We start from the raw sequence: 72,089 nt of genomic DNA, 5'->3' as shown, positions 1-72,089 counted from the left end.
CCAAAGACTTGTACCCTTGGGCCTCGAGTGAACTTCTTGATGAGTGTTCATGCTTGCTCTCCACTAGGGCCGTACGGGAACACAAAGGGGAGTTGTGTTCTTACGACCATCGGGCCTTCGCGAGGAGGCACGATGACGACATCGCTGTGCTCCCTTGCACTCTAGGGGAGCCAGTGTGTGGAGACGGACGAGCGAACGACAGGGTCCCTTTCTTTTACTTTTACCAGGTGGTGTTCAAGACCATCGGGGTGCGCTTACCCTTCTCCCGGTTCGAGAAGGAACTGCTGACGGAGATCAGCGTGGCTCCAGCCCAGTTATATCCCAACAGCTGGGCCTTTGTCAAAGCCTTCGATGTCCTCTTTGGGTTTCTGGGTTGTGCACCCTCGGTTGACCTCTTTCTTCACTTTTTTGAGGTGAAGAGACAGAGACACAACCTCTGGGTAACTCTCAGCAATGTTCCCGGAAGAGTTCTCTTCACACCCTTCCAAAGCTCGTTCACGGGGTGGAAAGGCCGGTTCTTCAAGATCTGCTGTACTGATCTTGTTCCCGACGCCCTCGATGGGTTTCCGCTGTACTGGGTGAGAGAGGAAAAGGCCCTCAAGGCCAAACCCCTCAAGAATCTGGCTCCAAGTGATCAAATAGCTTGCCGGATTCTTGCTGAGGTGGGAGGTTTTGACTCCGCTACGGTGATCAGCTTGGAGTTCAATGCTAGGACTCTTGAGAAGTACATAAGTAAGAAGCACTGCCTTAGGAAACTTCGGCCTTCGTTACTTTCTAACTGTGCCTGTCTTTCTTCATGGTGTCTCTAACACATCTTTTCCCCTTGTGCAGGTTCGAAAATAAGCCAAGAAAAGAGGACACGACTTACTCGAGCGCTGCGGGCTGGGAAAGGGGCTTCGCCTTCCTCCAGTGATGACTCTGATGAGCGCTGAGAAGTGGCCTGTTTGTGTTTTTGCATTTTGTACTGAACATTGCTTGTAACAACAATTTTCAATATCATAATTCTTTACAACGCCACTTTACTTTTCATATGCCTCATATACCGGCAACTTCCTTTCGTCTCGTTCTGCCAACGATGCATGCTTTACTTGGGCGACGCCAAGACCCAGGCGACGCCTTCTTCCCTGGCGACGCCATGGCCTGGGCGGCGCATCACATTACTTCTAACAAGGAAAATAATGGCTGAAAACCAAAGCACTTCTTTTTCTCAACTGGTTTTTCCATTTATTAGGGTGACCTCATTAAAAAACCCTCGAAAGGGAAAAAGAGCGTCCCTTCAACTAAACTGTTACATGTTGCTTACATAGATCAACTAAATAAAATTTTAAGTTGGCTGCATTCCAACTGCGCGGGATAGGGCCTCCATCTAAAGTCTCCAGGTTGTACGAACCGTTGCCCTTGGCCTCAGTAACTCTGAAGGGCCCGGTCCACTTGGGAGACAGCTTATTCTCCAGCTCGTAAGGGTGGCTTTCCTCATCACCAGGTCGCCCACCTGAAACTGTCGTGGCTTTACTTTAGAGCTATATGCCGCTCCACTCTTCTCTTCATCGCTTCAGATTTTATTCTAGCTTCTTCCCTGGCCTCTTCTAGCAGATCCAGTTTACCCGCCTCTCCTCATTAGATTCCTCCACCACAAAGTTTTGAAAACGCGGTGAGCTTTCGTGTATTTCTACTGGAATCATCGCGTCCGACCCGTACACCAAACTGAAAGGCGTCTCCATAGTAGAGGATTGGGGCGTGGTGTGGTATGCCCATACAATCCTTGGCACCTCTTCCGCCCACGCCCCTTTGGCCTTCTCTAACCTTCTTTTTAACCCCCTCAGCAGAACTCTGTTTGCTGACTCTACTTGTCCATTGGTCTGGGGGTGTTCAACCGACGCGAACACTTGCTTGATTCCCACTTCAGCGCACAGATTTCTCAACTGCTGACTGGCGAACTGGGTCCCGTTGTCAGATATCAGGCGCTTGGGTACGCCAAAGCGACACACGATGTTTCTCCACACAAAATGCTGTACCTTATGCGCAGTGATTTGTGCCACGGGCTCTGCCTCTATCCACTTGGTGAAGTATTCTATGGCGACGATCAGATACTTCATCTGCCTGATTGCTAGTGGGAAAGGGCCCAGGATGTCAATCCCCACGTGTGGAAAGGCCACGGGCTGTATATGGACCGCAACTCTTCAGGCGGCGCCTTGTGCCAGTCGGCGTGCTTTTGGCATTGCCTACACCGCTGGGTGTGCCGTGCGCAATCCTCTTTCACTGTTGGCCAGAAGAAACCTGCGCGTATTACCTTGGAGGCTAAGGATCTTCCTCCTACATGGCTTCCGCAGATGCCTTCATGTAGCTCCGCCATTATCCTGGTGCACTCATCGCCACTGACGCATGTTAGGATAGGGTGAGTGAAGCCGTGCCTGAACAACACCCCATCCACCAAGGTATATCTTACGGCGTTCCTTTTGATTTTCTTACCCTCTTCAGGGTCCACTGGAAGGGCCCCATCCGCCAGGTATCGTTTATAGGGCGTCATCCAGGTGTCTCCCGTGGACAGGACACAAACCTGCATCTGCTCTTCCCAGACACACCCGCGTATATACTGATGCGGGGCGCCCTCTGCGTATCTTGGGTTAATGAGGAATGACTTCTCGGCCTTCCCCTTGATGCATAAATCTGGAGGACATCCACCCTGTTGTCTTCCACGAATCGACGCGGAGCTTTGAGGGTCTCCTGGATCACTGTCCTCTGTCTACCCCCCTTGCCTGAGCTGGCCAGCTTTGCGAGCAGGTCAGCTCTGGCATTCTGCTCCCTCGGGACGTGTATCAACTCAAGAGCGTTGAACGCCCCTCTCAACAACTGGACGTATTTGAGATACGCCGCCATCTGTGGGTCCTTCGCCTGGAACCCACCCGACACCTGCCCGTGACCAACTGGGAGTCACTCTTCACCAGGAGGTTCTGTGCGCCCATCTCCTTGGCCAAGAGCATTCCTGCAATCAAGGCTTCGTATTCTGCTTGGTTGTTACTTGCCTTGAAGGCAAACGCAAGGCCTGCTCGATCAGTATGCCGTCTGGTCCTTCCAGCACTATTCCCGCACCACTCCCTTGCTGGTTTGAGGAACCATCAACCGAGAGCAGCCACTGTGAACCGCTTCCACTTCTTGCTCACCTCCGGGCGAAAGCTCTGCTACAAAATCCGCTACACCTGCCCTTAATGGATCCTCTAGGCTCGTACTGTATGTCGAATTCCGACAGTTCCACAGCCCAGCGTACCATTCTTCCTGCCACATCGGCTTCTGCAGCACCTTCTGTATGGGGAGGTTGGTCATTACCACCACCGTGAAACTGTGAAAGTAATGACGGAGCCTCCTAGCCGAGAACACTACCGCCAGCGCCGCCTTCTCCAGCGCCTGGTACCTTGTCTCGGCTCCCTGTAAGGCTTTGCTTACAAAGTAGATGGGCTTCTGACTCTGGCCCTGCTCTTGTACCAACACAGAACTGATGGCCCTATCTGTTACAGTAAAATACAAACGGAGGGGCACGCCCGTTACCGGTTTGCAGAGAACCGGAGGCGTCGCCAGGTACTCCTTCAGTTTAACGAAAGCCGCTTCGCATTCCTCAGTCCATGCAAAGCGACTGTTTCTCTTGAGGCACTGGAAGTACGGGTGCCCCTTTTCTCCTCCGCGGAAACAAACCTCGAGAGCGCCGCCATCCGCCCTGTCAACTGTTGAACCTCCTTTACCGATGTCGGACTCCGCATGGCAATAATGGCCGCACATTTGTCGGGGTTCGCCTCTATCCCCTCTCGGTGAGCAGAAAACCAAGAATTACCGGCTTCTACCCCAAAAACACACTTCTCGGGGTTCAACTTGAGGCGGTATTGGATATTGTGTGAACAATTCCTCCAAGTCTGCCATGTGCTGCATCCTGTTCTGCGACGCCACCACCATGTCGTCCACGTAGGCGTATACATTCCTCCCGAGCATTGGCGCCAGACCTTGTCCATAACCTCTGGTACGTGGCGCCCGCATTTTTGAGTCGAAAGGCATCACCTTATAGCAATAACTGCATGTTTCAGTCATGAACGCAGTTTTGCTCTCGTCCCTGGGGTGCATCTGATTTGGTTATAACCTGAGAAGGCGTCTAGGAAGCTTAACACTTTGCTGCCAGACGCGCTGTCCACTAGGGCGTCGATGTGGGCAGCGGATAGGAATCCTTTGGGCACGCCTTATTCAGGTCCGTGAAGTCAACGCACATCCTCCATTTCCCGTTTGCCTTCTTCACCAAAACGACGTTGGCGAGCCACTCAGGGTACTGAATCTCCCTAATGTGGCCAACACTCAGCAGCTTCTGCGTTTCGTCTTTCACCACCTGCTGTCGCTCCTCATTGAATTTCCTCCTTCTCTGACGCACGGGGCGAACCGTGGCGTCCATGCTGAGGTGGTGGCACAGAAAATCGGGGTCGATGCCCGGCATGTCCGAGGCGGACCACGCGAAGGCATCCAGGTGGCGCGAAATCACTTCCGCCACCCCTTCCCGTTCTTCTGGATTAGCGAGCTTCCTAACTTGAAAACTTTGCCGCCAATCTCCCTCTCTAGGATGTTGGTCGCGGGTTGCTCCCTATTATCATCATCGGCGGGCGCCGCTTCTTCTACGGGCGCCGCCTCCTCCACGTGTGCTTCCTCCATTGGCGCATCTGCTTCAGGCATCGCCCTTTCTGCTATGGCCTCTTCGGGGGTCTGCCCAGCGGGCGTCGCCTCGATCATCGTTGCGTCCGCGCTCGGTGGACGTTCGTACACCATGAAAACGCCTCTCTTCGTCTTCAGGCTGTTTTCGTAGCATTTTCTTGCCTCCTCTTGGTCTGATCTGATGATTATCACCTGACCACTGAGGTCCGGTAGCTTCATCTTCATGTGCCGGGTGGAGGATATTGCACTCAGACGGTTTAACGCCGGTCTGCCCAGCAAAATATTATAGGCAGAATTGGCGTTAACGACGAGGTACCGAATGCTCTCTGTTCGGGAGGCCTCTCCGTCCGTGAACGTAGTCCTCAATTCCAGGTACCCCCGGACCTCTATCTGGTTATCCCCGAACCCATACAAACATCCCGTATAGGGACTCAGTAGATCAGGGGACAGCCGTAACTTATTAAAAGTCGACAGAAACATGACGTCTGCCGAGCTTCCTTGATCAACAAGCACTCGGTGGACCTTTCTTCCAGCCGTGACGACCGAGATGACAACGGGATCGTTGTCATGGGGCACCACATCTCGGAGATCCCTTCTTGTGAACACAATATCTGACTCCCAGGGCTCCCCCGAGAGCCTCTCTTCGATTGAATTTACCCCCCTCGCGTATTTCTTCCGCTGGGAGGCGGTGGGTCCTCCGCCGGAAAAACCTCCAGCAATGGTGTGGACCTCGCCAAGCACAGGCATCTCGTGTGCTGGCTCATCCGTCGGCGACGGCAGGGTGGCGGTCGTGGTGGACTCTGCGACATAATCTTTCAAAAACCCAGTCCTCACTAGCTCATCTAGCTGGTAGCCCAACGACAGGCAATTATCAATTTGGTGCCTGAAAGCCTCGTGAAATTCGCACCAAGAGTCTTTACGGGGCCCTAGCACCTTGTCGGTCTTCGCCGGTCGCCTCAGCCTTTCGGCTATGTTGGGCACGGCGATCAAATCCTTCAACTCGACTACGAAGTTGTACCTCGCCGGTCTTGCTCTTTCTCTGGTGGGGCGTTCGCCTCCTGCAGGGCCCCGAGGCTGGGGCCTTCTGGCCTCGTAGGGGCGTCTCGCCTCTGGCTTCTTTCTCCCCGTCGTGGTCTCATTGACTCTGACGGGTTGAGCTCGCGCCGGTCCCCTTGGGCGTGAGGGCACGGTACTGGTGCGCTTCACACATACCTCCCCTTCCGAAGCGATATGCTCCACCGCCCTACGCCGTAATTCGGCGAAAGTCCTAGGGCGATTTCGGATAATAGATTCTCCAAAGGGGCCTGGGCACACGCCTTTCACAAATGCGTACACGATCATAGGCTCCTCTGTTGTACCAACCTTCACGACCTGGGCCCCGAAGCGATTGAGATACTCCTTCAGGGTCTCCCCCTGATACTGCTTCACGTCAAACAGGTCGTAGGAGACCGGCGGCGGGGCCTTGTTGGCCAAATACTGTTCTCTGAATAACCGCGACAACTGGCGGAAAGATGTGATATGGCCCTCGGGGAGGCTGATGAACCAGTCCATAGCCATCCCGGTCAGGGTGCTCATGAAGAGCTTGCACTTGGCGGCATCAGAACCGCCTATCAGGACCATCTGCGTGTGGAATGCCGCAAGGTGCGTCTCCGGGTCCTCCATCCCAGTGAAGATTACCTTGGGTCCCGCGAACGTGTTCGGGATTGCTGCGTCTAGGATCTCCTGCGAGAAAGGAGTGGAAAAATCCCTTGGTGGGGAGTGGTTCTCCATCTCGTCATGCCCAGGCCGCCTCCTATCGTTTCTTAGGCCCTGACGCAACTCCTCATTCGCACGGTGGAGCTCTTCGTTGCGCTCATGCGAGGCGTCAAGATCTGCCTGCATGCGCTCCTGCTCCATCTTCGAATCCGCCATGTCCTGCTGCAACCCCCTCATTATTTCCAGGACCTGCTGCATGGATAGGTCTGCGGGGGCTGCGCGCGCTGATCTTCGTCTGGTGGGGGCCATTATCACTCCAACCTCCTTCAGCACTACCGTAACCTGGTATATTTTCACGAACTTGTGATGGGACTGATGTTTTATATCGGCCCCACGGTGGGCGCCAAATGTTCCGTCCGGTTGACCGGGACGTCTTCGTGCGTGACCTCAACCGTCAGCTAAGGATTCCTTCCCCCTGAATGCCTGCAAATTTCCTGCAAAAAAGAGGACAAAGAGGCGCCCTAGCGGCCGTTTGCACTCCGACGCTCAAGTCAGCCAGCAAGAAACACCAAGAAAACTGTCCCCCACGTATCTGAGCACCGCGTGTGGCACTCTGAGGGGTGGTAAAAGAACTGTGTATATGTGTGTGTGTTGTCCCCTTCAGGCAAAAATATTCTCCAGTCACTTGTACGTAATCCTAAAGCACGGGCAAGCAACCAGAGAGTTTCTCGTCAATTTGCCCAAGGTTCCAACCCTTTTTCCGACATTCTCAGCGCTATTTAAACTGCCCCCAGCATTTAAAGCGCCTTAAAGCGCTTTTAAACTCAAACGTAACGCGCTCATTAAAGCGCTTAATTATGAAACGTAGCGCATTTAAGACGTTGAAACGCTTGGGAGCCAAAATAGTACCTGAATGCCAAAAAGGGAAACTGTATTGAATATCTTTAATTACCTGGCACCTGACTAGAGGGTGTTTCTATTCCGGCATTGCTGTCATACACGTGGAGGGCCTCACGACGCCATGACCCCATCTGTGGGCGTTTCTGCCCATCTGGGGACGTTTCTACGTGTGGGTCCTCCTGCTTGGGAGTGCTACTGCGCTAGGGGTGGCTTTTTGGGTGCCAACTCATGCCCCCAAGTATCTAGCCACTTACTCTGAGAGCATATTTGCCTTCCTCTCACACCCTGCACCCGGTTATCCTGGGCGTGACCTTTCTCTTGGGTCGTATCTGTCCCGAAGGCGTCTCTGGGGCGGCAGGGGTACTTCGCGAGTCAGGCTGCCCTATTACTATGGCCTTGGAGCCACCTTTTCCTTCTCTTTATCACTTTCCCGAGATATCGGGACCTGAGGCTTTCCCACGACGTCGCTCCCTCCATGGTCTTTCCTACCCATGGGTATCGGGGAACCACACCGTGATTGCCTTGCTTTTACACTGTTTAATCTGGCGACGCCCTCACCTGGGCGACGCCTTCACCTAGGCGACGCCTTCCTCTAGGCGACGCCTTTGCTTAGGTGACGCCTTGCCTTAGCGACGTCTTGTCCTGCCTTGACGACGCTTCCTCTTGGCGTCTCTACATCTGGGCGACACCTCGAGCTGACTTTGACTTTCCAGTTGTTGACTTTGACCTTGCCTTAGTCAACGCCCTGATACGGGACGGTACAAGTACAATTACAAGAATATTGAAAGGGATAGAAAACACCTAAGATTACAGAAAACAGGAAGCCCTATGATCAAATCTTGTACCAGTGCAAAGCTTAACAACAATCTTACAAACCTTTTGAAAACTTCTTTTAGAAACAAATCTCAATCTCTATTCAAACTTTGTAGAACTTGTTGTCTTTTGATTTTAAAGAAAGGCTATATTTATAGCACTTGAAATCTAGTCGTTCAAGGCAGCATTTAATGAGCCAAAGCAGTTTTGATCACACCCAAAACAGAATAACTGGTTTTAAAAAAATTGTTATGAAAACACACAATCAACTTGTTGAAACCACGATTTAACCGGTTCAATTTGTTAGGGAGTTACATAACCAAGTCAAAAACAGTTTCAAAACCTCTTGTTGAACATGGGAGCTTTGATGTATCAAATCCACATGAAACCTGAAGTTGTGCTGCTTTCTGGGTTTGGGTTTAGATTAGACTGCTTTAAGAAATTAAGTGTTTTTCCAAGCAAAGGGAAAACAACTGGTTGATTTGTCGAAATAATCAGTTTTTTGTCACTTAACTGGTTGGAAGTTTTGAAATTGCTTTTTGAATCAGTTGTGTAACTGCTTGACTCATTCAACTGGTTAAATCGTGGTTTCAACCGGTTAAATGTGTGTTTTCATAACAGATTTTGAAAACTTGTTTTAACTGATTCAGTGAATCAAAATTGCCTACAACGACTGCTTTTCAAAGGCTATAAATAAAGCTTTCGTTCAAATCAAAATACATAACAAATACAACAAGTATTGATTCAGATTTAAGAAAGAGATTTGGTTTTTGAAAGTGTTTTCAAAAGAGCAAGAGTGCTTTTCAAGCTTTGCAGTGGTGACAAGTGCTGATCATAAGATCTCTGGTTCTGTAATTCCAAGTGTTTTCTATCCTTGCTTAGTGTCTTATAATTGTACTTCTTTTACATACTGTTTGTGTTTGAAATCCTGTAAAGACAGAGGTTGTTCTGTCTTGAGGTGTTAAGTGTTGCAAAGGGGGTGAGTAGGCTTTGTGGGATTCAAAGTCACCTCTTTGTGGTGTGTGTGTGTTGTAATCTGTTTTGATTACTAGTGGAAACTCAGAGGATTGTCTGAGAACTGGATGTAGCTCAGGGATTGGGTGAATCAGTATAAACCTTTTCTGTAAATCTCTCTTTCTCTCAAACTCTCTAACTCTTTGATAATTCTGCTGCTATAACACAGTTTTAACCGGTTAAAATTCTGATATATGTTTCTGTTAGATTGTTTGATTGCCTTCCTTAAGTGTTTATCTGAGTTGTTTGTTAAAGATTCATTCTAAGTCAAGTATTTGCGAAAATATTTTACAAAACAATTCACGCCCCTCATGTTTAAGCCATCAATTCTTACACCTCTAAGTCAGCTAAGTGACAAACAATCGATTATTTCGATAATTCAACCAGTTGTTTTTCCCTTTGCTTAGAAAAACACTTTGCTTTTCTAATACAGATTGGGCAAGCTTTGTGCAAGTAACAAAAACTTATCTTTACATGAATTCTAAAACATTCTAATCTAAACCCAAACCAAAGGCAACAAAGCTTCAAACTTCTTCTTGGATTTGAAATATCAAAGCTCTCATGCTCAACAAGGACATCTACTGATCAGATAAACAACAATAACAGTAGCCTCAACCCAAAAATTCTTTGGAACTGTAGCACTCAACATCATACACCTTACTCGTTCCAGAATGGTCCTATTGAATCTCTCTGCTAGACCATTTTCTTGAGGTGTTCCTGCAACTGTCAAGTCTTTTGCTATACCATACTCTCTACAAAATCTATTAAGCAATTATGAGCATATCTCCAAGCTATTATCAGTTCTGAAACATTTAGTCATACTAGTATGATTTTCAACTAGACATTTTCGGTTCTTGAAATTTTCAAACATTTCATCCTTGGTTTTCTAAGGGTAGACCCACAACTTCCTTGATGGAAGAGGGCCAAGCACATCCTCACATAAAAAGACAAGAGCCGAGACATGAGCATCCAAAGCCAAACCAAGAGCGTTTAGGCCAAAGGAGGAGCGTCTAGGCCAAAGGGAGGACCGTCTAGGCAAAAGGGAGGAACGTCTAGGCCAAAGGGAGGACCGTCTAGGCCAAGCGAATCCATGAAGATTTGTATATGCTACATGAAGGCCCATTAAGGGTAGCTTGGTATTAGTTGTGGTGTAAATAGCATAAACTTGATTCCATGAGACTTGACCTAGATTTTCTAAAGATTTGGTCACATTCTAGAAGGATTCTCCACATGGCCAGCCATGTGCCATGTGATGTAATTTGCATTTCATTTTGTTTAGCATTAGGGTTGCATTATGGTCCTCCTTAGCCTATAAAAGGAGGAGCCAACACCTTGTATTGTCAAGACTATTTTGAGTAATGAAATGCTGCCCAAGTGCCATTCAAATTACTCCCTTGCCAAATTCTCTCTAGAATTAGTTTTTTAGTCTTCAAACTTCACCCCCAAATGGAGATGGCCGAACCACTCCAACCTTCACTACCTCTCATGCACCTTCAAGGTCACCACACCTCTTAGGAGGACCTTGTTCCACTCTCATCCATTAAGCTTTCGCACCATCATCAACAAAAATCCAAGAAGAGCTCATAGGAATGCCATCAATCTTGGTGTTTAGACACACCGGGGACGAAACAACACTGTTTTCCAACAGGCCTCTCCTCGGGCATGGGCACCAAGTACACTGATTGCCTATATGTTTAGACACACCGAGGACGAAACGACATTGCTTTTCAGCAGGCCTCTCCTCGGGCATGGGCATCCAAGCGCAAGAGATAAAGACTGGTTGCCTTGATGTTTAGACACACCAAGGACGAAACGACGCTGATTTCGACAGGCCTCTCCTCGGGCGTGGGCACCATTCGCAACTATCGTCCCGATGTTTAGACACATTGAGGACGAAACGGCCTTGCTTTCCAGCAGGCCTCTCCTTGAGTGTGGACACCATTATGAATAAGTAGGTTTCGGCCAAGATAAGTCCTCCTTCGCCTTCGAGCGATGTCGAGGCCAGTAACGCTTTCGGGGGTAGGCGCCTCAAGGCCACGAAGGGCAAGTAAAAGAAGTTCCCCCGAGTTAGGGAAAAGAAGGAGTCAAGGACAAGAGAAGGGTATGCGCGTTTTGTTTTAGTAAGAAAGATGAGGAGAAAAAAGCGCGTGCTACCTATAAGTTCGAGAAAGAGAAGTAAGTTCAGCGAGGAAAAACCAAAGGTAAATAGCAAAAGTATCATTGAAGAAGTAAAAAAGCACAAACAGAAGTAAAACATTTAAAGTTAAGAGTGAAGGCTGACCGCTAGAATGTACAAATAAGTAACAGAATTACAAAGTTGCAGAAAAGGTAAAGGCTAGATATCTTCAGAGAAATCCCTTGGCACAACTTTCCCCTCGACGACGTGGTTGGCAGGGGCATAGTTAGAGATGTTCATCTCAGGGTGTTCGCAGACAACCTGAGACAAAGTCTCCTCAAACCCTGCGGCAAAGGCATCCGCGGCATCGCCGAGGAGCTCCTTTTCGACCTTCTGGGAGCGTTTAGTTTGGGAAGCCAGTTCCTTCTCCATGTCTACCAAGGCCCCAACCTTCTTAGAAAGTTGTTTATTGTATAGCTCTCGACTTGCTCAGTAAACTCAGCCTTCATTACGTCAAAGGTCTCGTTCTTGGCAGCAAGATCAGCCTCGACCTTGCCCAGCTTTACCTCTTGAGTGACACAGTGTTTCTCAAGGCTGGTCATCTTGGTTTTGGAGGTAGCAGCGGCGTCCTTCAGTTCAGCAATTTCCTCATGAAGGGGCACCACCTTGGTCAGAAGCGCAGTGTATGTCTGGGCCGCTTCATGAAGCTTTTTGTTAGTTGCTTCCTCGGCTTTTCGCACCACCCCAGGGCCTCCTGCAGAGTAGCCTCCTGGTTGAAGAAACGACGGGCTTGGTTGGTCGTTTGTTCCTTTACCAATGCCAGTTCATCAGCAAGGGCCTGATGCTCCTTGGCTCTTGTCTCAGCCTGATGCAGTAGAGAGCTGGCACGAGAAAAGAATCCACCAAGGGAATGAGCAGCACTCTCCATTAGAGCCTCATCCATTGGGCCTCTTGCTGGAAACCCTTTAGCATATGCTGGATGACCCGAGGAAGCTCGGGGGCAGGTGCAGGAGTGGGCTCTGGGGCAGTTTCAGCTCCCTCCTCCAAAGCCATCTAGTTTGGGGGTGTGGAAGCGCTAGTGGGATGCTCCCTCAGAGACTCAGCGCTTTTATTGGAGGTGGAGTGAGACGCAGCCACTGTGGTGGTTCTTCTTCTCTTGAAGACAGGTCCCTCAGCAGAGTCCTCATCATCATCTGAGGGAACAATCACCACCCCTTTGCCTTTGACCAGGGGGGCTGGTGAAGGAGAAGTCCTGACTGCGGCCAAGGGGATAGCCGCGATTGGGAGTGGAAAGGTAGGGATTGGTGTAGTATGAGGAGAAGAGGGGTTCTGGGTAGTTTGAGAAGATTGAGGTTGAGGGTTAGGCAGGGGGATGCAAGTGTTGGTATGGTTTGGACGGGGGAGGTTGGAGAGGTTGCAGTGAAAGGATCAGGGGTTGGTTGTGTAGAGGTACCAGCCCCACCAGAAGTGGCCTTGCCACGAACGGATAAGACCTTGGCCAACCTTTTCCGCTTCTCAGCACCTAGTGTCATGTCTGCGCCAAGGAGAAAGATTGTGAGTTAAGCATGTCATGAAAACAGTATAAGAATAAGTTTATAAAGCAAGCAAGAAGAAGCAACATAAACAGAGATAGAGAGTTTGGGAACAGTAAAGAAGGGATTACTCCCATACCGATGCAACGACTGAGCGCAACGAGGTCATACTCATGTTTGATCAGCTCAGCAGTGTTAAACATTAGCCCCAAGTTAGCCAAGACTTGGCATACCTCGCGATCAGCCGAGGATAGCTCGTCTAACGTCTTGGCCTTCTTCAACTTCAATTTCCCTACCTAGTACAAGGGGAAGCCATCCAAAGCAGTAAGGTCAGCTTCAGAGCTGCACACTCTGATTGCTGGAAAAGGGTCAAGAACATCCTCCCAGCAATTCCGCTGAAGCTGACCTAGAGGTTTTTCCTATGGCTCTTAGCCTCGAAGAAGTGGAGGAAGACATCCACTGAAGGGTAACACCCGAAGTAGCTGAAGAGAATGCCAAAGGCTCTGATGAAGGCCCAGTTGTTGGGGTGTAGCTGGGCTGGGGCCACGTTTATCTCTGTGAGAAGTTCCCTTTCGAAGCTTGTAAAGGGAAGACGCTGCCCAACGCGTTTGAACATTGTCTGATAAAAGAAGAAGAATGGTTCCCCACCATTCGAGTGATTATCCACGCAGACAGGTTCGCCTGTTGTGCAAGGACGAACGGATATGTAAGCATCATGCCTTCTCCCAAAGGCTCTACCCTTGCACCCGGGTTCACTGTTTAAATGATCCCTCCAATCAGAAAAAGAGGTTAAGGTTGAAGTTTCCGCGAGCAGCTCGCCGGAAGCCTAAGGATATAAGGGTTTGTAGTTGACGCTAGGAGGTGGAGGATTGGTAGTAGTTTTAGTTCGCGACATGACATAGCAAAGGAAACTGAAAGAAGAAGGAAAAAGATTTAGCAAACAGAAGCTATGGTGTGAAAGTTGGAATAAAACCCAGAAAAACCCTACCCACGCGAGAAATCAGAAAAACAGGGGAACGAAGAAATGAGAAGGAAAAAGTAAATACGAGAATTTAAACAGTCCCAGGTAGTAATATCGGTACATAAAATCAAGAATAAAGATCCATCAATGCAGAAAAATCATACCTTTTGATGATCGAGGAAGTGAAGGTCTTGGTTTTGAGAAGAGAAATCAGAGAAAGCTTCGAGAAAGAAGACAAAGATAGCAAGTGAAGAGCATGAGTGATGGAACAGTGTCGGAAGCGCATGTTTTCGAAAGGTTTAACGTAAACTTGAGAAGCGCAAGGGACGTTAGGTCATGGCCGTGCGATTGGGCCACGTGTTGGTAGATTACCACGTGACCCAAAAGTTTCACGTCATAGCATAGAAACGTCTTGTCAATAGAATGCCACGTAGGACGATAGGGCGAGGCCTTAGTCTTTTTGCTGAACAGTTGTCAGCTCAAGACTGGGGGGCTTGTGTACCGACCCATCCTCGGGCGTTGACCAAAGTCAACAGATAGTGGGACCCATCAGGGGCGCAATGAGGTAAGAAAAGGGGGTTGATCAGGCCTTGGGCGTTGATCGGCCTCGGACCAAGAAGTGTTATATCTGAGTGGTGCCACCCCCCGATACCCACGGGTAAGAACAACCATGGAGGGTGCGGCACAGTAGGGGCATGGAGACCTCGGGCCTCGGTACCCTGAAGAGTAATAATAAACGAGAAAGGTGGTTTCCAAGCCACACCCCCAGTTCTAGCAGGGAGAGACCCAACTCATGGCGTATCTGTGCATGAGGCATAAGGTCGCGACAATACGCGTCATCGTTAGAGAACCACTGGGACAGAGATGACCCATGGGAGGGCCACGTCCCAGGGGGTAATCTGCATGCATGGCACGTGAGGAAGGCAGAAACACTCCCAGGGCGAGTGATCAGGATCTTGGGCGCATAAGTTGGCACCCAAGCAGTCACCCCCCGCGCAGGATGCACTCCGAGAGGGGAGCCTTACACGCTGGGATTTCCCTAAGTTAGGGCTACAGCGTCGTAAGGCTGCACCTACAGATAGGCTTAATGTCAGAAGGAAACACGTGGCAAAAGCACCAGAAAGGTATATAAGCTCTCGCTGCTAACAAACTAAGGTGCGTTTTTACACATTTTCACACTTTACACACAAGGAATATGAGAACGGGAGAGAATTCAATTACGATTCAGTTACGCGCTTCCTTGAGCACGGTGTTTGTGGTGCTCTGTTACGGAGGTGCAACGGTGTTTTTTGCTAGTACTGACTTGAGCGTCGGAGTGCAAACGGAGCGAGGGCGCCCATTTGTCTCTCTGTTTCAGGTATCAACGACGACGAAGGGTGAAGATTGGAACGAAGACAAAGGAGTCCTTGGTACAGTGCGTAGCTACACACGAAGGTAATCAAGTCAACTGGCAAGAACAATGATATACACGTGTGCTTCATTCTTGTGGGAAAATAGTTGAAAAAACCACAAATAAGCTACAAAATCAGGATCAAAATGCCTAATTTAAAACTGAAATATCAAATAAATATATAGTACACATAATAAGAGCCTCTGACATCATATAGTAGAGGATTTTATGGAAAGTATATCACAAGTGTCACTACGCCCAGGTAAAGAGGACTTACAAGTATCGAATGATCCTCCATCACACACATTCTCAGTAAAATCTGCTTATAATAAGTTAGTTAATCATAGATCCGGGGGGGTACCGGTGGTGCGATATTGGGGGATACTTTATGTGTCTTATGTGGTAGGGAGGAGGAGTCAACTTCACACATTCTTGTTTCATGTAAGGTATCAATTAAAGTATGGAATATGTGCTTTGGCTGGATAGGGATTAGTTCGGTAAACCATAATGACTTGATTCATCATTTTGAACAATTCTCTTGTATATGTTTTAATCAAGAAGGCAACAAATTATGGAAAAGCCTATGGGTTTCAGTGGTTTGGTGCATTTGGAAGTTTAGAAACAAGGTTATTTTTAACCAAGCAAAGATAGATGCAGATGAAATTTTTACTATGGCACAAGTCCAATCATGGGTATGGATGAAACATAAAGTAAGAAAAGTGAAGTTCTCTTTCTCTGATTGGATGTTATCCCCTTTAACATGCATTAATATGGCAACAAAATAAATGTAGAAAAGTATAATCAATGTTTCTCAATATTAATTGCATGGTGTTGTTGGTTTTGTAGTGTCATCTGACTTATTCTTTGACCAATGTTATGGATATGTATTGTATCTTAAATTAGCTTACAGGTGTGGAAGGTAGTGTTCCTTGATGTAGGTAAAGCATTAGAAGACTACAGACCCAACAGATGGTTTTATATGATCGGTTCTGAGGCTGGCAGGGGGTGAATTGAAGATGACAGTGTAGTCAAGGTTATGAAACTCCATCTGGTGTAAGAGTTGAAGGAAAACTTCAGGCTCAAAGAAAAGAAGTCATATTAAATTCTCTTCCACCATAGTGGCCAAAGTTGACGTTCTTGATATACAAACAGAAAAAGATGATGAACGAAAATTTTGTGGGTGTTGTATATAATAAGAGTCGAACCATGCAAGGTGAATTGAATAAGTATAGGTTCTGGTGTAGCCTGTTGCTTTTCAGGTCATGCTGTAAGGAGCTTGTGGTCCTTTACATCTAAGCACACATGTTTATTCCTCTCTTTTTTTCCTCTGTTTAGTGTGTTATGTTGATTCTATAAAAGAGTATTCTTATCTTGTTTGACGGTTTTCTGTTAAGAGATGCATGGTTTGAAGAAGCTAGTTTTAAAGCTAATTACACAAGAGCAAACATGCCATGTTCTTTAGAATGAAATTGAGAAGACATCAAGGAGTAGCAATTGTTTCTCATATGTTTGTTGTTTAACTGCCAAACCTGCAGCAGGTCCAACTTTCTTAGGACCGAGCAAGGTGCCTGAGAAGTTGTTGTATTGCTTTGTGGTGTAGTGCGTTAGTGGTTTGTTTGGTGGTCCCTTGAGTGAAGGTAGCAAGTTATGCCTATATGTAGTAGTACGTTTTTGTTTATTAGCTTGAACTTGGTTTTGGGGTTGTAAGGGGTGGAGAAGCTCCTTACATAGTTTTTTTTGGAACTATCTGATGTATCTCTTAGTCTGTATGTATTATAGGTAGCTTTATTAGAAATTCTCTGTATAAGGGTTGGAACACCCCTAAAGTGTTCCCTTTTATTTAATTAATTCATTGTTGGAAAAAAAAAAAAAGAGCCTCTGGCATAACAATAAAGACAATTACTAGGATAAGTGATTCTGAATAAGAATTCTCTATAGTGAAAGTGTAGAACTTTTGTTAGCTTTTTTTCAATGAATACCATCAAACTAGATTCGAGATGGTATACCAGATTGTACAATCCAGTTTGTGTTTTAAATTTACAAACTAGATTATTCAATCCAGTACACAATCCTGAATCTGGTTTGAGGTTCCAGATTGGTCAATCCGATATTCATTCAAAAAAAAGGATACATTTAGTATTTAAAAATTATATGAAGGTGCAGGAAAAAGCAATGGAGGTGCAGGAAGAATTTGCCAAGTGTGTTTTTACAACTAATGGATTTTACACTTGCCATTTCTTTCTGCACCCCGATAGTTTTCATGTGCAACCCATGAGAGTGGTTAAAAGATAAAAAACTATGCCCTTATTACCGCCACGTGCCACCGCCACCCTATTGTCTTTGTCGCCCATTTTATATATATATATTTATTGTGTCATAGATGAATTCAAGAAAAAAGGTTTCATATTTACAATTCAATTTTTTTTTATGAAAAGAAGACTCTGAATTGTATTGAAAATAAAAAAAAAGCTTTTAGACTCAAATGACTTATGAACTGCATAGTTTGAAAATAAATAAAAAAAGTTTTCAGACTAAAATGACTTCTAAATTGCATATTTTGGAAATAAAAAAAAAACCTTTCAGATTGTCTAATATAAAAGTAAAAAATACTTTTAGAAAGTTTTTGAATTTCATAACACAATTCAAAAGTAATTTTTACAGACAAAGCGATAATTTCATATTTATGAGGATGAAAAAAAATGTGTGGGTGCAAAATGAAATTTCCCAATACATTGCATCATATTAACAAAAGTTTATAAACTTTCATGGGTGTTTCTTCCTGCACCCCAACAACTTCTTCCTGCACCTTATCATATTATTTTTTAGAAAGACTTTTTTATCCCTTTTAAAAATGACTTCTGAATTACTTTTTTTTAAAATGTTTCCGGAACACATTTTATGAATTATGGATTTACTATTTTGGAAGTCAAAAAATATGTTTTAAAAAGGATATTTCAAAATATCTTTTTTGTTTTCCAAATATCTTATTCTAAAAGCATATTTTTCTTACGAAACATCCCCTATTCTGAAATCACCAAAATTGTCAAGAAAAATTTGGATATTTCGAAAAATATAGAGGTGCAAAAAGAAAAATGTAGGGGTGCAGAAAAAAATACCCAAATTTCATTGCAATTTAAGCACACTAGTAAGAATGTTTCTTCTTGCACCTCCGTATCTTTGTCTGGCACCTCATACAAAACATGAAAATACTTTTTTATTCTTTTTGTGCTATCTCCATATTTTGGATTACATAATTCAGAATGGTATTCAAGATTATATAATTCGAAAGTTTGGATTTGATAGTAGCTTCTGGATTAATTAATCCGGACACACATTTGATAAAAAGGCTTCTGAATTACATAATCTGAAAGTTAGAAAAGACTTTCAGATTATATAATCCATAAGCTAATTATAAATTTAAAAAATGACTTCTAAATTACGTAATCTGAAATATTTGACATTTTTAGAAATACAAAATTTATGGAAGTGTGAAAAAAAACATATGTATATGTAGGTGCAGAAGAAACAGTCCATTAGTAATCTCCAACTTTTGTTGAACAGTTAATAACTAATTTTCTGTCAATTGAGATTGCGTTTACTGATGGGTGCTGCATATTTTTGTTTGTAAATGTTTATCAGTTAAAATTAATTTATAGCCAATATTTAAAATAATTGTTTTCAATTTATGCATTAAACAATTATAACTTCTAAAAATTATTTTTATTTTTTATTTTCTTAGTTTATGACAAGATTCATTCAAACATAACACTATTGTCATTTGAGAAAAAGAAGATCATGTATAATTACAAACTGCACCTTTCATACACAGAAAGCTCCACCTTTTGTAGCTATGCACATTAAGTGTTTCCTTTCACCTCTTTTATAGTTGTTCTCCTCATGACATTTCCTTTTCCAAAATACTACAAAACTTACTTTTAGATGTTTCATATTATCACATACATTGCATTAAATTAATATAAGATAATCATGTTGTATTTTATTTCTGACCCATCACCTAACACTACAGTTTAACTAATTTTTTTCTTCTTCTGCTCTTCTAATCTCCAAATAACAATTACTTGTTTTTGTAATTTTTTAAACACTTGGATTACTCTTCAAAATAACTAGGTTGTTCTATTCATTGGTAAATATAGCAGTAGCATACTAGATTATACACATAGAAAAGCAGTACACTAGTAATTTGCATAATACCATTTTTTTTATTATTTCTTTCTATCATTTGTAAATAATCTAGATAAACACTGTGCAAAGTGTTGAGTTAATGTTGCACAATCAATCAAAATAAACTGGACATAATTGGTAAGATAGCATTCTATATGATGAATTGATAGTGTAAAATATATAATGATCATTTAATAAAAATTAATTTTAGAAAAAAAATTAGTAGTTGATAGCTAAAATTTAAATATAAATTTATAAATTAATTTATATTTTTTATTAATAATAAAACTATTTTGTATATTAATAATTTTTTTAATTATTAAAATATTATTTAATTTAGTTATAATTAATTATTTTTTATATTTAAGATTGATTTTTATTTAATAATTTTATTGTGATGATTGTGATTCATTTGAACTAAAAGTGAGGTTTGAAACTTAGGGTTTGGTAGTACTTTACATCGAAACCACTCCGTGACATTCATTGCATTATGCATGTTAGGACCATTTTTTGACAGTGACAAATCCTAGATGGTTGTGCTTAAGTTGAGGGATTTTGTTGATGCTTGTGCACATTTATCTCTAACCAATTGGATAATTACATGATACCTATGTGTTCCAAGAAAGGGTCTCTTGACCTACATTTTGTGGCACCCCAAATACTATAGACCCTCTTGATTTAGTGTTACCCCATGCATAATTAACATAGACAGTTAATGGAAATCCTCCTAGCTGAAAGCTTTTATTTGAACAAAATTAGAATACATTAAATGTTTGTGTTTATGTTCACACATTGCATAGCATGCATAACCACCAATTAAGTGATGAATGGAAGAGTTGATGAAAGGAGGGAGAAGTATTGATGAAAGGTTTGAAATTGCAATGGCAAAGTCCAAAAGTGGTCCCTGCTATACCATGAGTTCCACCTTGTCCCCACTACAAGTGACCTACTCCAACAAGATACTATTATTACTATCCAATCATAATAATCAATAACAATCCCTTCCCCCTTCCTCACTCACTGTTGACTGCAATTAATCCTCCCCTTACCCCTTGCTTCAGATCACCTTATCTTATCCACTATTTTTCTTGAATGTGTGCATCTTTTTATTCCATTATACTATATTTGATATAAAAAAAATATATATATGAGTGATCACTAATATTTGCAGTCTGGAGGAGGAGGAAACTACATCTCACTTTTTTCGTACGTGTAAGGTTGTTTGGCTTGTGTGGGCCAAGTGTTATGAGAGGGTGGGACGACCTCAACGAGACATAGTGATCCGAAAAATCATTTCTTAAGCTTTAGGATAAGCGGGATCACGGAAAGTGTGAATCAGATCTGGGGGAGTGTGGATAGTTGTGATAGGGAAACTGTGGAAACACAGGAATAGAAAGGCTTTTAGAAGTGACATGATTGATCCTATTGAAATTTTTGCTATGTCGCAGGTGAAGGCGTGGTCATGGGTAGTGTGCAAAGCGCGAGGCGCTTTTTTTTCTTTCTCCGATTGGTGCCTTGAGCCAATGGTTTGTATAAGGATTGTTATTTTTTCTAGGAACTCCTCTTTTTGAGAGCAGTCGATTTTTTAGATCGGAAGGTAGGTTTTTGTATTCGGGTTGAGATATCCCTAAAATATTTCATATTTATTCATTCATTTTTTTTCTGAAAAAAAAAATACAAAATGGAGGAGAATATACATGTGTATAAAAAATTTAGAAAATTATTGATGTTATTTCACACTGGTTAAAGATTTATATCAAACTTTCACTTTTTTATGTGATGTAAGTTTAGATTCATATGATATTACCTTTTTCTAATAAACACCTTTATCCATAGAAATTAGGTTACCAAATAGATATGGAAAGTATATGATTTGGGTTACTTATTCACTATTCCTTTGATTAGGGTAAAGGGAAGGTAGATGTCTATATATAGAAAGGGAGGAATTGTTTTACAATCCTCGTAGACATCATTGGACCAATTCAAATTGAATGAAGTGTAGGTAAAGTTAAACACAAAAATACTTTGAATAGTAATAATTTCAATATTGCAAGACATTGACTGGTCTGGTCTTAACAAATTGTTTGAGAAGACAAATATTTTAATTGCATTTTTTTTATTGATTCTTAGTCATAGGAAGCACTTATTGTCTAACCAGTTTGTTCACAAACATGGTCTTTTTTTACCTGATTATTGCAACCTCTTTGCATGTCTTCATTACGGATAAAAAAAACAGTAGAAAAAGGAAAACAAACAATGCAATTGTTCTTCTGATAGTAACTGATTCCTACCAAAATTGATCGGGTCAAACCCCTTATGGATTTTGTAATAAAGAATTATTCAATTCTTTTTACTGTGCTGGGTACTTTCTTATTATGCCATGCACAATTTTTTAATTAGGGTTCACTCCTTCACTAGCTCACATATTTTAAATAATTATTAATTATTTGGAATTAGTATGAACCATTTCCTTTTATAAAAAATATGTGTATTAAATAGGGAATGCTACTTCAATAGCATGCACATTTCAATATTACAATTCTAAATATACAATATATATGTGTATATTCTTATCATGAATTGTTGTTCTTTTCACAAAATGACATTGTCATGATGATTTGAACATGGACTACATAAGAAAAAACAAGTTATGGTAAATGTTTTTTTTTTAAGAATTTGGACTCAAAAGTATATACGTTAAAATAGACTAGAAAACATGAAATATATATATATATATATATATGAAGATAGTAATTTACTTTATGGAAACGTTGAAAAGTATGGGCAGTGTAGGACCTTCACTTCGGCTAAACAACAATAAAATTTGTCCTTTTTTTTCATCTCAATGTTGCCTTAAATCTACGTTTTAGATTGATTTAATTTGGTTTAGATCAGATAAATAAAGTCTAGCAAATAATTATTTTAAATAAGAATTAAATTTGGACGGTGTTAGAACAATATAATTTTAGTATTAATACAGTAATAATTGTAATCCATTTCTTGTTTTTTTTTTAAATAAAAGTTTTCAGGTTAGGTATCACTATGCAACTTGACATCTCAGCTATGCTGACACCTTAAGTAACAACCATCATTTGTCATCACATGAAAAAAAAAATATTATTAAAAAAAAAAATACAAAAATATGGGGAACTAGATCAAAACTCATATGTTAACAAAAACGATACATAGGTAAACTATACCTATTCATAAATAATTCTGAGAACAAACTAGATGGTAGCCTAATATACCAATGAAAAGGTTCTCTGTGAATAAATCCTAAATTATCCAACTTATCAGCAAATGCATTCCATTCACGAAAAAATATGAGTAATCTTAAATCTGATTTTCCCACAGTAATTAAGACAAGTATTTCATCGATTACGAAGCATCCAAGGAACATTGATCCTAGCAGTAAATGCAACACAAAACTAAAGTAGAATCACATTCCAGCCAGACATTAGTAAGCCTCATCTTTTGAGCTTCCTCCATAGCATGTATAACCCCATAAAACTCAGCAACCAAAGCAGTCTGAACTTCAAGAAACGCAGAGAAAGCTCCAATAAATTCCCCCATACTCCCACGGAAAATACCTCCACATGTAACAAGATCAGGATATCCCCTAACAGCCCCATCAATGTTAATTTTAACCCAACTTGGTGAAGGAAACTCTCATCTAACACGAAGAGGATGAAGAACTTTACCAATACGAGTATTAATATAAAAAAAAACTTGATGACGTTGAAATCCAACATATCATTCTTCATTGAAGCTTTAGATGAATTAAGCACTAGACGAGTTAAATCTTTAATAGCCGAAATAGCCCTAGAAACCTCAATTTTATCTTGAAAACGAGCATAATTCCTCATACGCAATCCAAATAGAAAAAGTTATAACAACAAGTTTAATCAATTTAACTAAAGGACTACCATCACTCTTAATAAAAGAGAGAAGATAGTCCATATTAGAGAAATGAAAATTAGGAAAAATTTTCTGAACCAAACTCCAAATACGCAAAGCATTAGAACATTAAAAAAATAAATGCTGAATAAATTCCTCGTGCTTTTCACAAAACGTACGCATAGAACAAATATGCAAACCTTTATTTTGAATATGTTGATCTGTAGGAAGCTGCCTATGAAAAAATTTCCAAAGGACCAGAGTTTTGGAAGACAAAAGATATGAAGACCAAATAAATTTACCCCAACCACGGGGAACTTTTGGATCCAAGAAAAAGTCCTAGCTGATTTAAGAGTGAAACGACCAGACTCATCTACAATCCAATTAGGAATATCATGTTCCGCCTTAACCATGATATGACTAAAAAGATTAGGCATATGCTCTAAAGACAACGGAATATTGCAATCACCACCTGTCCAAAACTGAGAGACTGTATCTGGAATGCTAACATTATTAGATAATCCTACAATATTTGCTAAAGAAGTAGTACCACACCATTTATCATTCCAGAAGTTAATAAAAGAACATGTACCAACAATCCAAGAAGTATAATCAAGTATAGTATAATAAAATTGCCTAATTGCAGGCCAAAGAGATGAGGATCTATAAACCATTCGAAACTCGTATTTTGATTTAAGAACCCTAGCTTTCAAGAGCAAAGACCAATGTTTGTTGCTATAAGCACATTTCCAAGCAAGCTTAAGAAGATATGCATTATTTTCATGGTGAAGGTTAATAATCTTCAAACCTCCATTCTCAAGGGGAGAACAAATCGTAGCACAATTAACAATAGCTATACCTTTTTTCAGAATATCACCTGTCCATATAAAATTTCGACACCACTGCTCAATTTTCTTAAGAAAAGAAATAGGCCATTTATACAAATTAAAACTGTAAGTTAGAAGACCCGTAATCACCGTATTGACCAATTGAACCCGATCCATCATGCTAAGAGATTTACCTTTCTAAGAAGCAAGCTTTATTTTGACTTTATTAGCCAAAGGTTGAAGAAAACGACCCCTTTGAGCACCAACAAAGATAGACACTCCTAAATAACTGAAAGGAAAACAACCATGACTACAAGAAACAATACATTGAATTTTGGTGACAAATCTTGCAGAATTATCCATGGTGAAAAAACTACTCTTAGAATTATTAACATATTGACCCGAGAAATCACCATATGTTTTAAGAAAAATACTCAAATTTCTAAGAGACTTATTATCTGCCCTACAGAAAACAAAAATGTCATCAGCATATAAAATATGAGAGGGAGTGAGAAAACCTTGCGGACTAGCCATATGTAGTATCCTCTTATCATTCACAAGCTTTGCGAGACCTCTACTATGAATTTCTTCTGCAAGACAAAAAAGTAGAGGAGACAAAGGATCACCTTGTCTAATACCTCTACTACAAGGAAAAAAAACTCACCCAACTGTCATTTTTTCTGATAGAAAGCATAGATGAATGGAGAATAGTACTAATCCAACCGACACACGAGGGGTGAAAACTAAAGCATGACAAAACTAATAGTAAAAAAGAAAAATTCGCCTTTGGTCTCCAATACTCTAAAGACAATTTGTAGATTCAAATCCAGGCCTGAGTTTTGGTACTCTTCATAGTAGTTGGAACAAAGTCTTTTGTCCAGGCAAATAGTCTCAAGAAACTCGAAAATAACTTCAAAGAACCAATTCCGAGGACCCATCGCACGTCTTCTAAAGAAGCGAACTCCAACTCATAAAAACCTTTTCCGAGAGGGATTGTTTTTCACGGTCCAAGAGTCTTCCACACCAACTGTAACTTTTTAGTTAAATCAAGGTGTGTGAGAGATTTGTCTCCCTTAAAAATACATTCTAACCTTGATATATATAGCTAATTGAATTCGGTTTCTGATAAAAAAAAAGTCAAAATTATTAAAAAAGGGAATGGTTAGGGGTTGGTAAATTTGAGTTACAAATTTTAATTTAAAATAAAAAGTTATTAGAATGTGAAATAAAAAAATACAGAGCATATTTTTTTTTCAAAATATATTATTTGACCAAAAAAACGTACCAAAATATATATTCATCACAATTTAAAATATTATTTGTTATCTTGATTATTTTAATTAATTTTTTTATTCAACTATCTATAAATAATAATAATAAGAAGAAGAAAAACAATAACAGCTAGAAAATATTAAAAATTTAAAACTAAAAAAATATTTATCCAGCTAAAGAAAATAAGTAAAATTATATTTATGAAGATATAAATATAAAAATTTAACAATAACAATTTTAAAAATCATATATATAATTACAGAGTGGCGTAAAATTTAAATAAATATTTATTTTATACCCAAAGTAATAGTTTAAACATTTTCTAAAATGCGACGATATGTAGAGAGAACAAATTGATTTTTTTATTTGTTCAAAATAAATGTATAGTTTGTGAGTTTTGCGTAAACAAATTTAAAATACTGTGAACAATTTAACTTGTAAAGATTTTAATACTAGAAAATAAAATTTGAATATTTAAAATAAAAGAAAAGGATAATCAAACAAATTGACTTAAGAATTAAAAAAATAAAAATAACCTAATTATCTTTTGAAAACTAAAAAACATTAAAATAATGCAGTCAAGTTAAATTAAATAAACAAAAAATAAAAATAAGCATAGTGAAGGGTTGTGTGCACATTTTTATGGTCTTTTTTACATTCTTAGTTGATGCTTGTTTGTTTTAGAATTTTAGTTGTCGAGAATCACTTTAAAGGAATCTTAATAAAATTTCGAACTATACTTTATTATATTTAATATTTTTGAACCATTGATTTTCATAGTTTCAATCAAACCAAAAGTAAATTGAAAATTGAAAAAGAAAATAACCTCTTGGAAGAGCAGAATATTAAAAAGGGAAAAAGAAAAAGAAAAACTCAGGGTTTTGTAATAACCATGAGAATTTATAGTTGCTTTTTTTTCTATACATTTATGTTTAAAAACAGTGTAATTTTGTCACATCCAAACTTCAAATTAATTCTCATAAGTTTTATACTGTGCAGTACGATTGAAGAATTTATTCTTTTAATTTTTTATTCATCCAACAAAATCGATTCTGTAAAAAATAATGAAAACAGATTTTCTATGAATTGAATCAATTCTACTAAAAGAAAAATATAAACAAAAAGTATTGCATGAACACCAATGTGTTGCACTTAGAGAGATGGAGATACAAAAGAAAATATATATAATAAATAATATGACGCAATAAGAAAACAAAAAAGTGTTAATTAGGAGTCTATACTTTAGTAGTATTACGTTTAAAATGTTTTTGTTTTATAACATCCAAACAAAATTTCCAGTTTAAACGAAAACATCAAAGTTTGTATATATATATTTTTAAATTATCTGTTGATATAAAATAATTTCTCTTATAATTATCAATGCACGACCCAACTTATTTTTCAGATATTATAATATCAAGTTGTGAGTTATGAAAGAAACTAAGTTTTCATTTCACCCACACATTCAAAATGTTTTAAATTCTATTCACGCAAAATCAAAAAGTCTCATCTTGAAATTAAAGATAATTTAAATATTTTTTTTTTCATAATTCATCAATATATTTTTTAAGATTTTTTTTAGGAATAAAATTATTATAGCGCTAAATTTAAATTTTAAAATAAGTAATATCTTAGATAAATATGATGTTAAATATTAACTCAAAGTTCTAAATAAGTTGAGTTATCCCAGGTAGATTCAAGTCGGTCAGGTCCAAGAGCAAAGTCAGCCCAGGCCTTGTGTGGTTATGGGTCGATCCTAAAGCCTCTTTGACTTACACCAGAGGCTAAGGGGTTGTGCGGTCATGGGCCGACCCTGAAGCCTCTTGTGTGGTCATGGGTTGACCCTAAAGCCTATTTGCCTTACGCCATAGGCTGAGGGGTTGTGTGGTAAGGGCCCGATCCGGTTAAACCTTAAATGATTGGTGTTGAGGAGATTACCATTACAGAATTTGTATAATGGACAGTTAAGTAATCAAAGGAATTATAAAGAAGAGGAAGAGGCGAGAAGGCGCCAGGGAGAGAGCTATATGAGAGAGGGGAGACTGACTGAGAAAAGGGGGAAAATTGTTAGAATGTATGGTTTTAAACTAGAGGAGGGGGGTGAATGGTTTAAAGAGGGTTTTCGCAAACTTTTAAGTCAAGAATGAAATTACTTCGCGAAACACTTGAATCAGAATTCAGTTTTCCAAAACACAAAGCAAATAAGCACAGCACCAGAAAAACAATCGGTTGTTTATACCAGTTCACAAATATAAAAATTGAATTTAAAGAGATTAAGGATAGAGAGAATGCACAGAGAGATTTATACTGGTTCACTCTAAACCCAGAACTACATCCAGTCTTCCCAGAAACCACTGGGGAATCCACTAAGCAATCAACCCTAGATCACTTACAACACAACCAAAGAAGTGACCTTAATCCCCACAAGACACACACTTCCTTTGGTCCAGCACAACACCACTAAGAATGCTGATCTTGATCCCCCTCAATAACACACAACACTTCTCAGCAATACACACAGAGTTTCTTTCAAAAGTACAAAGGATTACACTTGTTACGGAACAAATCTGAAATCAATACAAGATGAAAATCCTATCTCACACTCTTTGATCAATACAATCTCTAAGCAATTCTCAACTTTTCAAAATCTCAAAATCAGTTAAAAAACTCAAATCTGTTTTTTTCTATATTTAAAACAAATTTGTTTGTTGCATAATCTTAACAAACTATTAATTGCATTTAAAGATTGGTCAAAGCATTAAAAACTGGAGTGTAAACAGTTAGAAAAACATTTAATGCTCAGTCAAAGCACAAAACAGTTTTCTGTTATGGTCCCAAAATAAACAGTCGGTTGTTTTGGTTTGACAGCAAGTCAACCATCAAAAACAGTTTTCAACCTTTCTAAAAACATCTAAGTTATAAAACAATCGGTTGTTTCGACAAAAACAACAGGTTGTTTTTCACTTAGTTTGAAAAACACTTTTCATTTAAAAGGTTTGAGAATGCTTATGCTTTTGATTCAATCAAGAGTGGATATATACAATTTATCTACCCTAGATCCTATCTAAAGACATCTCAACAACAACAAACACATCCAACCTTTCATCAACCTTCAAAGGGTTTGGATTCTTCAAAGCTTGAACACACTTGGTTCAACAAAAATAAGAGTGTTGAACAATCTTGATGTTCTAAGTCAAGGGTTATTTGTCTTGGCAAAAACAGACCTAAATAAAGTTAAGCGTGCCTTGGCTTACTTCGAGTCAAATTGACCTAGGTTTAGGTTGGATCGAGTTGAATTGACCCAGCCCAAGTCGAGTTGAATTGACCCAGCCCAAGTCGAGTTGAGTAAGTCCGGACTTAAGTTAATTAGACATGGGCACAAGTCAAGTTGAGTCATCCCAGACCCAGGTCAAGCTTTGTCAGTCCGGGTTCAGGTCGAGCTGAGTCAACTTGACTATAGGTCAAGCTAAGTGAGCCCAAGCCTAGGTCGAACCAAATCAGCTTGGGCCTAAGTCAAGTCGAATTAGCTCATGTTGCTTAGATCGAGCTAAGTCGGTTAGAGACTAAGATCGAGACAAGTCGATCAAGTTGATCGAGTCGAGTCAACCCAAACTCAGTTCAAGTAGAGTCGACATTGACCCAAGTCGAGTAGAGTTGATATTGACCCTTGGCCAGACCAAAGTCAAGTCGAGTCAATTTGACCGGACCAAAGTCAAGTCGAGTCAGCTTGGACCTAGGATGAGTTCAGTCAAAGTTGGCATGGGCTCAAGTGTAGCTCACACCCAAGTTGAACCGATTAAGCCTAGACCAAATTTGAGTTGAGGTAGAGTCAACTTGAGCTAAAGTCCAACTCAACCCTAGATCGAGTAGAGTCAGCCCGAACCCAAGTCAAGTTGATTTTAGTCAAAGTCAGCTCAAGCTCAAGTCTAGTCCAAACAGGGTTAGGTATGACCAATTCGAGTTGGACCGCTATTGGCTTGCGACATCAAGCCTACATCAGGTTGGGCCATATTCAATCAAATTGGGCAAGACCTAGGGAAGGCTGAGTGTAGTCGGGTTGTGTATACGTTTAGCTAAGTCGGGTAAGATGTAGATCTAGGTGGGACCAAGATAGATTGGACTAGGTCAGACCAAGTCGAGTTGTGTCTAGTTTTGGCCTAGACATCGAGTCCATGTCAAGCTAAGCTGAGTCAATCCATGTCAGGTCAAGTTGAGTCGACATATTCCGAAGTCAAGCTGAGTCAGTTTAGCCCCACATTCAATCGAGTTGTGTTGGGCCTAGGTTGGGTCAAATTTGATCGATATTAGGTTAGGTCATGCCAAGATTGAGCTCAGTTCGACTAAGTCTAGGTCGAATAAGGCTTAAGTGGGATCAAGAAAGACGTCAAGTCTATGTCAAGTTGATACATACATCAAATCAATTAGATCAATCACTCATCAAATTTAATCTAATTGACAAAGTGTATCTAATTTAGATTTAATCCAATTTTAATTAAATTAAAAAATGCAAATCAATTTGATCTAGTTAAAATGGATCTAGATTTTAGATCTAATTTTTTTTATTAAATTTGCCCTGAATATAGATTGGATTTTGATGAACACAACTACTAAAAATATATAGAAATCACCATATCATTAATGGTTGTCAAAAGAAAAGATTTATATCAAATGGTAGATGGTTGAACTTTTAGATTAGTAGATGTTAATAATTTTAAAAGTCATTATTCTTTATTTCAATTATTTACATTATCCATATATTTAATTGTATTATATATTTAATAAAAACATTAACTTGCCATTTATTTTATTTTATAGTTGTGAGTATGGTATGTGGTGTGAAAATAGTGAAAGATGATAGAAATGGAAGAAACCAAGTGTCGCTTTGGGAAGTTTAGGTATATATATATATATGTATTTTATTATTTAAAGTTAAATTTGTAATATTTAATTACACGTACAAAATAAATGTATTGTAGGTGTTGTATGATGATGTTAGAATACCTCAAATACAAAATATCCTAACAAAATCGACCCGACTTGCAATAACGCCACCCACCAAGAAGTTTCCCATTCTTCTCACTCTCACTCACTCTCCTTACCAAACACTTATGTCATCATATCTTTCCTTTCTCCACAAAACCTTGCTTCTTTCATGCCTCAAGGCGTTAGTAATATTCCAACCTACCTTCTGTATTTTCCCATCTTCAATTAAACTAGCACATTTTAAATGTACCATCAAAGAAATTATTGTTTCATGCACCCAACTAAGGGAAGTTAGTTAATATTATGAGTTTTTTTTTTCTGAAATGATGCAAAAGGATAAACAGTCACTAATTCTGTGGACCTTGCTTAACAATCAATTTGAAGTGGCCTACCAAGATTGTCAAACTTTTCGGCGTAACCTCATTTAGATTCAAAAACCAATCCTTCTCTGTTTCTTTCTGCAAATTTTTAACTTTTATATATGTATATTATAATTGCCTTGGCCTTGCAGGGTCCGCCAAACTTAGCCTTTAATTATGTCACCGTCAAGGACTGTTCTAGTCTCAATTCCTACCTACTAGGCTTATGTGTTTTGAGTTCTATGTACTTAAGTTATCTATAACATAAAATAAAATCTAACTGCTTCTAATATGTTCTTATTTTGCTGTTGATAAAATGTGTGAGAATTGAAAAAGTTGAAGAGTGTAGATGGTGTATAAAAAATATGTTCATGATCACAGATTCTGATTAAAATGAAGGTGTGACCCTCTTATTCCTCTTTTTCACCTTTGCATAAGAACCACCAGTGACACCTAATACTTTGCATTGTTTATGGCTATAGATAGACTATAGTCAAACAAGCCGGCCAATAACATTTCTTATAGCATTTTAGTTTTGTGAATGCATTGGTTAATTTATTGCATTTGACATGATAAAATAGTTTATAACTCACCGTCTGTGTATGTTTAGGGAACAGATTTGTCTTGATCAATTGGCATTTGACAGGTATAATTATGTGCACTGTAGAAATTTGTGAAAGCATGCACATGGAAGTATTTGAAGATAAATAAAATGGCAAAGGAGTGATAAAGTTGTGGCATCATGGTATATTTTAATGTGCTGTTTGTCTGCAAGGTTATTCCATGGTCTTGATATATATAAATATGTCCAACAGTGGGTGTTGGCGTGTCAGTGGTTTTAGGACACTATGCCCCTTTCATTGCTTCAATGTATATCTACTTGAGTTCTGTGTGTGTGTGTGACTAAAAGCACTAAAGTGAACTTTTTATTTTAAAAGTAAGAAACTTTCTTGCTACTGCATCAGTTAAGAAACCCCCTTTGTTTGAACATGCATGCACCATTTAAGACTTTTACTTTGAAGACATTCTACCTAGGAGAGTAATTAGTCTATTTACCCTTTTGTGGGGTTCTTGTTCTTTTTATTAGAAGCTTGAAACTGACTCATGTAAAGAATAATGTGTTCTGGAATGGAGGGTTATGTTCTTTTCTTGGTTTCTTCTGATAGTTACACGATATAAGTATAATTTTCCCTGTTGTGTGCAAATTCCATTAATAATATCTCTGATTGAAGATCTCTCCTCTTGTGTATGCGAATTCTCCAATCATGTGCCTCCACCACTAGAACTGAAGAACAAAAAAATAGGGTCATTTTCAGAAAAATAGATCATGACTTCACTTTATTTTAGTATGGTCTCTTTTGTTGCAGAAGATATATCACATAATTTGGTATTGCGCTGTGTCATGTGTTCATTGCTAGTCATTCTTCAATGCTTACTCATTTCCCACTTCAAGGTGGGCATGGTATCTCACTTTCTCTCCAAGATCCATTTGCATTTTAATTTATCTCACTGGTTTTTGTAGCTCATCAGTCAAACCCTTTTGGGAAACTTTTTCTCTTCATCCATACAAATCACTTTTCATTTTCTCTAATCAATTACCATAAACTCAAAAGATCATGTGAATAGGGAAAAAAAGGGGAGATATACATCACTTTCTATGCAGTCTTCACTTTGACATTTAATAATGTATCCTTGCTGAAAATTGAAAGCATAAAATTATTATGATTAATGATGGCTAGTACAGTAGGTTTCTTCATTGACACTTAACCAGATAATAAATTGACAACCTTTTTTTTTATGAGAAATGAATAAATTCTTAATTTGTTGCATAACAGAAGAGTTTAAAAATGGATTCCACACTACCCTAATAATGATCATCCATTAAAGAGTAATAAATCAATTCTTAAAAGCATTGAGTGAGTTTGTCTTATTGGCATTTGGTCCCCCATCATCTCTCCTCCTTCTTCTGCTGTCTAACTCTTTTTTAATGTAAATAATATAAATCAGAATTTGATTCCCTTTTCTTTTTTAGCTTTTCAAGATTTTAAAGTGTGGAAAGAAAAATCTAAACCACTAACTCAAGTGGAGATATGAAATTACATATTACCAATCAGCAGCTTTGTAGAATGAAAGTTATGGAATCCACAAGTGCTCCCTGCTGCTGCACTTTGTTTTGGGAACCGAACTGATTCACATAAGACTGATTGAAAAATTAAATTAATTAATTAAGGCCTTTATCATCATATTAACATATTAATCACCACTGACTGGATGAAGATATTTTGGAAGATACTTTCAAAATTTTAAGAAAACAACAATCCAACATGAGAGGATCATATTGCAAGAGAGAAAAATTAATGAAAACAAACTATAATTGGATATGATTAGGATCTATAATATAAAATTTATTCATTTTGCTTTCATATTTTTTTCTTGCAACATGATTCTCTCATATATTAACCACTAAAAAAATTCCTTATCCAATATAACCCCACTGGACATAATATACTATTGCCTCCTGAACATATGTTTCTCCTTCATTATGTTCTGCGGTGATCACCTCTAATATGGTAGAATACTATATAATTACAATTTTTGTTTATTTACACAGACGTAGACTATGTTAGCTATATCTTTTTAATACACTTTTGTAAAAAAAAAATGATAATAACTAAACTTCATTGAAATTTATAAAAGTGTGCAGCTCGCATTTCATCAAATTTCATCATAAATTTCAATTGATAACAAAAAATATGGTTCTATAACATGTTGACAACATTTTTATCATATATATAATTACTAATTGAGAAGAACTCTAATTATATTTTTGAAGTATTAATGATCAGAGTACAAATTGAGTTTTTTTTATCCTTTTTTATGTTCTTTTGTCAAAATTCACGTATGCATTTGATATATCTGGTTTCAACATGCATAATATTTTTTTTATCGAAAGTCTAATCCATTTTATCTTTGATAATATTCCAAGTTTTTTTTGTGTGTAAAAAGAAGGTATTTTAGGGAAATATATTAGAAGTTAGGATTATATTTCAATTTGAGTATATATATTCAAATAAAATATGTAATTCAAATAAGCATTTTTCTATTTAATTCAAAAGAAAATAAAATAGTTAATGTACGTGTGCAAAAGATTAAAAATACATTCAGTATAGTATAATATCTCATAAGAAATCGATAGAATATAAACATGTTTTAATATTCTTGCTATTGTGACTTAGTTCTCTGTCCAGGCTTGTACGCGATATAGAGACAATGATATTTATTATTAGATTCCTAGTTGTTTCATTTTAACTTTTCTTTCAATAAAATAAAATTCAATAATTAAATACATATTTTTTATTTTTTAAATGTATTAATTGACAATATAAATATTTATATCGTTATTTAATTATAAGTTGTTATATATGCTTTATTATTTTTATTTTTATAATTATTATTTTAAAAGTTATTGTCAATTATTTCTATAATCTTGGTTTTTTTTATTATACTAAATTGGTTGATGAAGTTAAATTGACTTCAACTTAAAGATGGAAAATTTTATTATAAGCTTAACTCAAGTTTGAATTCAGTAATTTTTCTATTAAACAAGATATCATAAATTGACCCAACTCATTTCCAATTGTAAAAGGAGGAAAAAATGTAGAAGTTATCATTAACTTATGTGTACACTTATAAAAAGAAATAACTTATTCCACAAAAATGCAAAAAACAAATATGAAAAATATTCTTCAAACTTTGAACTTTTGAACACAAACAACGTTGTATTCTCTTATTTTATCTTTTCTTGTCATTTTATTTGTCAAAGTTAGGCAGGTTGCAGGGTTCACTAGTTTACATATGCATGTGAGTATTTGTAAGTGAAACACAAAGCCACAATCTAGGAATGAATTGGAACATATATCTATCTATCTATATCTATGGTTCATCATCATCTTCAATCCCATCACACATATGCAAATGCAATAGTCTTGGTAGTTAGGTTTTGAAGTCAATGTCACAAATGTTTTTAACACCACAACAGTGATAGCTTTGCCAGTGGTGTGGTACAGATGCCTCATACCAAATTCCCAATTCTAACAATTCCCTTGCCTTGTGTCTTTATAAATCCCAAGCCTTGTTGGGGCTATTTTCTCTCTAGCCAGCAACACCCTCAAGCCCCACAGGGGAAAAAAAAAATCATTTTTGAAGGGGGAGAAATATTTTATTGCTCCAAAAAAGTTTGAATAGTATGAGAAAAAGAAACCAAAAAATATATAGTATATAGTATAGAAAGAACAGCAAAGCACAATAAGCAAGCAACCCCTGTTTTGTTTCAACCCTCTCTTTCTTTCCCTGAGCCTTGTTTTTCACTCTTCCATGTTTTTCTTCTCCAATCCCCACCCAAATCACCCCTAACCCTTTTTATTTCTTGCTTACTTTGTAGACAGGTATTAATTTGTTGGTTTTGGTGCAAGGGTATGGAAATCAGCTCAAGGTTTCAGGAAAGAGAGAGCCACCCTTCTCGTATGAACTCTCCAACAAGCAATGTGAGCAACTGCATGAGCAGCAGCAACAGCAATGGCATCCAAATCCCAACACCACCCCTCACTCCCAAGACCATCCCCAGATCTGACTCCGACCCCTACCCTACCACTTTTGTCCAAGCTGACACCTCCACTTTCAAGCAGGTGGTTCAAATGTTAACTGGCTCTTCTGACACCACAAAGCAAGCACAAGATCCAGTGCCACCACCACCACCTCCACCGTCCAGAAACTTCAACATCCCCCCAATCAAGACTCCACCCAAGAAGCAGGGCAAGCTCTATGAGAGGAGGAACAGCCTCAAGAACAGCCTCATGCTCAACACCTTGATGCCCAATTTTGCTCGAAACAACTCTCCAGGCTTCTCACCCAGAAATAAGCCAGAGATCCTCTCCCCAAGCTTGCTTGACTTCCCTTCCCTTGCTCTCAGCCCTGTCACCCCATTGAATGATGACCCTTTTGACAAGTCCTCACCTTCATTGGGAAACTCATCAGAGGAGGAAAAGGCCATAGCTGAAAAGGGCTTCTACTTGCATCCCTCTCCCATGACCACCCCCAGAGACTCTGAACCACAGCTCTTGCCTTTGTTCCCACTGACCTCACCTAGAGTCTCAGAATCACCCTCCTGAGGCGATAAGATAAGAGTTTGTGTCCTGTGTTGTGGATGATTTAGATAGAGAGAATGGTTACATGGGTTTTGATTTGAATGGTTTATGGTTTCCTCCATCAACAAGGTACAAAGCTTGGTCTAATTGTAAAAGTGGCTTTCTTACCATGAAATGGCAACTCTTTCTTTATTCGCCTTCTTTGTTTTCCCACCTCAAATATTGGTATCTTTTTCCTTTCCATAAATGAAAGAAGCAAAAAAAAAAAAAGTGTCTTTGTCCGATGATTTTTTTTTCTCTCCCTATTTCATCTAGTTCTTCAAGGGTCATTATTATTGTTAGGAAAACACATCCTGAGAATAATCATAAGCCAGGGTGTCTCTTTTGATTCAGTGTGATGAATTCAATGAATAATGGTCTTCACAGTGTCTGTGTTTGTGATTGCTGTGTCACACCACCTACCACCTGTGTGAAGTGTGTGTTCGGATGAAGAGAATCCAAAGATGGAAAAAAGAAGAGAAGACAAGGGAATGAGGTTGCTTGGAAGGGACACATATTACTGGAAATCGGTGATGGAAAGGACATAAACATATCCTAAGTTGTCATCATCGCAGAAAGATGCACCAAAAGGAAGGTGGGTGGGTTAACTTGATGAAGGGTGAGAGGGTCCCTCTTCTTGGTTATATGCCAATTTTAGTCTAATCAGTTTTCTCAAGTAACTCCACCCAGATAATTATAATGTGTTTTTGATTCTTTTCTATTTCCTTTTCTTTTTCTTTTTCTTTTTTGCTGACACCTATGGGAAGAAAAATCATTTCTGTGTCAGTTTTCAAGTACAATCTGATCAAGAAGTAAAGCAAATACCTCTTTTCTTTCTTTGCTTCGTTTTTAAATGCAAACATTTATGCATAATGTCAGTACCCTACTTGTACTTCTAACAATAATCTAGACATAGCACCTATGTGTTGATCACAAAAAAATTGTATGCTGTGTAAGACTAATGCATGTTTATTGATCACAATAACTTTCAGTGTGGCCCGCATACAGAGGTTAATGTTTTCCTAGTACCAGGGAAACAAAGACCAAAGTTTTCACAACATCAGAAGATAACACTTATGGTGTGTGGTATGAGAAATCAAACAAGGAAAACGAATTAATTGTAGTTGTGGATCCCTTACATGCCTGTGCAAGAGTGGCAGCAGGACTATACATTGTGTATATTCTGCACTTCTTTTTCTTTCATAATTTGTTCCTATCATTATTATTGAAATCTTATTAAATTTCACTATTTTAATAAATAAATATTGATCAATAATCATTTGCAGAGATGATTTTAACGTTTCCATAGTTTATTTTATTATAATTACTGTATTAATTTTTAATTAACTTGTATCATTAGACTTTATGATCAATTAAACTGCATTTTATGCTGTAATGAATGTCATAAAGTCTATACATATTGTCAGCAAAAATTAAAAGTAAATGTAGCATGAGATCACCAAATTCCAATAGTTTATAAAATTGAGCACCTAAGAAGATTTCTCCTCTCTCTTTCTATTTTCCCTTTCTTAGTTCTTGTTTTTGTTGATTTAAATTTTGTTATAGTGTAATGGGAAGCATTGAAGAGTAGACAAAATGACAAGAGTGGAGATAAGATAGAGAAAGTGGGACTTTTGTTACAATCATCATCTTAAGAGAAAGTAAGACCGAAAAGAAACCATATGTAAATAACAAAAGCAGAGAAAATGTGAAGACCACCCTTTTTCTTTTCTTCACCCTTTTAGACTTTGTTTTGTCATTTAGGTGCATCTAGGTTGGACCCAACTGCTAGAGCTGGTGCATTGAACAGTAAACTGCCAAGTAATTCTATTTTTTTTCCATACATCTTCTAGTACACCACTTTTTTCACAAAGATAGTAGCTAATTAGGTGGCTTGTAATATGACCAACTTGCTAACACCATATCATCTACATACATACCACAAACAAAACTGAAATTAGATTTGTTAAACAGGCTTGTAGAACTTCTTTTTAGAAAAACATGCATAGATAGAAACAAAATGAAATACAAAGTATGGAATGAGATGACTAATGACAGAAACATGCACAAAGAAAAATAAATTGTAAGAAGTATATGTAGAAATAACCCAATGGGTGTGTCAAGTTGAATTTTATGTTAAACTAGGCATGTTGTCAACCATCCTTTAGCCTTTGTTAATGTGAAAGTAGGTGGTGGATTTTGGTGTTTTCTTTTTTAATAATTGTGGATGAATCATAAAGGTCCATTTTACACTCAACATGTGTAGCTGCTTGAAATTTGGTTAAAAGGAAATTGAGTACCTTTAGTGTTAATGATAAGCTTAATTGTGACTTTGACCAAGGAAAATTACATTCACTGGATTCTGTTTTTAATGATAAAAAGGAAATAATAAACTTTTGCAGTGGTAAGAAGGGAATTCATGGAAGAAAGCTTGATGGGTACTTATTTTGACTGGAATTGTGTTTTTGGTATGAAGTATTATGGAGCTTCAAAGATTTATGATTTTTTTTTTATTATGAGTTGAAAGATTCTTGATTTAATACTCCATAGAAATTAACCCTTGAAATGAAAGTTCAAAAAAAACGGCATGGCATGCGTGATTAACAACGTTGCTGAAGAATTACACATAAATTCCCAACACGCTACGAAGCCTGAACACAAAGCAACCTCCTTTCTCATTCACTTGCTCCACACCAATCTAAATATAACAAAAGTAACGTAGGAATGATGTAAAATTTATGTGAAGATATTTTTACCTTTTTCAAAATTAGAAATCATAGTGTGCTTTTCTTTCATTGCTTAAATCAAAAGGCATCTATCTTGACCTAATATAGAGTGCAATTGGATTGGCTTGATTGAACAATGAAAAAAAAAAAAGCTTGCATCATTCCTAATTTGTTTATATTTTACATAATAGAATAAGATAAAATATACACATTTCAATACAATAATATCTTTAATTTTTCTTTCCTAAATTAAGTGGGGGAAAAATATAAATATATAATTAGAAGAAATTTATAAAAATGATTTAATTTTTGTTCGTTTTTATTAAAATGGATAATTTTTAAAACATGTACACAATTGAGTTAGTCGTACTTGTAAAAATGATTTTCAAATGAAAAAAAAATAGTGATTTCATATACGAGTTCTATTTTTTTTTTTACAATTATATTAAAGTCGTGCTTTGAAATATGTTTATTTAAAGATGATTTTTCAATTTTTTAAAACTTTTTTAATAAAGTTGTCTGAGACATTTTTCATTTTTATGTTTTTTATGTTTTAAACAGTGTAATTAATTAAACATTTATGGTTTAGGGTAATTAATTTTTTATTTCACAATTGGTATTCTGGAGAATTTATCATTTTAATGCAAATAAAAAGATTGAAAATATAAGTTATTTAAAATTTAGTTAACTTAATTAATTAATAAAACTACTTATAATTAAATGCAATTTTAGAAAATTTAAAACAATGTCACTAAATTATAGGTCATGTAAATAATTGTTTCATTGTTTGGTAATTGATATTTTGAAGAATTTATCATTTTAATGTAGTGAAATATTTAGTTGAGTTAGTTAATTAATGAAATTGTTTATGTGAATAGAATGCAATTGAGCAAAATTTAAATGAGTGTCACTAAATTATATAAAGGTTGTCTATATGGATAATTTTTTTGAGTATGACATTCCAACATTTTTATTATTATTTTGACTTGGTTGATCCATTGTTATATATTTGATTAGTTGTTGGTGTTCTTGACTACAGTGTATATGTGTGGGTCAGGAATAAAGTTTGAGCCTGTATATGTTAACTAGTAATCTTAATTTCAGATTTGATGAAATTGAACTTTCTAAACCTTATAAATATTGTGTAAACCATAAACTTAAACTTGGTCAACATATGCTAGTAGTTGCAAGTGACAAGTGGAATAAATGACGAACACGAGAGTCAAAGGACTTGAAATGTCCCATAATCACACTTCCAATAATTTAATTTGACTATGTATAACATAGATGATCGACCAAGTTGAAGAGTTGTTATTTCTTGTACATTAAACTCTAAATTTTGTTGATTATTAAAGATATTTAAACTTACTAATTTTTATTAATCTTATTTCATTAGTAAAACATAACTTTGTGAAACCAGTTCAAATTTTTAGAAATTACATTTAATTATAAGTAATTTATTATAATAATAAATTATCCGACATAACTAACTTAATTATTTAAACTAACTAAATATTTGTATAGATTATAATTATAAATTATCCAAAATACATTCAATTACATTGCCTAAAAAATAAAAAACATAAAAATATTTAATTACAAATAATTAATTACATTGTTTAAAACATAAAAGAATTGAAAAAAAAAATGAAACGACTTCAATAAAAAATTGAAAAACGTCTTTGCAAGCATGACTTTACAAAAAAAATTAAAAATTAAAACTAGTCTTTACAAAATTATTTCAATACACAATTGAAAAAAAATAATGTAATTAAAAGAAAAAACTTCAAAAAAACAGCTTCAAATCACGACTCTAGTTTAATTATGAAAAAAAAAATAGAACTCGTCTTTTAAAACATAACTTGTAATTTGAAAAAAAAAATATGATTAAGACATAAGTACCACTTTTTCATTTGAGATTCATCTTTTCAAGCATAATTTCTTTATTTATTTGAAAATTATTTTTACGAACACGACTTATTCAACTGTGTACATGATAGCGTAAATTTCCCATAGAATTTCTTACCTAAAATTATCAATTAAACCCTTTAAATATACATTCAAAAACTTTATTTTTGACTATTTAATAAGTCTAACTTCTACCTCATGTACATTTACACAAGTTTTTCTTAATGGACAAATTCTCCCACAACCTTTATATCTTAACTCAGTTTTAACTTTTTAAATTTTTTTAAATAATCTTAAATAAATTATAACCTTTCCTTTTTAAATAATCTAAGCTGGATTCCTGCACATTCATACATCTATTCCAGCTATAACACTTCTATTCTTCTTCAACCACAAAATTTAAGAAAACAGTTTCATCATTTGATCATGTGTGAGATGATTGACAAAAAGATTCGTTGTATTTGATGTTACCAAGTGCGAATATAATTTTTTTAATTTTGTATTCCATTTTTGCACTCCTAGTTTTTTTTAGTTTTATGATTTTTAGATCGTACACCACAAAACTTATCTCAAACACCAATGTTCACCGACAACCATCACAAACAACCACCATCACTTGAAAATGAAAAAGACACCATACTCTCTCATACTTAGCTTAGAAGGATATTGTTAGAATTAAAAAAAAAAAGATGACGGCGAAAGATATGGAGGTGGAAGGAGAACTTGCCTTTTCTTAATGTTGTTCACCAATCGAATTTAAAATTTTACTTTGATATTTTACATCTTATTAGAAACATTAGATGAAACTCTAAATACCATTGAAAACCACCAATCATAGCTATTGATAGTACTGCATGTTAATTGTACCCTATATTTTTCTATAAACATTTATTAGAAAAGAAAATACAAAGTTAGAATGAATTGAATTCCTCATGCGTGATGAAATTTATTTTTGCAACTTAATTTTTAGAAAAGTTATTTGAATTTTCCATAAAAACTAAATTTTCTTCAATTTTAACTTGTGAGAGAAAAGCTCAAATCATTTTATTTTCTTTCATAAATAAATAGATCGAAGATTATTCAGCAATCCCAGTTCACTAATAAAATCTGTTAGGTTACTCAGAATGTCAATGTCTTGAGAAGAAAAATTTCTTATAATAATAATAACTGATGAAAATGTAGAGTGAGTATATTTAAATCATTTAAAATAGCATTGAAAGAGGCAATTTAAACTGAAAGTTTGAGAATTGAAGCAAGATATATTACATTATTTTATACCAAGAACTGAACGTTACATAATTATTGTTAGTTATGATAACACATTTAATGCCATTCCAGATGACTGCCAATGGTCTTAGATCTCTGAGAAGGATTTGATTGTCTTGAACCCATGATTGTCAGGGAGGGGTCCATTTCCAGGTCGAATAGAAATTATCACCTCCAAACCTGAAACAGGACAATTGTTAAACAAATATATGTGCAGACAAACTAAGCAATTTCCTATTTGGCCATAAACAGTGGGATCCTAGGGAAATTCCTCTACCACTCCAATTGGGAGGTCACACTCACACCATTGGTAGTATGGCCCACACAAATTCCAAGTTAGATTTTGATTTTTGCTTGCAGTGAGCCACACAGTGATAAATGTGGGTGCAAGTGGTGTGTAAGTAGATGAAGGACTACAAAGGGTGCCAAGATAAATAATTGTAATTGATAACAATTTCACACACCATCATACACGTTACGTTATACTCATCTTCTGTTTCGTGTGGTATAAATGATTTTACACTGTTAGTGAATCAAGTATTAATATAAAACATTAAATGAGCTATGCAACCAAGAGAAAAATAAAGTAGTTACTATATAATGTTTGGTTCAGTTTACTTATCTCGCCAGCTCCCTAAGAAAGCTCAAAAACATACTATTTTCCGAAAATTAGCTATGCAACACACGGACTAAGTTTATTGATAAAGTTTAACTCTTTGCTGATCAAAAAAAAAAATTGATGAAGTTTAACTTATAAATGAGATGATGGATTAAGAAAAATGTTCATACCTGCTGCCTTTGCAGCTGTGGCTTCTTGATGTACATCAGTTACAAATAAAATATCTGATGGTTTATCAACACCGAGTGACTCAGAAATTTCAGTATAACTGCGTGTCTCTCTTTTGTTCCTGCAAAAGTGAGTTTTTGAGTGAATCCATGCATCTTTAGATAGGAATCGTCTCGGGGGAACATCAAAATAAAAACCTTACCCCACAGTGGTGTCAAAAAACCCAGACAAATATTTTCTTAAGTCCCCATGGTTTGTTTTTCCAAATATTAGCCTTTGTGCCAACCTGCTACCACTAGAATATATGTATACCTGTTGCGGAGATCAGAAATAGCGATTCAAATGCAAGAAAATATGCTCTCCAAATATCAGTGAAGAATGCACACAAAATGTGAGTACACTTCATTTCATTCTTGAGCCAACAAAAAGTAACAATTACTTCACCCCTCACAAACTTTGGCCGGGAGTAGAGTTGTATATTTTGACAACTAAAAGAGGCAGAAGAGAAATATACTAGAGAAAGAAGAGAGATAGGAGGCATTCAGGGTATAGACATTTCACATGATTGGCATCTTGGATATCTAGAGATAAGACATCAAGTATTTATGTTTTACACATTCAAAAGTACCCATAAGCAGAAACATTAATGCAATTAGAAATTTTTTATAGATAGACCAACTCTTTGTTTCTATTCCTTGGTAGCTTGATATAGTAGGCCTCTTAAGCCAGTTTAGTGGGACCAAGGTGAGTCAACATGTGACAGAAAGAGAAAAAGAATGGTACTATGGTAGGATAAAGGAGATAAGGATGTAATGGATGGCTGACAGATTTAAGCAAATGATACAAAGAGAACTCTTCATAGTGGGACAGTATCCACTATCCAGCCTATTTGAGAGGAGTCCTCTCCACATTCACGGGCCCACTGTGGGCACCTAGACCAAACCAAGGAGAAAAGGAGATTGGACAAAGATGAATGGGTTATTTATAAGAATGAAAGGTGATAAATAAAAGGATATAAATGGAAATTCATATAAAACGGTTAATGGGTTTGGAAAGGCATCATATGCCCTCACAACCGCACAGGTCTTAGCTAACAGAGGGCATCTCAATCTATGGTTATCTTATACCCTCCTGCCAAACATTGGCATCATGCTTAAGCATTAAAGATACCTATGGTCAAAATGCAGGAAAATAGTCAGCAAGTGAAACTTAAAAAAGTGAACTAGAAAAAGGTAAATCAGGGAAAACAACCTTTACACCCAAGGCATGCCACTTTTCTAGAGCTTCTGGTACATCATCAAAAACTATTCCCTCCAATTCATTACTCTCATAACCAGTTCTCCATATGTGACCCTGCATAGCTAAATGTCAGCAATATCCCAAATATGAAGTCAACAGATACATAAATTCAACTCAAAGTTTAACTACCTGCAACTCTTTTAAGGCAGTGATTTTTCTATCAGCTTTTATCATAGCATCCACATTAGCAACGATTCCAGCAATGACATCCTCTTTCCCAGCATCATCTGGAGGGATAGGCACAGCACCTGCAATCCCTTGTTCAAGGTCACTTTGAACCTGTTATAAAAACTGAATGAGATGTCAATGGTCCAAATTCTCTGAATGCAACGTATACAAGTTACTGTAGTGGACACTATTATTCTAGTCTCTGTTTGTAGGTGATTTCTTTCCCTGTAACCGTCTGTATCCAGTCACATCAGTGCTGAGTCAACAGTGGCTTTAGCTTCTTCAGCACTCTTCTCCAAATTCCTATAAATATGTACCTCACTGAATATTTCTCTCTGTAAATATTCTTCGAATATTACAATCTAGCAGTCCCTGGTTTCCATAGTTCTCTATTACTACCATAAAGCTTATCTATGCGACTTAAAGGCACACTTCCATAATACTTTTTTTATCATTTCATTTACAAACTTTTGAAAAATGAAACAAAATGAAAGCAGTGATATTTATGTAATCATTAGTGAAAACATAGCAACTGAAAAATCAAACATTAAAAAACAAATACACCCTTAGTTTCCTTCTCATCTCTTTTCTACATTCATGGACCACTTCTATATAACTATGCTTTAATAAACTCCAAAAAAAGTATAATCACTTGAGGAAGAATTGAATGACATAAACCAGACAGGCAATTCGATATTAATGTTTTTAATAATCATGGACAGAGTAGTTTAAAACCACAATCCCACTCACATGTCTAACATATCATTTCAGTGTCAACTAAAAAGGTATAACATTCCATAGTATTGTATTACAATTATTCAATGCCTAAACCAAATATTCCAATTGGAGGGTTAAAAATACCTAAACCATACAACCTAAAAAATCTTACTTGGGAACGAAGCAGCTCAATATCAGCTTTGGTATCAGGGGTATCATATGTTAGAGATAGATGCTTCCCAACATTCTCACGGGCATAAGGGAAGAGAACCTCTGAAACAAATGATATGGGCGTAGTAGTTCCTTCAATGTCAAGAACAATGCAACGCTGCAACCCAAATAAAGATAAAAATCAATAATTTTATTCAATGAATTGGGAACTAGAACTATCAGTCGACTGTGAATAGAGGATATAGTTTCAAGAATTTAAGAAAATAAAAAAACTCAAATATAGAAGACATTTGGTTAGAAAAACGTTTTCAATTTTTTTTTCTGTTCTCAAAATTTTGTATGGAAAACAGTAAAAATAGAAAACAATAAAAAGTTGTTTTCACTGTTTTTTGTATAAACTTTAGAAAACTGAATACAGTAAAAACAAGGTGATATTTTTGTAATTAAATGAAAAAGGAGAAAATGAAAACATAGTAATTTTCACAAAACAAACAACCCCTTAATGACCTAAAGATTACAAAAAATAGAAGGATTAAGTGAACTCACTGGGAATGGATCAGTTTCACCATTAGATTTACTCGCTTTAACTGACACGTTCGACTCCCCATCAATACTTATTAGACCCCTCCTAGCACTTTGTATTGGACCATGATTTGGAGTCGACCAGTCCAATCCCATTTGGTGAAGCTTGAGAGCAGCATCAAAGAGGTAATGGTAACACTCAGACTGAAAAAAAATAGCATCAATTTACCAGAAAGCACGACTAAAGACAACTGTCTATTAGAAGAGTATTATATTTTATTGAAACTCCAAGAATGAGCATGAAAACTGTAAATAACACCCCTTCCAAAAAACCTGTTTTTTGCAGTATTATATTTTATGGAAACTTCAAGCAGAATGCTAAACAACATGTATGAAATTCATCGCAGTCTTCCTGGGGAATGTAGATAGCAAAAACCTGAGTTTTAGCACTGATCCACGAATCTCCCCAGACAAATACCCCATGGTTGCGAACAAGTACTGCTGTTGCTTTTGGGTAGTCTTCTATCTGCAAAATGGGAGAGAAAGAATAACAAACTAAGCCACATCACCCATGGTTTTCTTCTGAGAAAAAGAAAAGTAAGCAAAAATCATCCAGATTTCCAAACAGATATTTAATTCAAATGTATAATCATCAGAAGAAACATACAGCTTTAGCAAAAGACTCTGTGAGCTGATACTCATAGGCCGTGTTCTCAATTATGGGGACCACAAGTTCATCATAATAGCCATGCCCTTTGATTCCTTTTATCATTTCCATGTGAGTAATCTGCCATTTGTGGAGACAACCAGATGCAAATGAAAATAGTATTATAGGAAGAGGAAACAAAAGCATGGAGCAAGACAACGTGAAAAAGAAACATATTACTTTAAAGTATGTTTGGTCTCTCACAAAGTACTTGTAATAAGCTACAACAACACAAAATCTGCATCCTACATTTGATCAGGAAAATAACAACAGAAAACATGAAAAGGATGCAAGGGAAGCAGGATGCCACGTGCCTCCCCCATCCACCCTCTTCCAAGAAAACATAAAAATTCTCCATTCAAAATGACGTGTTAAAAAGTATTTGTGCTGTAGAAGTATAACATATAAATGCCTATTCCTGGCCCTTCCTCCTTCACAATTTTTTCAGTATTAGAAGCAGAGCTAAACTTTCAAATTCTGGGTACATGAGGTGGTAGAAGCCACATATTTAAATACAATAGAGATTAAGTGCAAAATGTTCATCAAGTGTCAAGATTTCTCATGTTAATTATTTCACTGTTTTGGTGTCATGCCTTGCTTATATTTCGGAAATAAGAATAGCAGATAGAGGATTCAAACCAACAAGGATATCCCATGCAAGTTCTAGTTTATAGTATATTATTTGGAACTTGAATCTTTTCTCCACTAAATTCTCTGGAATAAAGAAACTCTTGTTTTTTCAAAAGATAGTTGTACGTTTGGAATTGAGCACCCATCAAATAGTCTTATAGTCAGGGAATGAGACTATTGCTCAGCTGCATTCACTATTACCAATCTAAACCCCGTCCAAAGATATATTGACATTACAACTAACAATTATGTATCAGAATTTTGAAAGTGTCTTTAATCTGAAACAAAAAAACCATCCATGAATAAAATACTTACTCGAAACTCCTTTGATAATGGATTGATCATTGTTACAAGACAAGATTCTATTCCGTGACTGTGGAAAACAGCCTCAGCATCTCGCATTTCATATGCCTAAAACAGGGGAAGTGAAAGAGATGTATGAAGCTTATATCAATAGCTAATTTATCAAAAGAAATAGGATCTGTAAGTTTCTAGGTTAGCCTACAGTGGATTTGACAAAATGACAATTATTCTCAAGAAATTTCAGTCACTTCTATTTGCCAAATACTAGACACTTCCTGTTTAAAGTAAATCTTACAGATATTATAGCATTTACCAGATTTTATTCAAAACATTGGTATGGAGACACTTATCAACCAAATGTCAGTCATTTAATCCCCCAGAAATTCAAATGTCTGAACTTTAAGTGACAACACTCATATATTCAAAAGTATAATAAAAGCTATTGTGCACACACAAAAAATACAAAATACATACAGCAGTTGAACAAAGTATTGCGGAAATATCAAAAGAAGAATGTGCATATCAAAGTCTGCATCACTCAATTACAGTAACTAATATATTATTGTTAAACCAAACTTACTTTCCTGAAAAGTGGATCACAATCGGTACATTTGGGAGGCTTGTGTGGGTAAGGTTTAGGAGATGGAGCAGACAAAATGCTTCCACTGTTTGATAACACATACATATCCTCTGCCTCCATTCTTTCTTTCTGAACACCTGCACACATTTTTCAGCAAAAAAGGAAGATCAAAATGAATCAATTAACAGTGCATAACAGTAGTGTTTCATTTCATCATCTCTAGCACAAAGAAACCATATTAAATTATCAAGGAGTGTATCAAAGAGCTTCTACAGGGCGTATTTGAACTCATAAGAATGACTTGTACGTATAATAAACCCTTTTAGCTTATTTCAACAACCTTCTAGGTAAAATTTATTAGCCTTCAGACTTATTAATTTAGATTAGAATTCATCATCAAATTTATAGCATGATCAAAGCCATGTTTGGATAAACTTCTCCGAGAGTACTTAATGGAAAAAAATAAGAAGAAAAAATGAATTAAACTTTTCCCCTTAACTAAAATCAGCTTGTACACATCGGTTTTAAGAGAAAACATTATAGCTTTTATAAAAGTTAAAATGCATAAGTTGATTTTAATTTACGAAAAAAAAGTTAGGCTCTCTCTGATAAACTTCTCCAAAAGCATTTATAAGAAAATGAAATAGCAAGGTAAGATGAATTGACTTTTTGCTATATGTTAAAATCAACTTATGTCCTTAACTCTTATAGAAGTTCTCTTATCTCATCTAACTTTTTCAAAAAGCTATGATACATTGAACTTACGAGAGAAGCTAACCTCCTTTTAATAATGCCTGATTCCTCTTACATTCCTTTTTTCTTTAAAAGTGCATATAGAAAAGTTTATCCAATAAGAATTTAAGCTATCTATCCAAGCACACCTTGAGCAATGAGGCAATAACCACATTGAATGTAAGGTTTGTTTCGATCAACTTCTACATAGCCAATACATACGCATTTACTGGACAAGAAAATAAAGAAAATAAATCTCCACCCAAAAAACCAACTTAAGCATAAATTAATAATCAGCTAAGCTAAAACGATAATGATTTTATAATTTTAGGGAAGACTAATTTGTTTTTCTTCTTCTATGTGGTTATGTTTGTTCAAACTAGGTTCAAATATACTTAAAAGGATTCTACAGCAGGGAAAGAATCTGGCACACACCCAGAAACCAAACAAGCCCAAGATGGCAATAAAGCACAAAAAAATCTAAACTTGTGAGTCGGAAATGAAAGGGTGGGCAAAGGGAAGATACCAGAAGGGGACATGAGTATGAGCTGTTGAGGCTTGGGAATGGAGTCATCATGGACCCTCATGGTGATGCTGCCACCTGTTCCTGTGACCCATCCAAGGGTGTAGAAATGGCGACAAAGTTCAGCCATCAACGCCCTTGTCTCCTTCACGGCCTTGCCTTCAAGGTACGCCTGAGACGACGTCGTCCCCACCTTCACGCCGTTCAGACCAATGGCTGCCATGGATTCTAGAGAGAGAGAAAGAGTGTGAGTGAATTAGTGAAGATGAAAGAGCTTAATTTGTAAGCAAAAGCATTTCTCTATCCACACAACATGACATGAGTGTTAGTGCGTTTTGTTGGAATATCAAATATACTCGCAGTCAAATATAGGAATTTAGGATAGGAATGTTTAGATGTTGCAATTCAATTTGTGATCTAGGTTTTCAATATAGCAATTCAATTTGTGATTACCATTTTTGTCTTTAGGTTCAAAAGTAATAAAATACTATTTTCAACTTAAATCAAACTAAAATTAATTGTTTTCTTTATGTTAATTAGTATTATTCTTTAATTCTGTTTAAAATTATATTTTTAGACGTGTTTGAAACTTGATATAAAAAATAAAAAAATGAGTATAATTGAAGTTGTGAAATAATCTTACGTAGTTCTCCAATTACAAAATATAGTAATTATCCTTAAGAATATAAAAAAATATAGCTGGTTGATTTTATAGTAATTATATCTAAAAATAAGTTATTATTATACTCAAATAAAAAAGAGTTGTTGAAAATAACCTATAACTTAATCGAATGGTATCTTTAGATTACTTCTCAACTCATTGGTGTCTTTAGAATAATATATAATTAAATTGAAAAATGTTTTAAAAATTATATAATTAACATTTGTTCATATTAAGCTCGTCAGATATTTCTTTAAAATTCTTCTCATCCATGAACTTATAATACTAGTTGCAAAATTTATCTAATAGATAATTTTTTTTAAAAATTACTATTATAGAAAAGTCGTATTTTATAGTATATTTTTTTTAGAAAAGTTTTGCTTTAATGAACAATTTATTTTAATTTTTTAAAATTTTAATGAAGAATTCATGCATAAAAGTACCATTTCACCTTTTTCTAAATATAGGAAAAGGTCCTATTACGCATGTAAACATAACTTTTTTTAGAAAATGTTTTCTTACTTTTATTTTTTAGTCAATTATTAACAAGTAGTCTTGCATGATACCAACCAAGTAAAGAAAAAAATTGTGATTGATGTAAGATCCAAATTGGCTTGTAGAAGTTCACAATTTTCAATTAGAATTTTTTTTTATCTCAATATTCAATTCACTTAACTTAATTTAAACTCAACTTAATTTCTTAACCGAAATTTAAACATACACTGTATCATTGTTATAAGTTTATCTCATTTGATTGGATTTTGTTTTAAGAAGATTTTTAAATAGTTATTTTATTATATATATATATATATATATATATATATATATCATCTATGTAGAATTACTTGTTTTTATTTAACATTATATTATATTTTATAACACCAGTTAGATTTAAGTAAAACTTATGATAGGTTACTTATTCTCCTTGCATTATTTTTTTTACTTGTGTTTTATATGGAGATGATAAGAATGGTTGTGGATAGTTAAATAAAGCAAGAGGATGTCACGATGTTTGAAGTGAAATAGGGAGTAAAGGCTAAGTGAGAGGTGGAACCAACTCGTTAGGAAGGAGTCTAGGGTTAGCTGAACGAATTTCTCATGCGCTGGTAAATCCGATATAAATCCAGTCCAACACTCATCACTATAAATAGAGAGATTTGGTCTAGAGAAAAAGGAGGTTAGACGAGGTGAAGAAAGAAAATATCAAGCTGAAACACATAATCCAAAGTCATATGTCCTTAGTTGCTAGCTATTTAATATTGAGTTGTCTTGTAAAATTAACATGAGTAGCTAAATTCCTCTTGTTGGGATGGAAGAACAATGTACATTTCTATGTTTAGCTACTTATAAATATGCATGTTTATTTAAGTTCATTGATTTGAATTTGCATTTTGATAAGCGAGGAATCATTATTATTGATCTTAGAAGTTAAATGATATTGGAAAATACTTTCTTCTTTTCAACCAACTCAAATAATCCAAATAACTTAATGTCTGGGAACACAATTAAGAGTTTGGCATGAACTGCTCCATCATTAATGTAGAAAATAAACTATTGTAAGCTAAAGGATCGGTTATGGGAGTTTGATTTCTAGATAACCATGATTAAGGAATTAACTGGATTTGGCCTTAGGGAGTGGTGAATTGGAATCTCATGCTTTTTTAACTAGCTGAGTATACGAGATTTACAAAATTTATTCAATTCCAACACTTTCATAAATCTAAGAACATCTTCTTTTTACACCAAGTTTTAACCTCACCAACTTTATTTTATGTTTGACTTGCCATTATTTGAACAACTTTTCATGATTATTTTAACAGTTTGTACTGAAAGATAAATCTGCTGCACTTACCACCTAGTCACGGAAGATATGACAACCCCTTATTAGTTGTACTACAGTTGACCTAGTCCATTTACCAAGAAACAAAACACCCATTAAGTTTTTGGCATAATTGTTGCAGACTAGTTTGAGAAATCAACAGTTGTATAAATAATTCTAAAGGAGTATATACTATAATTTTATGCATATTAGTGTCTAATTGTAGAATCTATTTTCTAACCAATTTTTATTTTATTGTTTTTAGTGTAGTGTTGATTTATGCTAATTAGAGGTAAAGCCTATACAAAAGACTTGTTGTTTGAGGAGGATATAGAAAAAGTTTTAAGAAAAGATAGGAACAAGCTCAAACTAAACAAAAGAGAAGAAGAGCAACTGAAGCAAAGTTCACCTTCTTTACAAGTTCAAACATCTCAAATTAATCAAGCCACATAACAAATGACGGGGTAGATGGAAGGTAGGATAAATCCACTTTGAAGGAAGAAGGATAAATCCTCAAAGAAGAACACTTGAGATTATTTTTCTAGCATTGTAGTTCCAGCTACAACAAAATCATTGGAGACGAAGCCAATATTTTTTAGCCTAATTAACAACCATCAATTCACAGAAATGGATCATGAGGATCGATATACTCATTTATCCAATTTCTATAAATTGATAGAGACTATAGGATTTGACGAAGATGATATAGAGTCAGATTATCTATGTTTATTCCCATTTTCATTGGCAGACAAAGTAAATGAGTGGCTAAAGTCACACTGAAATCAAAGTTTAACAAGCTCTAGTGATGTAGAAGAAAATTTCTGAATAGATTCTTCCCACTCTCTCACTTTATTAAAGCTAAGTCAAATAGCTCCACATTTAAGAAGGGCCAGATAAACCATTTTATAAAGCTTGGGAGCAGTTCAAGATGAGGCTTAGAAGGTGTACAAATCATGGATTTGAAGACATTGCTCATCTTAACATCTTTCATAATGGTCTAAGACCTTATATAAAGATGATCTTAGATGCAGCAGCTGGAGGCACCATGATGGTTGTAGATTTAATATCAACAAATTATCAAATGCAACATGATAGTAGAATTGTTCATAGGAAATGAGTGCTTGATCTTAATACTACGGATGTAATCTTGTCTCAGAACAAGATTTTGACACAATAGACTGAAGCACTGACAAAACACATATCTAAGTTGCCTCAACAACTACATGGCATAAATTCTGCTTAAGGCCAAAGACTGACCATAAAGTGTGACTTCTATGGCGGTGAGCATCCAAATGGTCAATGCTTTTATCTTGAGGAAGTTAAGCATTTACATAAATAAATTGTTCCAAAAACTCCATCCACTTTGAATGTCTTTTATTAAGATTGTGCTGACCTTTCAAATTTCATATTTTAGCAACTCAAATATTGAAGGGCTCTCAGAAATGCATACAATTCTTTATCATAAGTGGTGTAGCTAAGGGGCATCATGTAATTTTTCACTGAAATATGAAATTGGGTGACCACCTTGCAACAACATCATACTTATGCTACTCCCGATGCATTACATTCTAGCTCGAAGGTTTTAGAAAAGTCAAGCAAAGCTACAAATGAGAGCATTGTGGTCTAACTTAGAATCACTTAGGAGTTTGCCTCACCTCTTTTAAGTCCCTATAGTAGCATAAGTTTGATGGATGCTTTGGGTGGGTTAAATGGATGAAGAAAACTGAATGGAGAAGATTCATTTGGTTGATGAATATAGAGACTTGGAAGAAGTAAGGCAAACTCCTAAGTGACTTTAATCTAGACACAAAACTAGTGCTAACAAAGAGTGAGCAAAGAAGACAAATTGTGCACAAACTTAGGCAACATTTCTTTATCAATTCTAAGCTAATTTATAAGAGGGCTAGCACTTGTATTTATTGTGCTAAGGGCAACCAAGGTGCAAGTTTGAACCCTAAAAACTCTCCACTCCCATGGTGACAATTGACTTTCTCTCATTGGAGCAAATCCTCTCAAATTAAAGGTTGACAAGTGCCCTCCTTTAATTGGAGAGAATCCTTTCCATTTTCATGAAGATAAGTGACATTTTGGCATTGGCGGGAATCCTCTCCATTGAGGGGATGACATGTGGACCTTCATTCCTTCCTTGTCACTCCATGCTTTCTATTTGCACTCTAGATTTTTATTTGTGCACCTTAGATGGTGTAGAGTTGGTTTGGGTCCAAGGAGACCCATTTGTAACTCTAGTTAGACTTTTCTTTTTCTATTTATATCCTACACTAATTGGCCCAATACATGGACCATGAAAAGGCCCAAATACAAGCCCAAAATAAAGTCTTCACTACTTTGTGTAATTTTTACAAGACCAAAGAAATTGGAAGATCAATCAATAATTAATTCTCCACCAAAAGAGAGTCTTCTAAGTTCCTTATTCTTCTTCCAACCTTTTAGCAATAGTCCTTGTCAGAGGCCCAAAATGAGTTCTTCGAGATACTCTTCCATCACTTCTTGAGTGAAATTGGGCTTTCTTCATATTTAACCATCCTCAATGCTCAACCCTTTGGAATGTGCGCAACCCTTTGATTCATTTGTTCTGGCTTGAATTCACTTAGTGTATGTTGAAGCGCTCAACGTATTGAGTGTTTTTATGAAGCTTTATTCTCTAAACTCAATCTGTTGAGCCTTTCTTCATGCATTAGGCAAATTGATTTTTTTTGCTCTATCCTTGTTTACTTGCTTTTCTTCCTTTTTTTTGCAAGAATCCTATAAATTTCCTCTTTTCTTCATTGCTTCGAGGTGCAACTAGAGTTGGAGGGCTCTAGGCATGCTTTTCACCATTTTTTTTATATCTTTTCTATACAAAATACATGTCCATTGATCTATAAGTTTTGCTACAAATTGACCCTAACCACATATACAATAACAAGTGGTGTCAAAGTTTTTACTCAATTAAGAATTTATTATGTCAACCATTACTAAATTTGACATTAAGAAGTTTGATGGAAAAATTAATTTTTCTATCTAGGAAGTCCAAATGAGAGTTGTTCTTACTCAAAATGGATAAAGAAAGCTTTGGATAAGTCAAAGAAGTCGACCTTTATGACCAACAAGCAATGGGACGAGTTGGATGAGAAGGCGCTTTTGACAATTCAACTTTGTTTCTCCAAAGAGGTTTGATGACTCTTTTTAGTATACCGTGTCAAAAGTAATAATTTGTCCCTAAGGACGAATATCGAACTCACAATGAACATTTAAATTATCAAGTATAAGATTCACTAAATAGAAAACAAAATAATAAAGTTTGTCGGGAGTTTGTTATAATGATTGCAAGAATTGTAAAGAAAGTAAGTCAAAGAGTTTGTTGGTTCAATTGAGAAAATTGGGATTATGGTCCATCATTCTTACTCTTTTGTATTTTGAGTAGCATGGTAATATTCTATCCTTAGATTGATGTTGATGCCCATATAAAAGTCATTTATATCGATTCCTCGCATATAAAATTATTAAGAGAGTGTCCTAAATATCGATTCCTCGTATATTTATAAAAACTAATTAGCATTACGATTAGATGTTGATAGCAATTAACATTTCAAATCTATTCCTAGCATTCAAATATGTTAAGCATTATCATTTGGGTCAGAAACTTATAAGTACTTTCCAGTCAATTCTAAGGATCTAGCGGATGTGAGTCATTGAAAAATTGTGACATTTGAAATTTTTTTAATTAGTCCATAAATAATAAACACCAAATTTAATGTCTTAGTGTATTGAGGTATTACCTGATCCCAACCTCTATCAATTCCAGCTCACAAATAGTTGACATCCATCGCCTGGCATAGTAACCACACTCATAATTTCAAGATTGCTTATTGCACTACAAGTCAAAATAAATTCTATTAAATGAATGAATGACACACATTAAAGTGAGTGAACAAATATACTTTAAATACCTTAAGGTTCATCTAAGCTTTTGACGTGAGTTGATTTTAGGATTGCACATTTTAATTGGTTTCACTTTGTTATGATTTTTGGGTTTAACAATTTAAGGTGAGGACCCTAAGAGTATTCTCACTGGACACGAACTTAACCAAGTAGTTAAGAAAGTGTGAAGGTTCACTTCAGAAGGGCAAAGAGAAAAGACAAGTATATGGTGATAATGATGACGAAGATAAGAGGTGGAAAGGGAGATAACAAGACAAGAGAACCAACAATTAAGAGACAAACATGAATGTATATAGAGGAATGGAATGGAAGACGCAAATAAAAATAAAAGAGGAAGAGTTGAAGAGAGCTTATGGAGAAGAAGGAAGTCACGCCACTTGGAGAAGAAAAGGCTCCAAGATGAGTGGTGCAAAAGCCGCTACTTGAGATGTTACTCACCCAAGATAAGACCCAGATAAACTAGAGTACTCAGACTCACAAAATCACTTTGACAAAGTTTCTTTTCTTCAAATTTCTATTGTGTCAATACATGAGGCAAGACACCCTATTTATAGGAATGAGTGCCTTGGTGGGCAAGTTGGGGGAGGGGTAGAAAAGGAATGAAGAAGGGGGCAACCTACGGGTTGACTAGGTCAATGTCGCCCCTTAGTCCTAGCTTCTCGAAGCTAGGGCTACCTCATAACCCTAATGGACTTGGCACAAGCCCAATTTGATAAATACACCCCCTATTATGCTATATGAACTCTACTATAATGAAATAAAAAACAAAGAGACTAGTTGGTGCTCAGCTCCCATTGCTTGGGCTCTGCTCCTGGTGATCCTCTAAGGAATGATGGCTCTGAGGTACTGGCTAGTGGTTTGTCTTGACCTAGCCTTGGATCTTGTTTCATACTCCGGGTCATCCTTCTGGAAGGTTGGGCTTGGTTAGGGGTTGCTCCATCTCTCAGGTCTTCATTAGCTTTTTCGGGTTTCCACTTCCCTTCTCACTCAACATATGCACTGAAATAATAAGATTTCATGTTAGAACACATAACATTATGTAATGTATAAGTAATAATAGATGTTAAATGAAATTGTCTAATCTATATATAATGTGTTTAAAATAGTTAGGAGGTTTCTTATACAAGGAGCAAAACTGTCGGAATTTTTCCACCCCTATCTTGTATGCATCATTTATAAAAATATTATCCAATTCATCAAAAACTAAATCAAAATTGATGAAGGTCGGACACCCGAACTCATCATGAACATCAAAACATACATATACACATCTATTAAAAACTTAAACAGTAAATAAAACACTAACCTCAAATGTCAGTTCCGCAGTGCAAAGTGGTTAGCAACGGTGGGGAGCGAGGTTCGTAGGTGTAGTGACGACGTGAAGTTCGGAACAACAACTAGTGCGTGGTTCGGACTGGTTGCGACCTTGCGACACAAACAGTAAGCGAAGCAGGGTTTCAGAGCACCACAGAGCAGGCACACAGCGACACAAACAATGGGCGGAGCAGGGTGAGAGGAAGGTGAAGAATACGACAGTGGGAGTAAGAGGGCGCGAGAACTTCTATTATGTGATGTGACTTTTAACGATGGTTCTTCACATGAACTATCGTTATTTCCCTTTTTGAACTCCTTTTAACAAAAATTCTAGCCACAACCGTCGTTACTTTCCACCATGAAACCCTTTTAACGTTGGTTCTAGCACAACTGTCGTTAAAAGCCCCTAATAATTATAAAATTGCCATTGCTTTTTTTTTTACGAAGATTTTCTAATAAGTGTCGTCATTGGGATATTTTGTACTAGCGAAGGTTTAAATTCATAAATTAGGGGTCATATTATAGTTATTTTTTCAATTAATATCCATAAGTGGCTGTATTTTAATATGAAATATTACTAAAATATGACACTTATCAACTCTCCCAACTTATAATCTTGCTTGAAATCAAGCAAAGTAAATCAATATAACTAAATCATATTTAAATTTAAATATCAAAACAACTTTATTCACTAAACAACAAAAAAATTAGAAACTTGTGTTGCTTCCAAATTCAAATAAAGCAAAATATAGATACAATCATCTTTCAGGATCAAACTAAAATAATAAAAGGACAATTCATTAAGGAATTTCTTCTCATATGATCACAGGTAAGTGTTGCTCTCTATTTTCACTGAATAATAACAAATCATAGTTGTTTTTCATTTCATCTTTATATCACAAACATATTAAAAGCATGAATGTTAAGGTCTTTAACAGGGTTATAATGAGGTCGAGCTTCCAAAAAGTATTGGTTTTTCATATAACAAATTGCACATTTTAAAGAAGAAGAACATACTTACAATCTAATTATAGTACATGTGTTATCTAATCACCATTTCCTTTTGACTTTACGATTTTCCTCATTTTCTTTTTACTTATTCATGATTTTAACATGAATCTTTCTTTCTCTTTTTTCTTTTTCTTTCTTTCTCTTTTTTTTCACCAATAGGAATAGATTCTTCCTATTTCCTACTATTTAAGCTTTCAACAATTAGAACCAACCATTTTAATGCAATCCTAGCTTGATTTGGCATCTTTTTTTTGTTGTAGTTTTGTATGTTGCGGAAGAATGGACTTGAAAGTGACATCAATGGATGAATTGAAGTGTGGAGAAGATGAAATGAAGAGGAGAGGTAGAGGCTTAGAAGAGGTGTGGCCAATTTCTAAGAAGATTCAAGCAAAACACTAATAAAAGTGCAAACATGAAAGTGAGAATTCGAAGACAAATGAGCTAACAACTTGGGCAACATTTCATTATCAATTCAAATCTGATTTACAAGGGGCTATCACTTGTATTTATAGTGCTATGAGCAGCCAAGGTGCAAGCTTTAACCCTAAAAATCTTCATATGGTCTAGAGTTGCATTGGGTCCAAGGAGGCCCAAATGTAACTCTAGCTAGACTCTTCCTTTTCTATTTAAACCCTACTCTAATTGGCCTAATACATGACCCATGAAAATTGGCCTAAGAAACGGCCCAAGATAATGGTCGAAATACAAGCTCAAAATAAAGCCTATACTACTTTGTACAAATTTATAAGACTAGGAAATTTGGAAGAAAAGTTAAAAATTAATTCTCCATAAAAATAGAGTTTTTTGAACTCCTTCTTCTTCTTCCATTGTTCTAGCCATGGTCCTCGTTAAATGCCCAATATGTGTCCTTCCGGATGGTTCTCCATTAGACCCTGCCTCTTGAAAAGGATCTGTCCTCAGATCCAATTCTTCAATATTGTCAGCACCACATTTAGAACAATGCCTTTGAACATCTACTCTCATATGAGGCCAATAGAATTTTCCTCCTAAATCAAATGTCAATCTACAATAGACATCAAAGAAATATGAGAAATCTTTATTAAAACAAAATTAATAGAAAATAAAATAGAACAGAAATAAGTGTTGAAGATGGTTGCTGCCCCTTCAAGATTGTGTTTGATGAAGACTTATATATAGTGTTTGATGAAGTCTTATATGTACATTTCATTTGTATTTTGCTTTGCTTTAAGTATGTCTTAGGTAGTGCTTAGAGGTTGTCTAAGAGTGGGCTTTTTGCTGAGTAACTCACCTCATAACCACTGGCCATGTGATAAGAACAAGCATAAGTTTTCTTAAACTATTTTTCACATGTTTTACAAAAAACACGTTTACTGCATAAAAATAAATCTGTTCTTTTCTAAATAAACAGATTCATTTTTACACTGATGCCTTGGCTAAGTCTTGTAAAAATTAGTTTTTGTGCATCAGGTATTTTGACTAAGTTCTCTTCTTTTCAAAACGACTGAGTTTTAAATAGTTAAACTTTCTCTGTTTTCGTTTTGAAAAATAAATCTGTTCATCTGTAAATGAATAGATTCTTTTTGTCTCTGGTGCCATGTCAAGCTTAAACGTTTTTCAGTTTTATCTCAGCACCAGAATGGTTGACTAAGTCTCCTCACTTAACAAATTCTCTAACTGCTTTTGAAAATAAATCTGTTCATTTTATTTTCAATCTGTTCATTTTATAACAGCTTTAACTGTTTTTCAAAAATCTGTTATAAGTTGGTTTTCTATAAAATGCAAACTTGTTTCTGAGTTTAAAAACAGTTCATACATTTGCAAAAACGAGTTTAACAGCAGAGAATCAAAAGTTTACAAAGGATTAGCATTTGTTCTTCAAAGATTTCAAAAATCAAAAAGTGCTTGTTCTTGGTTTGGTTCCAAAAGCTTGGTGTGAGGTGCTGCTACTGTTCTAGCAATCTTGCCTACTGGTTTAAGGCAGATCTTTGTATCCTCAATCAGGTGTAGTCGTTTCACTTCTCATTTCTTGTAATAGTTTGGTTGAACACTCTTCTTGATAGGTGTTCTTGAAGAGTGGGTGTGTGTGTGTTGAAATAGGTTTTTTCAGCAAGAGTACCTAAGTTCTTGTAGGTTTCAAGAACAGTGGGAATTGTACTTGGTTGTACTGTGTTTTAGTGATTTCCACCTGTTGTTGGTGAAGACTGGATGTAGCTCAGTTGAGTGAACCAGTATAACTGCTTGTGTTCATTCTCTCTCACTTTCTGCAATTTCGTTTCTGCATAATTGATAAAACAACAAAGAAATAAATCCGTTCAATTGAAAATAAATCTGTTCTTTCTGGGCACTGTGCATACTGTTCTTGATTTCTGAAAAAGTTGTTTGAATCTGATAAGAACATATATAATCTGCTAAAAGCCATTGGAACAGATTGACTGTGATAGGTTGCTCAAGAAACTGTCAAAGCTATTAATTGAACCTTAAACAATTGCTTAAAGTTGAAGCTTGCTGTTCTGTGATTCATTGTTCTTAATTTATGGAAAATTGCTTGACATCAAGAAGAACACTCATAGTCTGTTAAAAGCCACCGGAACAGGTTGTTTGCAAAGGTCACTCAATTAATTAGCATGCTATCAGTTGAACCTTAATCACTTGCTTGAAATTGAAGCTTGCTGTTTTGTGTTTCACTGTTTTTCAATCTGATATTTGTGTGTGTGCATCTGGAAAATCTATCTGCATAATCTTGTGATTAACCTTGCTGTATTAAAAGCGTTTCAAACAAAAACAATGCTGAAATAAATATGTTCTTTTTCACATAAATCGATTTATTTTCTGTAAAACTGGGTTAAACATTGTTTCTGCGAGAAAGTTTTAAAAGGTCAATTCACCCCCCCTCTTGAACTTTGGCACTATTAAACCCAACAATAAGGTCGTTTATTTTTATAAAATTTTTGAAAGAAAAAACATAAGGCCTTTTTCAAAATTATTTTTGTTCACTTTGTGTTGTTTATTACCCAAGATAGGCAACAACATCACAAAGTGTTGTTTTTTAGATTTTTGTGAAGAAGAATGAGCATTATATAATTGAAAAGAAGATTTCAAAGTATTGCAATCCCCCTTGAAGGATTCTTTCTTAGCTATGCTTGTAGAGGGTGTCATAAAAGACTCTTCTTCTTTGTTGGTTTCCCCTTCTTCTTCCTTTTTAATCAAACATTCATCTTATTTTCTGTGGAGGAACAATTTATATCTATATGTAGTTCAACTCCAGACACAGATTTTTCTTCAAGCACAACCTCACAAGGTTTTGTAATTGAAGGGAAATTTTTATCAATATCTGGTTCAGCTTCAGAAAAAGACTTTTCTATTTTTCTTTCCCTTTCATCCATTTGTGACCCTTCATACCTGGATTTGGAGGAGTAACCTTCCCTCTTAAACTCTCTTGGAATATGATGTATTAAGATAGTCTTTGGTTAAGTTCGTGTCTAGTGGGAATCTTCTTTGGGTTTCTCACCATATTCTGTTTAAAACAAAAACTCAAACAAAGTGCAACCCATAAAAGGTGCAATCCTAAAATAAACTCACATCATGTGGTATTCAGAGCATGGTTTTAAATTGTGGTTATCTATTCTGAGTTGATTTCTGCCTTTAAATTTCAGCACATTTCAATTATTGCTTTTTATCTTTAAGCACCTTTCATTTTCGCCTTTAAATTCTTGTCATTTACAATTCCGCCTTTTTATTCATCAAACAATTTAAATTCTGCTTTTGAATTATTTTGAGTCAACTTTTTTTACCTTACCTCTTTTGCTTGAGTCTTGTATTCATAGTGTTCTATGAGTCCTTAAATCCATTATGCTTATTTTGCTTTTAATTATGAAGAACTAAAATTAATTAGAGTTTGTTTAAGTGGTAGTTGATTTATTTCTAAAAAAAGAATTCAAGTGATCATATGAATTGAATCCCAATCTATTTGTGAGAATTGAAAGTGAATGAAAAATATGCATGTCAAGAATGTGAACATTTTAAATCCATAAAAAAAAACAAATACTAAACACAATTTGAATGCAATTCCATTTTCAAGTTTAAAGTGCTCAATGGATTCTTTTTATGTGGCCAATTGTTTTCGTATTTGTGGGATTTTATCCTTCTTACTTTTGCAATCTCTAAGAAAATTATCCTTTATAGTTTAAAAGTTTAAGTAAGTTTTTTTTAGTCTTTATAAGTGTTTTTCTTGTTTGTCTTGTTTAAGTTTTGTCATCATCATACTTCCATTTTGGTTCAGCTTTCCTTCTTTAAACTTTTCTTTCTTGTCACTAAATTCTCCTAAAGTTTTGTTGGGGATTCTTTGCATGAGCAAGTGATAAGAGCTTTAACCTCTTTCACTTAAAGTGTTGCTACCAAGTGTAGACCCTTTGGCATTTTTGAAAACCTTCCTTTAGTGCTTTTACTCTTTTTTTCATCTTTTACTAAATAGCTGAGTGATACATGTGAGTGAGTGTATTATTTGTTAAAAATTAATTGTTTAATTTTTGTTGTGTTCAAATATGCATAATTTATCTTCAGGGGAATCTTCCAAACTACAATTTCCTCAAAAGGCACGTCTTTTGGGGGAACTTGATACCAAGAGGAGCTTGGCCAACAAGGAAAAGGAAATGCAACAACTAATGGAAAGGATGCAAAGGCAAGATGATACACAAGCGAGACAAAACCGCGAGAGGAGATGGGAGCCTAGAAGAGATATAAGACATTACATGCACTATGGAAGTCAAAAAGAAGAAGAAGATTGTAGAGTGGAAAATTATGAAGTTAGGCGCCATCATCAACAACCAAAGAAGATCGAACCTTTTGTAAAATTACCTAGTTTTAATGCGGAGAGTGACCCAAATGTATATCTAGGATGGGAAGCTCAGGTAGAACAAATTTTTTATGTGTATGAGGTCGAAGAGGACCAAAAGCTTAAGTTAGCTTCCCTAGAGTTTTTAGATTATGCCATGTAGTGGTGGCATCAAATTGCAATGGACATTGGTTTGAACAAAAGACTTGTCGTGATCTCTTGGAGTGATTTAAAGTTATGCATGTGCGCGTAGTTTGTTCCTCCTCAATATAGGAAGGAACTCTTATGGAAGCTCCAACGGCTTCATCGATGACCTAGGAGTGTATATGAATACTTCAAAGATTTAGAAGTAACTTTGACTAAGATTAATATGCATAAAATTGAAGAGGCAAAGATTGCTAGATTTGTAAGTGGATTAGGAAGAGAAATTTGAAATGTTGTAGAACTTTATGAGTATACATCTTTAGAAAATTTGCACTACAAGAAAATAACAATTTAGTCATCGAATTCAACGATCGAAAATAAGTGGTTGTAATTTATAACCGAAATAGCCACCGAATACCCGTAGTGTCAAATCTGCGACCAAAATAGCAACCAACTGAATTATTAATGATGTTAGTTAGTTTTGCGACCGAATCAGTGACTGAACATGAGAGTGACAAAATCATCGGTCGCTAAAGTGGTGGTTGTTTTGAATAAATTGGGAAAAATATATAATTAGGCACCGATTTTAATTCAGTTGCTAAATATTATTGCTTATTTTCTGTCACTGAATTAGGCATTGAATATGTTTATTGTTTAGCCACAAATTTTCCTTTGGTCGCTAATATAATTGTTTATTTTTGCCACCGAATCAGCCACAAAATTTGTTTATTTTTTAGCCACTGATTTGTTTGTGGTCGCTAAACCCTAAACCCTACTACTACTGCTACGACTGCTACAACTTCGACTACTACTATTTGTTGAAGCTGGAGGAAGCTTCTTCCCTACCAAGGCTTGATGTGTGTTTGACGAAGAAAATAGCTTGAGTGCTTTGAAGATTGTAATAGGCTTTTAGATTCGTTTGTAATTAGGCTTGTAATTGTGTATGGTTGCCTTTTGCTGTATAACCCATCCTAGATGCCTAACCAAGTCTAGATCAAGCACATGATGTGGTTAAATGGTTTTTGAAAAGCTTTTAAAAGTGCTCTTAAAAGATTTAAATCAGTACAAAAATAAATCTGTTTTATGGAGAAAGAATCGGTTTATTTCTTTTTTGTTAAAAGGCTTTTCTAAAATTCTGTTAGGGCACCACAGGTAAAGCTTAGTTAGTTATTTCAGTTAAAGCTGAGCTGGCCTGTTTGCTATATTTTAATCTGTTTCACTGAGAAAGGACATGTTTATTCTTTGGTGTGTTGAAAGGTTTTTCACAAGTTAGTTAGGGCACCAAAGGTACAACTCAGACAGTTATTTCAGTTAGCTGAGTTGGCGGCTTTCACAAAATAAATCTGTTATGTTCAAAAATGAATCTGTTGTTTTCATAACTGCTTTTCAACTGTTTTTTGAAAAGAAGTTAGAAACTGTTTTCTATATAAAGAAAAGTCTCTCTCACATGAAAAGGTGCTGAGCAATTACGTTTTTGACAGAGATCAAACAATTTCCATGTGAGAAGAAGGATTGAAAGATTTTTGAAAGGTTTTCCAAAGAGATTTTCAAGTGTGCTTGTTCTAGGAAACCTTTGATCTTGGTGAAGGTGCTGGTGCAGTTCTACAGCAAATTGAACTACTGGTTTTGAGTTCTTGCATCTTCTTTTCAGGTGTAATCTTTCCTTTATTCTGTTTTGTAAAGGTATAAGTGTTAGTCACTCCTTGATAGGGTTTCTTGGAGTGCAAGGTGTGCTGAAATAGGGTTTTTCAGCATTGATTGTGTTGTTCTTGTAGTGTTCAAGAACTGTTGTGTTTGTAAGTAATTGGTACTGTTTTTAGTGGATTCCACCTTGGGGTAAGGTGAGACTGGACGTAGCTCTGTATGAGTGAACCAGTATAAAAGCTTGTGTGCCTTTTCTTCTCATCCCTGCACTCATTTCTGGTTTTGCTTAATTCTGTCAAGAACAAAATCTGTTCTTTTGAAATTGAATCTGTTAATTCTGGGTTTAAATAAGAACTGTTCTTCCTGATTTGTTAAAGCTTTCTAATCTCAAACAAGGCAGTTGTATATGCTGTTTTAATTGATTTGAAAAACAAATTGTCTATTCATTAAAACCTGAGAAAGATTCATTCTCATTAAAACCTTGTGTTGAATGAAGTTGATTGATTTCTTGGCATAGCTCTATTCTTCATACTCATAAAATCAAATTAATCTGATTCTGTTATAACTCTCTGTTGATTACAATTTTAATTTGAACAAAGTCAAATTGTGCTAGACTGCTCTGAAGAATCAATCTGTTTCATGTAAAATCAATCTGTTCTTTTTGTCTCTGGTATACTAAAAATTGTGTGTTCTTGCGAAAATTTTATAAGCTCAATTCACCCCTCCCCTCTTGAACTTAGACACTAATAGACCCAACACTATTAGTGTTACGACTGCTACGACTGCTATGACTACTATGACTGCTACGACTGCTACGACTGTTACAACAGTTACAACTGCTACTACTGCTATGACTGCTACGACTGTTACAACAGTTACAACTGCTACTACTGCTACGACTGTTACGATTGATATGACTGCTACGACTGCTACAATTGTTGCGACCTATGTAGAACAGACACTGACACGGACACTGATATGATATGGACACAGACATGGAGATACGTATAATCTCTAAAATGTAGGATACGGGGACACGAATTTATATATTATATATGATCCTGCCTGTTGACCAAAACGTTGGAACTTGCCTCGTCAAACTTGGATCGACGTGTGCACCGCTTCAACCTCAAGAACCTGCAAAAGAAAAGAGCGGCGCCGCTGCGGCCGATTGCACTCCAACGCCCAAGTCAGTGACTGAACCACCAAATACTTCAAGAGCAACACTCAAGAACTCTTAAGGAACCGTGCAATGTTCTCTCTCACAGTATGCTCAAGAACTCGCAAGCGTAAAGAATACAATCTGAACGTGCGTACCTCAAAAGTTCGTTGGGAAACCCTTATATACCTGGTCACTTTCTCTCTCCTGGCAGTTACGCATCTGGACACGTGGCTCGCATCCAACCGTACACGTGCCATCATCTGGAGCCTCCTTGACTTGGGCGCTGCTTCTGACTCTCTCTTGGCTAAGTTACCTATGCATGGCACTGCCCAGTGCATAGCTAACTTGGAGCGCGATCTCTACTGGAATTGGCGAGTTAGGGTGCCTTCGTACACCTTCCCTGTGGTCTCGCCGGCCGCCTTCATAATCTGCACCACCTTCATCTTCGGCGATGTGCTTGCTCCGGCGATCTCCAATCACTTGGTCGCCTGAGTTTACGTCTGGCGACTTCATCTTTAACCCGGTGACCGCCGGTTCTGGTATGCTGGAGATCGGAGCACGCCAACTTCATAACTGGCGACTACACGAGCCCCCCGACTTCCTTCCCTTCTGCCAACCTGACGTCTCGTCAACACGCCTATACTGTAGCTTGATGCCACGTCATCACTTCCGACTACCAGGGCGGTACAATATAATTATGAATTATATAAATTGACAATAAAGATTATTTGTTGGAGCAGATGTTTTTGATGACTGATTCACACAGATTTGTTTCTTATTTTTATAATCATAATAAAAATTTATACAATAAGTTTTAGTTTTTAGAAAATTAATGTATTTTTCCTTTTTAAAATTGTGTTAGAACCGTACTAGAATTGTCAAAAATCCAACAAATACTTTTTAAATTGGACACTTCACGAATACATATCCTACAAGTATCATACGAGTGTCGGTGCCCGATACAAGAATCAGACACCGACACGCCATTATAGAGGAGTGTCCGAGCTTCATAGGTTGCAACTGCTACCACTGCTACGACTACTACCACTACTATTACTACTACCACCACCACCACCACTACTACTAATGTTATTATTATTATTGTTTTAAAAAAGTTCTCTCACTGTGTTCTTCTTCAAGCTTCAAAGAGTTAGTGTTCGCTTTTAGGGAATTAAAGTGGGTAAATTTTCATAAAACACAGAGCCTTTGGAGAAGGAGGAGGAAGCTGTAGGTGGTGGTTGTGGTGCAAACAAAGGTGCGGGAGGAGGAAGCTACAGATGTAGGGTGTCGCCGCAAACAGAGGCAAACAGAGGTGCGAGCAGAGGTGAGCAGTGGCAAATGGAGACGTGAATGGAGGTGCGAACGACGACAAGCAGAGTTGCGAGCTGCGGTACGAACGAAGGTGTGAGCGAAGGTGAGAATGGAGGTAAGGTAGTTTGATTGCTTTCATGAATTTTATCCTCAAACCTTGAATGGAGTGTACATGAATACTTCAAAGATTTAGAAGTAACTTTGACTAAGATTACTATGCATAAAATTGAAGAGTCAAATATTGCTAGATTTGTAAGTGGATTACGAAGAGAAATTTCATATGTTGTAGAATTTTATGAGTATACATCTTTAGAAAATTTGCACTACATGAAATAACAATTTATTCATTGAATTCAGCAACCGAAAATAAGTGGTCGTAATTTGCAACCAAAATAGCCACTGAATACCCGTAGTGTCAAATCTGCGACCAAAATAACGACCACCTGAATTATTAATGATGTTAGTTAGTTTTTCGACTGAATCAGCGACTGAACATGAGAGTGACAAAATCATCGGTCGCTAAAGTGGTGATTGTTTTGAATAAATTGAAAAAAAAATATATGCTACCGAATCAACCACCGATTTTAATTTGGTCGCTACATATTATTGTTTATTTTCTGCAATCGAATTATGCACTGAATATGTTTATTGTTTATTTCCTTTGGTCGTTAATATAATTGTTTATTTTTCCCACCGAATTAACCACAAAATTTTGTTTATGTTAGACACCGATTTGTTTGTGGTCGCTAAACCTTAAACCATACTACTGCTATGACTTCTACTACTGCTACCTAATTAGGGCATTGAAGTGGATAAATTTTCATAAAACACATACCTTTTTGGAGAAAGAGAAGGAAGCTGTAGGTGCTGGTTGTGGTGCGAACGAAGGCGTGAGAGGAGGAGGAGGAGGAAGCTGCAAGTGTAGGGCGTCGCGATGTGCTTGCTCCGGCGATCTCCAATCACTTGGTCGCCTGAGTTTACATCTGTCGACTTCATCTTTAACCCGGTGACCACCGGTTCTGGTATGCTGGAGATCGGAGCACGCCAACTTCATAACTGGCGACTACACGAGCCCCCCGACTTCCTTCCCTTCTGCCAACCTGGCGTCTCGTCAACAAGCCTATACTGTAGCTTGATGCCACGTCATCACTTCCGACTACCAGGGCGGTACACAAGCTCTCCAGTCTTAAGCGAAAACTTGTCCAGCGAAAAGACTAAAAGAGTCACGTCAATACCGATCTACGTGGCACTGGCGCAGAATTCCAAGCGGTTGTACTTTCTGCTTCTCTGACGCTCCACCAAACACTCCTCCCATCGTTCGAGACGTGGTTTCATCAATGGTTACCTTCAGTTAACGTTTGCGCTTCCCAAACCCATTTCGAAAAACCCTTAAACCCATTTCGCTCCACTGTTCCATCACTTTCTTCGTATTCTCAGACACTTCAACTCTCTTCTGCAAAAAAGGCTCTCAATGTTCTTCAACCTCCTGAATCACCAACTTCCTTCATCACTCTTCCGATCATAAAAAGGTACTTCCTTTCCTTCTTCTGCTGGGTTTTCCTGCATTTTAACCGATTCGCATCATCCTTTAACTGTCTGGTGCATACGTTGTGGGTTGTTTTTTCTATTTCTCCTTCTTCGTAACTTAGGGCTTCGTCTTCATTACAACGAACCTTCGTTCGTTCGTTTTCTCACCCTTCTTTCATGATCGAGTCAGCCTCTGCGAGTCCTGATCACCTTTCTTTTTCTTCTTCCTTTGCAGCTTCCGCAATGACTCGCTCAAAGATCACCCCAAATCCTCCTCCTTCGTCACGAAACCCCTCCTCACAAGCACACGACCCACCGCGAGCACGCGGTGCTTCTTCTTCTCAGGCTGAGAGGCCTGCACCCTCCCGCCCCAACTTGGCTCAGGCCACTCCACCCGTCGCCGGAGGAGCCTCCGTGCCTTCTCCAGATTTCAAAAAACTGTACCCATGGGCCACCTCGACCCTGCTGAAGGAAACCTCCTCAGTAAACTCTGCCGGGGCGGTTCTTCGACTGACGAAAGGGGATGAGCCTCACCAATCGTTTCACAAGGAGCATGACGACAGAATGACGGTGCTACCTTGCCCCCCCGACCTGCCAGTGTGCGCCGATGACAAGGGGAACAACGGCGGGTTGTTCTGCTTCGTCTACACCACCCTGTTCAAGAAGGTGAAACTTAGGTTTCCCTTCACTCGCTTTGAAAGAGAGCTTCTCACCGAGCTCGACATCGCCGCCGCCCAGCTCCATCCCAACAGCTGGGCGTTCGTACGGGCTTTCCAAATAATGTGCGACCACTTGGGGCTGCCAGCGTCAGTGGACGTTTTCTTATTTCTTTTTTAAGCCAAGCACCCAGGAGATCGCCTGTGGGTAAGCTTGAACGGGATTGCTGGGAGGTCGATCCTCTCTATCTTCCAGCAATCTTACAAAGACTGGAAAGGCAAGTTCCTCCAGGTGCGCCCCAATGACAAGGACGCTTCTTTGCTCGACGGTTTCCCCTTGTATTGGGTAAACAAGGGGAACAAAGAGTCCAAAAGCAGCTTCAGGAGGCCAAGGAGTCCTGATAGCATGGGTGTCTTGGACAGGGACCTCTGCTTCTTCTGGAAGAGTGTGGCAGATGCCAATCACCTTCCTCACCACCACGCTCATCTGCTTCGAGTTCTTCGAAGATCAACTTGAAATTCGCATAGGTTAGAACTCACCTCAACGTCTAAGTTTTATTTTTGATATTACCTCTGTTAACTGTTTCTGGGCGTCTTGTGCGTTGTGCGCAAGACTTTGGTTTTATTTTCTGCACCATTTATCTGCTTTGCTGCATATTGCCTTATGCATTTATTTTCTCTCTGAGCTAACCCATGCATTTTTGCTTTATGCAGATCATATGTTGGGCCAGGGCAAGCTCGCTGAACTGAGGGCGCTCGCCCGAACCCACGGGTTGGCATCGGGTTCCCAAACCGTGCCAAACTCTGTGGTGGAGATCGCCGTCGCACAGGGCCGATCGCCACCAAAAGGCCCAACTCCTCCCGATGTCCAACCCGCCAACCAACGCAAAAAGCTTATCCTCAGGAAACCAAAGAGGAAAGCTCCCCAAGTAGTCCATGAGGAGGAAGAAGAAGACGACGAGGCGACTGAGGATGGCCTCGTCACGAAGAGGAAGAGGGTGGCACCTTCTTCACCATCTGCTCCACCCCCTCTTCCAACATCAACACCACCATCTACACTTGCCCCGCCTCCAACATTGCCTCCTCCACCAGCTCCCGCCTCGCCAGTCCAAGCGATCCCTTTGGCATCTGCGCCCCCTGCGGTTGAGGTCGCCGAGCCTAACTTCATGGAGGACCCCCCGAGCGCCTCCACGCCTTATGTATCAGCTGGAGGGGGTCCTCCTTCAAATGCCTCAACCGCAATCGTTGCACCAATCGGGGATGAGGGTGCTCACCACTCTCCAATTCTTATTACTGAATCCCCGACGTCGCCACCACGCCAAGAAGCACCCGCTGAGCAACCAACTCAAGAAGGTGGCGGCGAAAACCAACAACAAGCCCACCCGGTGCCTCCACAAGCAAACCTCTCTCTTGAGGTCAAGAGGATGTGGGAGCCTTTCTCAGCGAAACTAAAGATGATGGCGGAGGATTTCCCCGCCATTATATCTAAAGCTGTGGAGAGCTCCACCAGGAAGCTCCAGGATGACCTCTTCGCCCTTCGAACTGAGAATAACACTATAAGGATTGAGGCGGAGAAGTTATCCTGCAATCTGACACTCGCCGAGATTGAACACTCCCGAGTAGAAGATGCAATGAGCACCGAGCTCCGGGTGGCGCGCAAGGAGGCCACCGATCTCCGCCATATGGTACAGCTCTTGGCTCAGGAGAAGATTGAGCTAGAGAGCAAGCTGGTGCCTTATCGCGTCAAAGTGGCTGACCTGGAGGCCATGATTAAAACTGACGCCGCCAAGGTGAAGAAACTGGAACAAAGGTCAGCCGATCGGGAGGTCTTCCTGGGAAAGGTGGAAAAGGAAAGAGACGACACCATGGCCAAGCTTGCTGAAGCCAACAAAGAGAAAGGGGAGATTGCCGCTGAACTGGGCCAGGTGCAGGCAGAATCCAAGAAGGTTGCTGAAGACCTTCTTCAAGCTCAGGAAACCATCGAAAAACTCAAGAAGCAAGCTGAAGAGCTGGAGCAGCAGAATGAGGGGCTGAAGAAACAAACTGAAGAACTTAAGAAACAGATCGAAGAACTTAATCTGAGTTCTGCCCAAATTCTTGCTGCTGGATTCGAGGCCGCACGGGAACAGTTTGCTTGCTTGTTCCCCGATCTAGATCTCAGCATGGTGTCTCTCAACAACGAGGTGGTGGATGGGAAGGTTGTTCCTGCTGAAGACTGATCGATTTCCTCCATCCACTACCTTTATGCTTTCTCCTTACATGTAATTGTAATAAACTTTATATTTTCCTGTACATGTGCCTTGACTCTGATACTTACTTTAATGATAGAGTCTTTGTATTTCCTCTTGCAACTTCTTTGGCTGCTTTAACTTTCCTTGCACAATTTGCTTCAAGAAATTAACTTAGCGATTTCGTAAGCGCGATTATACACTTAACTGCTTCGAACTACTGACTTTCGAATAACAATCACTCTAACAACTTGTAATCTCAAGGTAATGAACCTTAGCGTAAAATCACTCTTCAAACAACGAACTTTAACTCAACTAATGGCTTAAGACATCGCTTCACCCGATCTGCCTTATCAAAACGGGTCTTAACTTCTCGCCATTGCTTGAACTTTTCCTGGTTGCCAAAGACTCTTGGCGCTATTAGATTCTTCCTGCCTTCACAACTTGGCCATTGTTCCTTCATCTGGGGGTAGAGGCGCCTTTCGGATCCTTCTCTACCTCCTTGAGCTTCAGAACGAGAGACCGGGTGGCTAGGCGTTCTCTTCGAACCTACCTTAGCCATCCTCCAAACTTCTTCCACCCTTTACACCATACCTAAACTCGTTCGAGACGAGAAGAATTTTATCTTGCCTGAATTCGCTCATCGGCGAGAAGGTCTTTAACTCGCCTGAACTCGCTCATAGGCGAGAAGGTCTTTAACTCGCCTGAACTCGCTCATAGGCGAGAAGGTCTTTATCTTGCCTCTTCATTGCCCCGGGGGTTACATCTCCTCTCCCCTCAGAAACACTGAGGACTTTTTGCTGGTGCCTCTACATTGCCCCAGGGGTTACATCTTCTCGCCCTCAGAAACACTGAGGACTTTTCACTGGTGCCTCTACATTGCCCCAGGGGTTACATCTTCTCGCCCCCAGAAACACTGAGGACTTTTCACTCTTCCTCGCCTGCACTCGCTCGACGGTGAGGAGGTCTTTATCTCGCCTCGGAACGCGCGAGGGCGTTGAGGTCTTTTAACTCG

General features: G+C 37.4%; 2 protein-coding genes across 2 annotated transcripts; one reads left to right on the top strand and one right to left on the bottom strand.

The window, feature by feature from the left end:
* Positions 1–34,446: 34,446 nt before the first annotated feature.
* Positions 34,447–36,641, top strand: LOC137835279 (VQ motif-containing protein 19-like). The gene has a single exon (XM_068643714.1). It carries the CDS (start codon positions 35,097–35,099, stop codon positions 35,787–35,789), a length of 693 nt encoding a protein of 230 aa, XP_068499815.1. The 5' UTR covers positions 34,447–35,096; the 3' UTR covers positions 35,790–36,641.
* A 5,023-nt stretch (positions 36,642–41,664) lies between these two features.
* On the bottom strand, positions 41,665–49,298 carry LOC137835278 (probable bifunctional methylthioribulose-1-phosphate dehydratase/enolase-phosphatase E1). Its single transcript, XM_068643713.1, has 12 exons — positions 48,846–49,298; positions 47,588–47,724; positions 47,020–47,115; positions 46,036–46,155; positions 45,805–45,894; positions 45,393–45,572; positions 44,848–45,003; positions 43,920–44,069; positions 43,743–43,844; positions 42,694–42,803; positions 42,494–42,612; positions 41,665–41,884 (listed from the first exon to the last, which is right to left on the bottom strand). The coding sequence occupies exons 1-12, from the start codon at positions 49,063–49,065 to the stop codon at positions 41,793–41,795; spliced, it is 1,572 nt and encodes a 523-aa protein (XP_068499814.1). The 5' UTR covers positions 49,066–49,298; the 3' UTR covers positions 41,665–41,792.
* Positions 49,299–72,089: the final 22,791 nt, after the last annotated feature.

This window comes from Phaseolus vulgaris, chromosome 5, assembly GCF_000499845.2.
Source record: "Phaseolus vulgaris cultivar G19833 chromosome 5, P. vulgaris v2.0, whole genome shotgun sequence".
Lineage (NCBI taxonomy): Eukaryota > Viridiplantae > Streptophyta > Magnoliopsida > Fabales > Fabaceae > Phaseolus > Phaseolus vulgaris.
The sequence above is the reverse complement of the archived record's forward strand: the minus strand, read 5'-3'. Positions and strand labels throughout refer to the sequence as shown.

Coding starts and splice junctions, on each gene's coding strand:
- LOC137835278 (XM_068643713.1), bottom strand. CDS start 49,065: ATGGCAGCCATTGGTCTGAACGGCGTGAAGGTGGGGACGACGTCGTCT. Junction 47,725..48,845: donor CATACTCATGTCCCCTTCTG/GTATCTTCCCTT, acceptor AAATGTGTGCAG/GTGTTCAGAAAGAAAGAATG. Junction 44,070..44,847: donor TTGAGCTGCTTCGTTCCCAA/GTAAGATTTTTT, acceptor TTTTTATAACAG/GTTCAAAGTGACCTTGAACA.
- LOC137835279 (XM_068643714.1), top strand. CDS start 35,097: ATGGAAATCAGCTCAAGGTTTCAGGAAAGAGAGAGCCACCCTTCTCGT.